Source organism: Dermacentor albipictus, chromosome 3 (genome assembly GCF_038994185.2).
Source record: "Dermacentor albipictus isolate Rhodes 1998 colony chromosome 3, USDA_Dalb.pri_finalv2, whole genome shotgun sequence".
NCBI lineage: Eukaryota > Metazoa > Arthropoda > Arachnida > Ixodida > Ixodidae > Dermacentor > Dermacentor albipictus.
In genome coordinates this window covers 149,512,508-149,584,596 of record NC_091823.1, presented here as the reverse complement: position 1 = coordinate 149,584,596, position 72,089 = coordinate 149,512,508, and the positions used below count along the sequence as shown (strand labels likewise).

The 72,089-nt window shown below is 46.2% G+C and overlaps 2 protein-coding genes across 2 annotated transcripts; one reads left to right on the top strand and one right to left on the bottom strand.

Annotated features, from left to right (window-relative positions):
- Positions 1 to 31,825: 31,825 nt before the first annotated feature.
- On the bottom strand, positions 31,826 to 36,630 carry LOC135905360 (very long chain fatty acid elongase AAEL008004-like). The gene has a single exon (XM_065436387.2). It carries the CDS (start codon positions 36,527 to 36,529, stop codon positions 35,666 to 35,668), a length of 864 nt encoding a protein of 287 aa, XP_065292459.2. The 5' UTR covers positions 36,530 to 36,630; the 3' UTR covers positions 31,826 to 35,665.
- A 31,295-nt stretch (positions 36,631 to 67,925) lies between these two features.
- Positions 67,926 to 69,101, top strand: LOC139057766 (serine/arginine repetitive matrix protein 2-like). The gene has a single exon (XM_070536518.1). It carries the CDS (start codon positions 67,926 to 67,928, stop codon positions 69,099 to 69,101), a length of 1,176 nt encoding a protein of 391 aa, XP_070392619.1.
- Positions 69,102 to 72,089: the final 2,988 nt, after the last annotated feature.

The following is a 72,089-nucleotide window of genomic DNA, read 5'->3' as shown; positions in this document are numbered from 1 at the left end:
ATTTCTGTGACCAAGCTCACGGACCGCTGCTTTAAAGACAGCTTGTGTGGCGGGCCGTTCCCGATACACGACTTTCCCCGAGAATAAAAGATTTTACTCATCCGCCAGCATCCTCATCCTCCAGCGAAAAACTTCAACCCCGGAACGTCGGCAAGAGTGAGTACCACTCGCTAAACAATCACAAAGGGAGTCGCGCTACACCCTGTCGTAAGTTTCGCGCACATTATCTACGAGGGACGTTCCGAAAATAAGTTCCCGCATTTATTTTCACATGGAAAGTTGATTCCCCTCAAAAATACACCATGGCATGATCAACTATAAACCTTGAACTATTTTTCCACATAGTCACTACAGACATCAAGAAATTTGTCGTAGCGTGTAATCAGTTTGAATAAACCACTCTGGTAAAACTCGGTGCCCCGCGATGAAAGAGGTTGTCGCAAAGCCTGGTCCACCTCAGCGTTGCTTTGGAAGTGACGTCCCGAAAGTGCGGCTTTCAATGCAGCGAACAGGTGTCCATTCGTATACCGGATAACAGCACACACTTCCATTGGCGACCACGTTGTCTGCCTACGTCTGTCTGCCATCGTTATTTCTACGCGAATAGCCTCGGGCACGCTAGTCTGCTGCTACTCTCTCTTCTTCGGTGCTCTGCGCATGCGCCATTCCTCCTCTGCTGATGTTCCTTTCGTAGTTGAAGCAGTAAAGGGCGTGGATTCTTATGGCCATTGTTTGTTTCACCTTGTGTGACATCTTCTGTTTAAAAAAAAAAAATGACGAAACTTACTTTCGGAACGTCCCTCGTACGCACATCTACCTCAACTGGCACGCAGCCTTGCGCACGCCCACTCTGTCGCCAATGAATCAAGAATAAGTGAATACGTGAATGGGCGGGCACTTTAATACTTGCGCACTTTACACGCACAATAAATGACGGACTTCATCGACAGCATACCAATGGTCGAAGATGAATGTTTGGCGACGGTCCACAAGAGTGAGTGACTTATTAGCAATAATGCATCTTTGCTACAAGGTACTACAATGCACAAAACAGCTACATTTGAAGCCTTGTGCGCAGTGAGAACAAGTCTATGTTAACCGAACAAACCCGCGAGCGATTGAGCAGAAAATAATCAGATAGTGGACGCACCGATTAACTTTACTGAGTCAATAACGTTACAAGAGGCCGCTTCGAAGTGTTTGCGAAATAAAGAACGAAGAGCCAAAGACTCTGGTCCTGATTCAGTTAATAACGGAAAGTTTGGATAGCTCGGAATATATTGACACGTGGACTTTTTTGTCTTTTTCGGGTGAGCGCTTTTCACCGTCTAATAAGTGTTATTGCTCAGCGCGGGACGCGCCTGCATGTATCGGAAGTTTGTGGAATGTTATCGATGGTTCTATTCGCTGTCTGTTGTCACCGAACCTTGTGTTAACTAAGTTCATGTATGAGCAAGGCGAATGGTGTAGAACTTTCTGGAAGACACGCGGGCGCCAGCGATTACGCTGGAACGTTCGATGGCTTGTGTGTAAAAGCCGTTCCTTAAAGGGCCCCTGAAACGGTTCGGACAAATTTTGTAGACGCGTAGGGTACAGCTTAAGTAGAACATTCGCACCACAATTTAATTGAAGCGTTACGTATTAACGGAGCTACAAGCGATTAGAAGTTACCCTCCTCCCCAGCCATGCTTTTCCTCCTCAACTCGTTCGCCGAGCGAGCGGTGCTAAGCTCCGCCTTCACTGGTCCTGCGTCACGATGCGACGTCACATCGTCCGCTTCCGGTTGTTTTGGAGCCCGCCCCCGCCCGCACGAAACCTCTCCGCTAGCCGCTTGGCTGTCGACCCCAAGCGAGGTCTATCGAAGCAGCGTGCGTTGCGAGCATTCTGTCGTAGCGCCAAACGTGTCTGGTATTCCGTTAGCCACAGGCAAGCTGGTCATATCGGCAAATGACTGGAGGCATAAACTCAAGCTGATGAAGGAACTTTGGCGTAGACGTACGTGAGCGGCCTGATCGGTCTGCAGGGTCCAGACACTTGGCGCAGCGCTTAACCAGCCAAACAAAGCGCTAATATTGCTCTAACCAAGTGTAAAACATTTTAAACCTTTATAAAAACAACGTGTTGATGATTACACTCCTGCGAAAAATACGCCCCAGCAGCAAAGAAGAATACGATTCGTTGCTGCTACTGTGTATGGTTGAACTCTATGGCACCAGGTGGCTGCACCGTGCAGACCATTCACATTTGCCCTTCTGCTCATCTCGGCTCGTCCCGTTACGGCCCAGTCAAGCGGCCAGACCCTGTCCCCTTGCGCTTACGTTTGCCCTAATACGGGACTCGCGAAACGCTAGTGCGTTAGTAATATTCCGGTGTAAAGTGACGGCCACAAACGCGCAAATCCTGGTGCCGATCGGATAGCGGCAGTCCGATGCGCAGCAGCCAGTTCGCTCGTACGCTGCCCTGCAGAGGGACACGATGTCGCAGCTTGACATATTGCCAGTCGCTACGTTTGCAGTCTACAAGGCAATAAAGTCGAATCATAGTGCTCGCGAAAAGACTGAGACCAACTCTCACCGCGGAGCTCTCGTCAAAATGGAGTACGTTGTAACACAAGCAGACGACACTTGCTGTGTGCCGGAAGTGCTTAAGTGTACTGAAAAATTTTTCTTGCGCATTCTCTTTCTGCTACTTTCTCTTTATACAAAGAAATTAACTAACATTCCAACTATTACGAAGATTATTTGTTTACCATAAAGTTGGAAAAATTATCGATCACGCGCCCTGGTCAGCCAATCGGATAGCTCGCGCCACTGACGTCATATGGGTTATTTCGGTCATATGGGTAGGGGCGGCTTAAAATTCCGCAGAGCGGTGCGCTGCGATCGGCAGCGATGTGCATTTTTAAAACCTTATAATAAATTACACGCTTTACGCAGAGCACTTATATGTGTCGATTAATGATCAGAAAGACCTACTCTAACGACTCGGTACGTTTGTAGAAAATCGTCAAAAGCGTTTCAGGGTCCCTGACCCTGAAACGCTTTTGACGATTTTCTACAAACGTACCGAGTCGTTAGAGTAGGTCCTTCTGATCATTAATCGACACATCTAAGTGCTCTGCGTAAAGCGTGTAATGGACCCAGAAACGCTTTTGACGATATGGGCGGGGGCGGGCTCCAAAACAACCGGAAGTGGACGATGTGACGTCGCATCGTGACGCAGAACCAGTGAAGGCGGAGCTTAGCCCTGCTCGCTCGGCGAACGAGTTGAGGAGGAAGAGCATGGCTGGGGAGGAGGGTAACTTCTATTCGCTTGTAGCTCCATTAATACGTAACGCTTCACTTAAATTGTGGTGCGAATGTTCTACTTAAGCTGTACCCTACGCGTCTACAAAATTTGTCCGAACCGTTTCAGGGGCCCTTTAAGTGTACCCTGTTTTTGTTGGCACAGGTTCGCTGAATAAAAGTTAAGTTTCGTCATTCACAGTGTTGCGACTGAGTTCTTTACCGTTACTACTACGCGACAATATATTTAGTTCTCCTTTTAGAACAAGCACCATATAGGCTGCTAGCGCTGTTCGGACATATCTTATTCCGCTCTCAAAGCGCTTTTATATGTTCTCTGAAGCTGTGGTCAAAGCTTCGTGTCTTCCCCCCAGTCACCGTCTACGATATCTCCTGAAACATAGGTTTGCTAAGCCGCACTGCTCTCACACACATGAGTTGTAAACACGGAGGCAGCTCAGGCAAGCGATGGACACGTCACCACGTGATCAAACATGGCAGCGCCCATGGGATCATTGCGAAAATTGTCAATATGCACGCGCCATACAGTTTCTAACTAGGAAGGGATGCGATGAGCTAAATTCCTGAATGGGTTACTTTGGGTATTGCTGCAAATAATGTCCACGTGCGCCAATAAGTAGCTCTCTCAGAGTTACATAATTAGACAAACACATCTGTAAGCGCTTCTTTTTCAGCACATTGTTCGTGTACAGTGACGCCATATAAGTTTTAAGCTTTTTTAAAAAGAAGAATGTTCGAAATAAAAAGGAAAATCAAAACAACATATCTCGACCTTGAGAATTATTTGCCAATGTTCCTTTGGATACTTGCGCAATAATTTATTGATATGACAGAAAAACTTAACATTTTGAAATAAATACTGTTATCACTATTTCTGGTTTTATTCTCGTAAAAGGAAAAAGAAGTTTTGATCCACTTGAACGAAGCACAAAGTTGCAGCACAAAGTTCAAAGCCCAAAACATTCAAGAGGTCCCGAAAAAACTTCGCAAATGAACAAAAAATTATTCTAGAGCCACTGACTCCGGGAACACTCGCTCTACAAACTGCTAACGTAGCGCATTGTAAGGCAGATGGAAGGACGATAATTAACGGGAAGAATAATGTACACGAGCAGTAAATCAGCAAATAATTCTAGTTTTCACTATAACTCAGCTTGCATGAAGTGCTCGCACAGTGCAATAGTGAGTCTTGGGTCGAATTGCACTATGAAAAAATGAGAACATCACTCACAGAAAAATTTGACTGATTGATTAATTCTAGCCACAAATTTAACTTTCCTACAGATACAGCAATCTCGACACGTTCCTGTCATGTCAGGTGAAGCCCTTCCTGCTTGGTGCCGACAACTTTATAGAAAGTCGGCAGTAAAAATGACAAAGCCATAAATCATGGTTTGAACTCTAATTTTAATAAAACCGGCACACATAAAGTTTGTCAGCTTTCCGTGTTATTTTATACTTTCCCTCTGTACAGGTGTGTTCCTTAACTATTTTGCTTTGTCCAAACGGCTGTTGTCATTGTTTATAGCTTTGAATATCAATCAATCAAGTTTAATTTTTGCCGCAGACAGTACATTGTTACTTCCAAAATAGGGCACCAGAGAAAAAAGCTGCATCTCTGCAGCTTGACTAAGCTCTAGCGACCCGTACAGCAGCAGTGACACGACGATTTGGTATAAGGATTCAGTTATGTAACCATCAGCAAATAAAGAAACGGTCAGACACTTCCATCACAAATGGCAATTACAAGAACAATTACACAGCTTAAATATTTCAATGAACAATAAGAAGCATAAACTGTCAAATAAGGTTTTGTTAGTAAGGGCCAGGACTTCCACATTTTCCCGGTCTAGCTCTTTTAGTGTAGTTGCTAGAGCGTAGTAAAGTTTTTCTTTCCCATAATGGGTGCGCGAGAAGGGAACGTAGTATGGCGGTTGATATCGGAAAGGGTAGGAAATGGTACTTTTCCTGAGATTTGATAATTCTTCGAATAGTTCCGCCAATACATGTGTACCATTGATCAAATTGCCCCCTTTTCTGTGCTGTACCATATACTCCCTTTTGTTATTCCTGTACCACCTCTCCATCACGCAATGTTTCAGACTCTGGAACTAGTGAGGTAAGTGTATAAATAAGTTACATTGCAAAATTATTAATTTGCAGGGGTGCTGATGAAGACGCAAATGATTGTGGTAGTTTTCCCACGTGGCTGGAGGATTTACCAGTGCAGGTGTTATCAGAGCGCGTGTGCAAACTGTTCGTGCTCGGAATTGAGAACTTGGAAGCTGGAAATCTTTATTTCTTTCTCTTGTATAAGTTTTTCTTCTTATGACTTTATTGCGCGTAACTTTTCGTGCGTGCATCGAACACTTGCACAGCGCATCTCGTGGCTCATAAGTGCTGCTGCTACTAAACGAAGCTGCCTGTCCAGGCGTGATGCACCCATCTATACGTCCGGATGCAAATGCACCGACGAGCAATCGCGACGCAGTGATGCATTGTAAGCCACGAGCAGGGGCATGTTAGCGCTTTTTGATGCTCTACAATCTCAAAAACATGGCGCCCAATTGACGCGCTCTTGTCCTTGTAAGAAGCTACTGTCATCAGACCAAACCTTGCGAATCATCTCGGAGACGTCGCTTGTTTCCCAAGAAGTAGTGTAGTATCTTTTCGTACATCTTTTTTCTTTCCTGATTGTTGGAAATTAACGAGACTTGGGGAACCATACGCGAACGTTTCATGCACGCTACGCGATCATTAACTTCGACCGAGGAGCGTACAGCTTGAAAGGAAGGAACGTTCCAGGGATGCAACGTTTCAGCGTTCGCGACACGAGACCATGTCGTGTCTGGAGCGCTTTACTTAGTCCACATGAAAGGATCCTCTGGAGACAATTGCCATTGTCCTAGTAGATTTAAAGAACGCGCTACGCCCATCAAGGGATGCCAGCGACGTGAACATTATTGGCAGACGACGCTTATTTTGCAGGAGATCATAAGTACTGGCCGCTCATTACAAAACAGAAAAATAAACTTCATAGACTGCAGCGCCAGCATTCTATTCAGGCATCATTCGATGACCAAAGGCTGTCGTTGCGACTTTCCCCGTCACGTGATCTCGCTCTAGGTAACTCATTAAAGACAAAGTCTTCCTTAGCGACTTACCGTAACTTTTGCATATTGCGTATGTTTCAAACCTCCTGTGTAGGCCGACCCTGAAGATAGTGCAGCTTAAATATGGTGAAGCACTGACTGCGAAAGCAAGCTTTAACGATGCTCTTGAACTTTTTTCTACATGTCTATATCAAATTGCGGCCCAATTACCCTCTCGCCACTTATTTTCGACGTACACAGCTCAGAAGTGCTAACAAAAAAACGCCCCGTCAGCCGCTATTGCGATAAACCTAACGATCGCAACAAGCGCTGCTGTAGTCTTACAATATGAAACTATGAAGCAATCATTGCCCGTTATCTCTTGCCGGTTCGCACTGCGCATGCGTGTGCCGTCGTCGGTAACACGGGTGGTAATAATAATAATAATAATAATAATAATAATAATAATAATAATAATAATAATAATAGTAATAATAATAATAAAATAGTGTTTATTGCCAGGAACATAAATTGTAATAGACAGCCCGCTTAAGCATTATTGCTTGTGAGCGCGGCTGGGTAGTACAGCGTTGTTGCATCAGTGCAGAAGCGTGCCCAAATTAAACATAATATAGAAGCAGATATCGTTCAGATCACAAGGAAACATAGGTTATGAAGTAGAACATTTGCTTGTCGCGAAACAGCAAAATAAGAAACGAAGCATTGCACAAGGACGGCTTAAACGCGGTATTCTGTTTTTTCTGCACCATACATAAAAAAAAAACAATAGAAGATACTTTTTACCTACAAATAACTTTTTATAGACTGGACAGTGTAAGAGACCATGTGGATTCATTGAGCTGCCTGCACAAATGACCGTATGAATTGCTTAATTTGACAACAGAGGTGAGTGTGGTATTCATCTCAAATTTGTTAAACTTTGCAGGTACATAAAAGTTACGGGTTCTCTTTCCGTAATGAGTGTACACGCGAGGAATAATAAACGTTCCTGTGTTGGGTAAATTCCGTGTTTCTATATTTTTTCTATCTGAAAGAGCCAGGCAAATAATGTTTATGCAAAATTTCAGATCGTAACTGCTTGTTTATGAATATTATGTCGAAACAATTCATGCTAAGTAATACATTTTCTCTATGAAATTGTGTTCCGTATGACCGGCTAGAGGCAATTTTTGTTAGCATACCATTTAACACATTTAATTTGTAAACAGATGTGGAGTCGCATAAGGTAGGACCATATCTAATTACCGACTTGCCATTACAGGTGCTTATCAAGAAGCGGTGGTGTATAGGTATCGACAGCCACGTGCTCGTGTGTTCCTGTTAACACGTCAGGGACCCCATAAAGTAAAACCATTTCATTCTGGTTTCATTCAATTCTATTGTGGCCAAATGTTGGTAAGCGCCAACGCAACCATCGGGCGATGACCTGCAACTTTGTTTCAACAGCTCAATGAAACGCTGCCCTCGTTTCCAGGATGTCATCTTTGTTTGCTTCTTTCAAGGAGGATAACAGTTACCTGCCTTCACATATTGTTATTACCTATTTGTCTGACCACTGGAAGGCATCGTGGCCATAAAGGAGAGTGTATCGGTTGGGCCGAGCTAGCGCAGTGAGAGTTGGTAACTGGACCAAGGGACTGGCGCTAGCGTCGGCGATTGGTCCGGTTGCCCTTGGTTATTTAGCAGTGGCTGTGCGAAAATCCCGTCTTCGTAAAGCAGGGAGTCAGAAATGCCCCTAAAATGGATCCTCAGCGAACAAGAGTTAGTTAGGTGATGTTGCATGCGTGCCGAAAGGGTAAGCTCGGTCACGTAATACTGCCATGCGAAAAGCTGTATTATGCAGAAAGAAAGTCGTTCTTGCCGGCAGCTTCAAGTAGCCAGTGCTAGACTGATCGGCGGGCAGCCATCTTCTATTCACTTCAGGACGGCAGAGAGTTCAGCTATGCAAAAAAGGAAAAATGAATATTTAGTTTTGTTCGATATACTAATGCATCTTTCGTGTGTACACGTAACTTTGTCGTGGTGAGTTTTTGCGGGCTAATGATGTGACATCACGGACAGGTAAAGTGGGCGCATCCAGGAAGATTTTCACCAATACTGGAGGGCTATAGGTAAAAAAGGAATAGAATCATAAAGAATTTTCACCGGCCCAATCAAGTGTAACCAGTGTGTCGACGTCACATTAAATGGGGAGTTTTCTCAGTTCACGCGACGTCGCTTGATGGACATTATAAGCGGGCGCGGCCGGAAAATTTTTCACCACTGGTGGAGTGTTAATGTCATAAATGAAATATAAACATATTAGAATAGCTTTATGGTGTAGCGCCCCTGAACTCTGCACTTTTATGAGACTCATGTTGATTCTTGTGGACATCATCAGCTTTATCCTTTCCAAAACTAAGCTGCAAGCAATAATCGAATAACATATCAGCTTTAATTTGAAGTTACATGAATTCGACGCCACATTTGGGTGGGTTAATCTTGTTGGCACCGGTGTTCAGGAAAATGAATACTGTTGTATGTGAGAGCCCTAAGAACTAATAGAACATTTATGGAGTACAATTGATAATATAATGATTGTGCTGTGGTACAGAGATAATTATCAACACGAGGATTCACGATGCTGTGAGCCCTCGTTCTTAGATAACCCAAGAAGCCTTTTATCAGGTCAAACTCGAGAAACTGTCCATTTCTCCACATTCATGGATCGGTACGGTGCTGTACACATGTATGTCTGCGCCATTTGATCAAACATCCGGTAATTGGTTTTCAAGTCTTCATGAGTCTGCTTATCAATTCAAACTAACAATAAGGTCCACGATACAATGTGAAATACTTGTGCATGCAAAGAAACTTTCTTAGCAGTCAGCATCAGGCTTTACTAATTCGAGTTTGAAAGAAATAGCCGTGCTAAGTTGCTCTGCCCATTGTTTGAGGAGCCACAAATCCGCGTGAGACAGCAATCTACAGACTATATACGTAACATGCGACACTAGACGGCGTACCTCACCAATTATCACATTGTGCAAGAGCGAGAGTGGTGCCATTTCCGCCAGCGGCGACAGCATTCCGACGAGGAAAAGGTCTGTTCTGCAGCGAAACTGTCCAGGGTAGACCTGCAACCTTTTTGGTGCGGCAATGGTGTTCGGTAGGCGCGCTTGGTATCAATTGCCGATGAAGGAAGCCCTAGGTGCGCAACCGGCGTCGTAGCCCCGAATTTTTGTATAGGAATGTATTTATTAGGGATGTTAAAATAAAAGTTATACCTCGCGTATACCTCACTCGAGTAGACAGCAACGTTTTGGGGGCGGCTTAAAGTGTATCTATTAACACGTCGAGCGCTGCCGGCTCCATGCCTAAGGTCTGCTAGAAAATTATTCGCCTGCGGCGGAGTAAGCTGACGGCGTTGTTGGCAGCGCCACCTGCATGGTAGCCCTGAAGCGGCCGCAGGTCAAGCCTCTGAGATATAAACCTTAGCCGCATGACTAGGACACCGATGAGAATGCGCAGGCGGCGTCGGTGGTGAATCACCTCTAAGAACAGCTCGAAAGCTGGACCTTAGGGTAAATTCAACTGTTTCCCTTATATTATTCAAAAGACTAGCGCTAAACAGCAGGGACAAAGACAGATAAGACGACAGCACGAGCGCTAAACATCAACTGGTTTTTACTGCCAGCGAAGGCGCATATATACATATCGTTGGTGCATGCGCACACAGGGTTAAAACAGTACAAGCACATTCTAATCTAAATGTGGCAGACTGTTCTGTAAGTACATTTTTTCTTTTTGGACAAGGCAAGTCAAGCCGTGCTGACACAGTTATCATCGTCCCTGTCAATGTGATATGCCTCATAAATCTCGCGCCCCCACCTTGTGCCTCCCCTACCAAGCACACACGTGGCGTCAAACGCAGGCACGCACCCGCATCGCTTACAGTGCATGGCCAAATGGCCGCCCCCCGCTAATGAATCTACCAGCGTTCGGTGCTCTCGTAGCCGTTCATTTAGGCAGCGGCCAGTCTGCCCCATGTAGCATCTACCACATGAGAGAGGTATGCGGTATACGACCCCAACAGTGCAGGGTACAAACTTGCATGCATGTTTTATGGCACAGACCGGTTTTTTCTCCTCGTTTACGGCTTTGCACACAGTAGAGACCCTAGCTGGAGCAGTTTTCGGTGTGCTCATATGACGCGCCTCGCACGACTTCCACGTCTGCTGAGAGATGTTGCACTGACGTATTTCTGCTTCCAGCCTTGGGTCACACTTTCGTTCAGCCATAGGTTCGGCTCAGGTAGGCTTTACTTGGCTCCGATCTCGTGCTGGGTCCACATCGTTGCAATCCGAGCCGGAGGGCAGTAAGAACCAATCGAATCTACTATGTACTCAATAATAAAACCAATATTCAGTACGAGTGAGTGCCCGTAATTCATGAAAGCGGTGTTGGCAAAGCCCCCGACTTCTTATTAGGGTGAGCGGAGACGTATTTATTGCGATTTGTAAAGACCACTAGCTGGAGTGGCACATGGAAAGGCTTTTGACATCGAGTTGTCAGCACGAAGTCGGGTGTTCTGTTTGGCGCGGCCATGTTTATGCGGAACCGGAACGCTAAAAGCTCTGCTGGGCCGAGAATTGGAGGCATGTCGAATCGTACAGCTGGTCAACATTCATCTCAGGCACGTGCGCAATTGGCGATTTGAATGGTCAATGCTAAATATTCATTCTCACTATTCAGAGTATATTTATAGCCTATTCAACCTTCTTATTCACTAACTATTCAATTCTCACCATTATATCTGTCCTGTTCTCCGATCACCCAATGGCCCTCAATCCCCAGCAGCTGCGGAGCACCTGACCAAGGTGGCGGTCAGACCTGTAACGTAGCAGAGGGTGCTAAGAATCTCTGGGCCCGGACAGGCCGCCAGTGGAAACTGACCCATGTAACGTTTAACGCCCGAACCCTCTCGAGTGAGGCTAGCCTAGCAGGGCTCTTTAAGGAACTAGCAGTCATTGTTTGGGATATTATCAGCTTTAGTGAGATTAGAACTGGTGAGGCTTACACATTGCTAAATAACGGCCATGTCTTCTGCTTCAAAGGTCTCCCTGATAAGCGATGTGGAGTAGGATTCCTAATTCATAAGGACATAGCGGGCAACATTGTCGAATTATACAGCTTTAATGAGAGGGTAATGGTAGTCATAATCAAACTTAATAAGAAAAATAGATTATAGGTAGTACAAGCCTACTCTCCAACATCCAGCCACAACGATGAGGAAGTAGGATGAGGAAGATTTATGAAGATGTAGAGTTAGCAATGAGAAAAGTGCAAACTCCGTATGCTGTACTAATGGGTGACTTTAATGCAAAAGTGGGGGAAAAGCAGGCTGCTGAACAAGCAATTGGCAACAACGCCGTCTATTCTAGGAATGCAAGAGGAGAGATGCTGGTAGAATTCGCAGAAAAGAATAAACTTCGAGTAATCAACCCTTTTTCACGAAGCGTAGTAACAGAAAGCGGACCTGGAAAAGCCCGAATGGTGAAACAAGAAATGAAATTGACTCCATTCTTTCTGCCGATCCCAGCATAGTGCAGGATGTAGAAGTGATAGATAGGGTAAAGTGCAGTAATCGTAGGTTAGTAAGGGCTAGGATTGACCTCAATTTGAAGAGAGAAAGAGCAAAATTGTTCATTAAGAAACAGGTCAACCTAGCGGATATAAAGATAAAAGCAGACAAATTCAGGCTGGTACTTGTAAACAAATATGCAGCCTTAGAACACAGAGATGGTGAGGACATAGCGCTAATGAATGAAACCGTAACTAGGCTGGCTTCAGGAGGAGCAACTGAAGTGGGAGGCAAAGCACCAAGGCTACCAGTAGGCAAGCTCTCCCAAGCAACTAAGGACCTAATAAGGAAACGATAAAGAATTAAAGCGTACAACTCATGAGATAAGAAGAATTCGCGGAACTGTTACAACTGATCAACAAGGCGAAAATAAGTGATATTTGAAACTATAACATGAGAAAGAGAACGTGAAGCAGCCGTAAAAAATAGACACAACCTGAAATCAGTAAGAAAGAAACTTCGAATATGACAACCCAAGATGTATGCATTGAAAGATAAGCAGGGTAACATCAGCAATCTCGAAGGTATAACAAAAGCAGCGGAATTCTACACTGGCATGTACAGTACCCAGAGGAGTCAGGATACCGTCATTCGAAGCCGTAATGAACAGGATACAGCAACTCCTCTTATAACTAGCGATGAGGTCGGAAGGGTCTTGCAACAAAAGAAACGAGGAAGAGCGGCAGGAGAAGATGGAATAACAGTCGATTTAATCAAAGATGGAGGAGACATAATGCTTGAAAAACTGTTGACTCTTTATGTCAAGTGTTTATAGACTGCTATGGTCCCAGAAAACTGGCAGAATGCAAACGTTATACTAATCCACAAAACAGGAGACGTTAAACAATTGAAAAACTATAGGCCTATTAGCTTACTCCCAGTATTAAACAATATGTTTACCAGAATAATATCCAATAGAATAAGGGCAACACTAGACTTTAGTCAACCAAGGGAACAAGCGGGCCTCAGGAAGGGATACTCTACAATCTATCACATCCATGTCGTTAATCAGGTTATCAAGAAATCCGCTGAGTACTATATGCCTCTCTATATAGCTTTTATAGATTACGAAAAGGCATTTGATTCAGAAGAGATAGCAGCAGTCATAGAGGCATCACGTAATCAAGAAGTACAGAACGCTTGTGTAAATACCCTGGAAAATATCTACATAGGTTCTACAGCTACCTTAATTCTACAAAAGGAAAGCAGGAAGATACCTATAAAGCAAGGGGTCAGGCAGGGAGACAATATCTGCAATGCTATTCACTGCGTGCTTGGGAGAAGTATTCAAGCTATTAAACTGGAATGGCTTAGGAGTAAGGATCGACGGCGAATATGTCAGTAACTTTGGCTTCGCCGATGACATTGTTCTATTCAGTAACAATACAGGCGAGTTACAACAAATGGTTGAGGACCTTAACAGAGAGAGTGTAAGAGTGTAATTGAAGAATAATATGCGGAAGACAAAGATAATGATGAATAGCCGGGCAAAGGATCGAGAGTTCTGGATAGCCAGGCAGCTTCTAGAGTCTGTGAAGGAGTACGTTTACCTAGGTCAATTAATCTCAGGGAACCATGACCATGAGAAGGAAATTCACAGAATAATAAAAATGGTTTGGATCCCATATGACAGACATTGTCAGCTCTTTACTGGAAGCTTAATGTTATCATTGAAAAGGAAGGCCAACATATGGGACAGAGACTTGGAGACTGACAAAGAGGCTTGAGAACAAGTTAAGGACCAAGCAAACAGCGATGGAACGAAGATTGCTAGCCATAACCTTGAGAGACAGAAAGAGAGCGGTTTGGATCAGAGAGCAAACGGGTATAGACGATATTCTAATTGACACCAAGAGGAAAAAATGGAGCTGGGCAGGTCATGTAATGCACCGGCTAGATAACCGTTGGACCATTAGGGTTACGGAATTGCTGCCAAGGGAAGGGAAACGCAGTCGAAGACGGCAGAAGACTAGGTAGAGCGACGAAATAAGGAAATTCGCGGGCGCTAGTTGGAATCGGTTGGCGCAGGACAGGGGTAATTGGAGATCGCAGGGAGAGGCTATCGTCCTGCAGTGGAAACAAAACAGGATGATGATGATGATGATGACGACGACGACGACGACGACGACGATGATGATGATGATGATGATTATGATGATGATGGTGGTGGTGGTGGTGGTGGTGGTGGTGCTGATGATGATGATGATGCTTCGGTGTCCGAACAGAATAGGGCAATATACCACTTGGTATGTCAAAGTTGCCAATATCTGCGCGCGCCTGAATCTCAACCGAATTAAACATAATGAACACAGTGGCTGTTTTGTCGTCTTTGCGTGCGCCGCTGTAAGACAGAAACGCAGGATGATAAGGTGCCGCGACTACGGCGTAACGTCAAAGACTGACGGTCGGACGGGCATACGGACACAGCGCACTAATACTCGGGTGCCAGTAATGCACGCAAACGCGGAGCCATGGGGAAAGCTTATTAGACGATTTGCACGCGCCGTATGATGACGACAACCTCTCTAACACACCGAGACTATTGTCCACACCATGCCACGGGTGTACAACTCAACCTGAGGGAATTAATGGTCCTCCCTCCAAGGGACCCAATCATGCGTTCGGTCAAGGGTTCCTCTCTACACTCCCGTACTTTTGTCACGGCTAGAGGAGCCCCGAAACTTCTGTGCTCAGAGGTGTGGATAAAACAACGCATGCGAACCTTCAAATTTTTGTTGGTCACAGAGCTAGCAATGCGCTTACTGATTAAGTGGCACCGGCAAGAGTGCCAGTGAGAATAACCGTGCAACGGAAGTCGCAAAGTGGAAAGAGGTCATGTAGGTTCCTCCTTCCTCTTGCCGCGTGCACAACCCATTAAAAAGCTAGGCTCGTCGAGTGAGTCGCGGAATGAACGAGTGTCTTCTTTCCTTCCGGCTCGCGTAAGAGCGCACGAAAATATTTCCGGGCACGAATGCGCGTGACAGAACAATACGCGCGGCCTTGGCGTAGTGTTTCATGTGCATGTCGTGCAGCTCGCATTAAAATATCCACGGCAAGTATTTTTAGTCGTAGCAACGCAAGGAAAGCTACGTAAAAATCCCTGCCAAGTTTGAAAACTACGTAATCTTTCATTTAAAAGATTCGCTTATTACATGGACGTGCTTTCAAGCAATAATACAGATCTTTAGCATAACGTTATCGTGTTACGATTGTCTTCACTGTGTACCATTGACTTTACATTTCCCGCCGGTTAACACGACTGCACAACAACATGGGAGTACCTTCGTTGTCTGCTAGGATCCAAATTATCCCGTGTTACGTGATGACATCAAGAAATAAATGGTAAAACCAGCCATCGCTTACTCTCATTTCATGCTGAGGACAAACTACAAGTGCTGCATTCTGTGATATGCGACGTGTACAAAGTGCGCCGAGTGCTAGTAGTTTCGTATGCGCTGTGCTTTCCACGCTTAGTTCGCGTTGAAGCGAGACGCAGCATAAAGGTCTATTCGCCCGCTGCTGCTGCCGCGTCGAGCAGCGTCGGTGTGTTCTCTTACGGTGCAACTTTAGATGCGCTAGTTGCTGACGGCCCCGAGCAGCGTCTGTGTCTTGTCCCAAAGCAAGCAAAACCGTGCTGTCATTCGATAAACTTGGTTTAAACGCGTTCAACCACGGCAATTTTTGTAGCGTCGTGCTACATTCGGGTGAATGGCAATTTTCTTATTTCATAAACCTTCGTTCACCTTGCAGGTTTCCGCAGAACTTATTTGCCGTGTACATGATTAGGTCGCTGCCAAAAATCTATGCCAGCAGCGAAGTGGAATGCACTTGGTCAGTGCTATATTTGCTCCATGCTTGTCTGGCTGAGCTCTGCGCCGCCCAGTATTATGCTTGCGTTTACCGCAATACCCGACACACTAAAACTATCTATTTTTGAGCTCAGACGTTTCTTTTCACTTGGCATTGCTACGCCTAGAGAGATGCCATAGAGGCGGAAATGTACGTGTGTCAAATTCCTCCTGGCAGATGGCCCCACAGCATTTAGCGTGGATCAACGCAACCGTTAATCCTGCCCTCCGTTAACCCCGCCCTACCTACCAGTTTTTCACTAAGCCAGAGCACATTGGCGTTGCAATATACACAGTGGAGAATATTTACGTGAAGTAAGCGTCACACTGCCTTTTCTGGTAGCAAACACTGATAATGCTCTGATAGCTGACAACACATTCCACTTGTTTTCTTCATATCACGCTGACCGGGCTTTCCATACGCGATTCGAAACATACGAGACAAGAAGATGAGACACAAGACTCTAATAGGCTAGCATGTGCCAAGCAGAAATCTTCAACATGAAGCGTGCAAGTGAAAGATTTGAACGAAAAGTCGATGACCTAGAAAATTGGAGTAGGTGATCAAATTTGGTTCTTTATGGCCTTCCAGAAATCTATCGAGAGATGAGTTAAATTCTTGAACCAACCGTGAATTAACGTGTTGTTCAGGATGCTCTCGGCTTAAATCAGGTTACTTTTGAACGCATGCACTGTCTCGGAAGACCAGAACGGAACAAAAATAAGCCGGTAATTTTCAGGCTACTAGATTTCGAGCAAAAATCAGTACGGAAAATCAAAAACTTCTCAATCGAAGATTTTTCATCCTGAATCAGAGGCATTACAAGAAACCTGTGGAATAGCTCAAAAAAGAAAAACACGAGAAAAACAAGGAGGTGTTGCTAGCACTTGATAAATTGTTAATTATCAATCAAACCTTCACTTGGTATAAAGAAAAAAAACGACAACGACCCCCTCAAAAAGAACAGGAAGACAAACGTCGAAGCACCACTCAGGTCGCAAGCTCGCCAAACGCGTCAGCATGCAAAATCCAAGCCTTAAGCATATTAAATGTTAACGTGAGAAGCATTCTAAACAAAATAGAGGCTCTGGAATGTCTACTCTATAATGATCCTGATATAATGTGGGTTACGAAAATATATCTTTCGCCCGAAATATTTCATGATCATGATGTTTTACCTAATCATGTCATTGTTCGGAAAGTCCGACCTACCCGAAAGGGTGGACCGTCGCATTACTCATAAAAAATTCTTTCATGTGTGTGCCATCTCGTTGCCACAGACGCGGATCAACTTTTATACTGTCTTCTTTGCGGTGAGACCTGCATTGTTAGATGCACTTACCGAAGGCCGTCATGCCATCACGAGTGCATCGCCACAAACCAAGACTTCATGCAACATCACATCCGCCGCTCTCGAGCCCTTCTTATGAGAGATTCTGAACTTCAAGACAAGGATTGGACTGCACTGAACATCGGTGGCCCCGAAGTACTTATATGCCCAAAGTTGAGCATTAACCTTCAGCAGATCGTATAATCTAAAACGCGCACACAGAACAAAACTGAAAACATACATAACTTTATACTTATTAGTCGATACTTTCCAACAGACAAGGCTCGAACCAACCTAATTGAGGGCATACCCAACTGTAGCATTCCTATCTGCTTGATGCCACTCAGCTATAGCTCTGCGAGTAAGCAGTGCAGATCAGCTGTAATTGATTTCAAAATAGCAGGACGATAGTAATGTGCTAACCCATCTCGCACATGAGTTTGAATTTTTTTTGCATCGCGTTTCCGACACATCCAGTGGTGCTCATTTTCATTGCCTTAGGTTCAAATCTACTATTGTCCACTCTGTCACCAACTTCATTTTAAGGAACCCTAAGAAATTGACAGTGAAGCATCCTTGGATAACACGTAAAGTGGTTTAGGCGATGCGAAAAATAAAAAAAGAAGCCTGTGTAATGTTGTGAAAAACATCAGCTGTGAACCTTCCATACGACTTAAACTACACTGCACAAAAGCAGAGTTGGGACAAAAAATAAAAAAGCCAAACAATACTACTTCCGCGTACTGGTTACTGACAGTTGTCATAAAAAAGCGCTAAAGACGAACAAAGTCGAAGGAACACATACGACAGGACTGGCGCTACTTCCAACTGGCGTTTATTACAAACTGTCATCTATTTATACTCTGCGCATCAGGTACATCATGCACTTATTATCACACACACAAAGATTGAAACGAATCACATCCTACACACGATTGTATGGTCAATCAGTTCATGTGCCTAGATATCTCGAAAGAAACGTCACTTATTTTTCTTGCAAAACCAAAGATGTACAGCTGACGCGCTTGTCGCCTGCTTTCCTTATAAAATATGCCTCAACTATTTCTCTTTCTGTTTTTGTCTTTCCTTTTCTCAGGGAGGTTGTGTCACCTTACAGGGGTGTGCATGCACACTTTTTCCAGTGCTCAGCCAAGTGACTGTCATATCCTTTTCTAATATCATTGTTGTGCTGTCTAGCACCGTCATTGAAGCACTGGCCGGTTTGTCCGATATAAACGCGTCCACAATCTCAGGGTATTTGATACACAAAATCTGAAGTGCATTCACTGAAGTGCATCTGAAGTATGCCATTGCATGCGTTTCTGGTGTTTCTTGTTTTGAAGGTTACACACTGCTGACAATTTATTGCTGTCTAAAGAAAATAACTAGGAAGTTGCCGTCAAAAACTTAATGTCACATGATTATATAAAGGTCGGTTCTTGCATAGATAAAAGGCGAATTGCTTTCCAAAGTGTCCCCGATCGTTCGGCGGCAAAGATAATAGTGATTTTACATATTCAGAGCAAGTAAACGTGTACAGCATTAGGTAGTAATAGCGATGTCACAGTATGCTAAGTAACAGCATTCTCCCACTTCAGCAGCATTCCATCATTGTTACTCACATCTTTTTTTCTGGGTCCGCCCTTTCCCGGTTGAAATTTACCCGCTCAAATATCCACTGTGTCGTGGTGCATAGAGCACTGAATCTACTCCTTCCTGATATTTGCCAAGGTTGAGGACTGGGCGTGTTGGTATAGCATATTAGAGGCTCGATTGCCCAACATTTGGACGACACACACAGAAGAGAAACACGCACCACAGAGTGCTGATATTACCGTTCCTTTTATAGCTCTTTTTTTTTCTTTCAGGAACACGTCGCGCATTTCGACAACCGGACATTCCTTTATTTATTTATTTTTATTAGAATTCAGCCGGACTGCCAATCTTTATTTTTGTGTCCCTAGGGCTCCGTCCGGCGAAAGCAAACATTTTTGGTGGCCTGCAATGACGCCAAAAGCCACGTGACAATAAATGGAACCTAACTACGGCTGTCAGATCCTTCGCTACTATTCCACTCAACGCAGGGCACGCTTACCCTTGACCTATACGAAAGATGCGTTAAACAGATCCCGTAAAACGCTGAAAGCGCTGACTTCCTGTTAGGCCCAGCGCGAGGATCAAGTAACTTACGTGACTAATGGGCGGGTTCTTCGCGGTTGGGGAAGATCGCTCTCCTTCGCCGTGCAGCAGCCCTTTCAGTGTTTTCCTTTCCTTTTTCTCGCTGGTCGTCAGCGCGTAGTTTCCCGAGTAGTGTGCGCGCGTTTGCTTCGCGTTGTGGTTGCATCCTCGACACGCAGCGCGTGGCTGCCCGCCGTTCTGCACGGCTTAAGCAGCACCGCTCCATACGCAGTCCACCTCGGTCGTACGAAGGCCGTGCGATGCTGAACTGCTGAGCGCAGGCGGCACCAGCTTAAATGCGTATACGAATGCGTATGCCAAAAAAAAGGAACTCGAGATATGGTCGAGCCGTTCGAGATATAACGTTACAAAAAATGAACATAAAAAAACGCTGGTGCACTTAGATTTGGAAGTACGTTAAACAACGACAGGGTGTCCAAATTAAACCGGAGTTGGTGCCCCACGGCGCGCCTCATAATCCGATTGGCGTTTGGGCACGTACAGCCTCAGAATTCAATTAAAATTTATCACTTCGGCCACGATGCCATGTGCGACGTGAGTGAGTGAGTGAGTGAGTGAGTGAGTGAGTGAGTGAGTGAGTGAGTGAGTGAGTGAGTGAGTGAGTGAGTGAGTGAGTGAGTGAGTGAGTGAGTGAGTGAGTGAGTGAGTGAGCGAGTGAGCGAGCGAGCGAGCGAGCGAGCGAGTGACTGAGTGAGAGAGGAAATTTTATTTCAGGTCCAGCGAGGACGGCGAACTCGTCGCGCACCCGGCTAGTCCCACGTCGACACCGGCAGGTCTAGCCCACCGGCCCGGTCGCGGGCACGCCGGACGGCAGGATTTGCTTTCTGGAGAGGGGCTACGCAGAAGCGAGTCCCACTCTTCCTTGATGAACTTGGGGTATGTCGACCCGCACTCCTAGAGCATCTGCGCTAGAGTGGAGGTCTGCCAGCTGGACGGGCAGGCGTCGTCGCGATATATGTCGGGGTAAGCCTCGTGGAGAACGGACACACACGGATATGTGCTGGTCTGTAGAAGTCTAAGCAAAGCGGCTTGCGCCATATTCAGCTTGAGGTGATGGGGAAAGACCCTTCTGGACATGTAGAAGAAGTTAATAACCTCGTTGTGAGTAACGGGAGCGTCCCTGCGGCAAATTGCTTTTTCATCCACTTTAATTTCCATTAATTTATCGTTTCTTTATTTCATTTATTAAGCACAAGTAATTTCCCCTGTCTTGTACTTGGTGTGAGTGTTTGTTGGCTTCTTATGATATGACTAATAAAAATCGGGCCCCCATGCTAACCCCCTTTTTTCTCGTTTATTACATAACGAGGGTCTCGAATCCGGCTACATTGATGCCATCAGGTAGCATATCTGGGTTTATTGACCAGTTGCCTTCACCCAAAAAGATCAAGTTCTTGTGACGCCTGCGGCAAAAAGGAGGTTCCACGTCCGTCGCCAAGGTCTGTGAGTGGTGGCACTGGGTAACGCTCCCAGGGTTCTACTAGGACACATAAATACCCAAGAAAGTGGATGGGAAAACAGCGCCGCGGTAGCTCAATTGGTAGAGCATCGCACGCGAAATTCGAAGGTTGTCGGTTCGGTTCCCACCTGCGGCAAGTTGTTTCTTTCATCCACTTTAATTTCCATTAATTTATCGTTTCTTCATTTCATTTATTAAGCACAACTTGTGCTTATTACTATTAAGCACGATGTTGTCCTTGGTGTCAGTGTTTGTTGGCTTCTTATGATATATATATATATATATATATATAGAGGTTTTCTTCAAAGTTCAGCACGCAGGACCCGACGTAGCATACGCAGGAAAGAGACGACGAACTTTTTGGAAGACTTCTTTTACTTAACGTTTTCGGCTGGTGGACCAGCCTTCGTCAGAGTACAGTAACGCATGTACAACACATACACAGCTTTAAAGGCACCGTATCACGAGCAGAGGGCGCGCTATCTACACTGACTAGACCATACACTGCGCATCATAAATCATTATCATTGCACATTATAAATGATTATCGATGACACGCATTATGGAATATACAAAAAATGAAATGCAGATGTGTTCACGATACAATACATACAAACATGACTCTCAAATAAGTGCCAGTGGTTACAATGGTTATGTGTAGTGAAAACAGAATGACTTACACATGCAGATACAAAGGCGTGATGTTTAGCACATGGCATTTCTAAGTGCAACCTCGAATTATCTAAAAATTGATATGTTAACGTACAACTTCGAGCCACAGCGACATACGTCAAAAAGCCACATGTAAAATAGGAGACAGAAAAAAGCGCTGAAATCATGTGTGTACACTGCGTGGGAAGTGTATGTTTGTGCTCAATCTAAAGTTAGACAGGTTAGTTTTCCTTTGTTTTCATTTATTCCAGACGAGACAGTGTTAAATTTGTGAATCAGGTAAGATTCGCGAAGCTCGCGGTCATGGTTGGTGCGGAATCCAGATTCGAGTATTGTTACTTTGAGATTATTAAATGAGTGGCCCGGCATGTTAACATGTTTCGAGAGTGGTAGATTTGGTTGGGATTTGGCATGTGACCTGTGGTTGTTAAAACGGATCCTGAAAGGTGTTTCAGTCTGGCCTATGTATTGCATGTGGCAAGTGCCGCACTCGAGCAAGTAAACTACGTTATATGAATCACAGTTGAAACTGCCTTTAATAGTGAACATGAATTGGCTGGCTGTACTGGTGGCAGTCAATGTAGGCGTTATATGAGCGCAGACTTTGCAACGTGGTTTATTGCAGCGGCTGCAACCGGTCGGGTTAGAAGTGGCGATTTTTGAGGACGTTAGTATGTCACCTATGTTTTTAGAACGTCTATACACGACACGAGGTGGCTCAGGAAAAATGGCTTTTAACCTGTCGCTTTGGGTAAGAATGTTATAGTGTTTGCGGAGTATGCCTGAGACCTTAGGGTTAGATGCGGAATGTGTGAGTATCAAATTAGCCGACTGGGAGCCACTGGGCTTGTTTCTGCCTTTAAGAAAGTCCATCCGGTCATATCCTGCCGCTCGGTGTATCGCGTCATCGATCATCTTCTCTGGATATTTACGGTTGAGAAGTTTCTTTTTGAGTTCCTGGCAACAAGAGTTAAAATCGCCTTCTTCGGAACATATGCGCTTAAAGCGCTGTGCCTGGCTATATGGAATCGCAGTCTTACAATGACGCACGTGGCTGCTTTCAAAATGAAGAAATTGATGATTATCAGTTGGCTTTTTGTAGAGTTTTGTGATTAGGCGTCCATCGGCAATGGTAATCGTGACGTCAAGGAAGTCTACAGATGACAGTGAGTAATGATGTGTGAATTTGATAGCGGGGTGTGCCTGGTTGAATGACGCAATGAAGTTTAGGAGTTCCGTTTCGCTATGCGTCCAAATACAAAATATATCGTCGATGTAGCGCTTAAAGTAGATCGGTTTTAGTCGTACACTATTAAGACGCGTTCCTTAATAGTGTACGACTAAAACCGATCTACTTTAAGCGCTACATCGACGATATATTTTGTATTTGGACGCATAGCGAAACGGAACTCCTAAACTTCATTGCGTCATTCAACCAGGCACACCCCGCTATCAAATTCACACATCATTACTCACTGTCATCTGTAGACTTCCTTGACGTCACGATTACCATTGCCGATGGACGCCTAATCACAAAACTCTACAAAAAGCCAACTGATAATCATCAATTTCTTCATTTTGAAAGCAGCCACGTGCGTCATTGTAAGACTGCGATTCCATATAGCCAGGCACAGCGCTTTAAGCGCATATGTTCCGAAGAAGGCGATTTTAACTCTTGTTGCCAGGAACTCAAAAAGAAACTTCTCAACCGTAAATATCCAGAGAAGATGATCGATGACGCGATACACCGAGCGGCAGGATATGACCGGATGGACTTTCTTAAAGGCAGAAACAAGCCCAGTGGCTCCCAGTCGGCTAATTTGATACTCACACATTCCGCATCTAACCCTAAGGTCTCAGGCATACTCCGCAAACACTATAACATTCTTACCCAAAGCGACAGGTTAAAAGCCATTTTTCCTGAGCCACCTCGTGTCGTGTATAGACGTTCTAAAAACATAGGTGACATACTAACGTCCTCAAAAATCGCCACTTCTAACCCGACCGGTTGCAGCCGCTGCAATAAACCACGTTGCAAAGTCTGCGCTCATATAACGCCTACATTGACTGCCACCAGTACAGCCAGACAATTCATGTTCACTATTAAAGGCAGTTTCAACTGTGATTCATATAACGTAGTTTACTTGCTCGAGTGCGGCACTTGCCACATGCAATACATAGGCCAGACTGAAACACCTTTCAGGATCCGTTTTAACAACCACAGGTCACATGCCAAATCCCAACCAAATCTACCACTCTCGAAACATGTTAACATGCCGGGCCACTCATTTAATAATCTCAAAGTAACAATACTCGAATCTGGATTCCGCACCAACCATGACCGCGAGCTTCGCGAATCTTACCTGATTCACAAATTTAACACTGTCTCGTCTGGAATAAATGAAAACAAAGGAAAACTAACCTGTCTAACTTTAGATTGAGCACAAACATACACTTCCCACGCAGTGTACACACATGATTTCAGCGCTTTTTTCTGTCTCCTATTTTACATGTGGCTTTTTGACGTATGTCGCTGTGGCTCGAAGTTGTACGTTAACATATCAATTTTTAGATAATTCGAGGTTGCACTTAGAAATGCCATGTGCTAAACATCACGCCTTTGTATCTGCATGTGTAAGTCATTCTGTTTTCACTACACATAACCATTGTAACCACTGGCACTTATTTGAGAGTCATGTTTGTATGTATTGTATCGTGAACACATCTGCATTTCATTTTTTGTATATTCCATAATGCGTGTCATCGATAATCATTTATAATGTGCAATGATAATGATTTATGATGCGCAGTGTATGGTCTAGTCAGTGTAGATAGCGCGCCCTCTGCTCGCGATACGGTGCCTTTAAAGCTGTGTATGTGTTGTACATGCGTTACTGTACTCTGACGAAGGCTGGTCCACCAGCCGAAAACGTTAAGTAAAAGAAGTCTTCCAAAAAGTTCGTCGTCTCTTTCCTGCGTATGCTACGTCGGGTCCTGCGTGCTGAACTTTGAAGAAAACCCCTATATTTACCGCAATGGACCTTGCAAAGACGACTTTCTGGAAGTATCCGAAGACTGCCACCGAAACAGCGGTCATCGGCGATTCACAACTAAAGTACGTATACCAGTACTTTAATCCACATCAGATGGGTACGCCTGCGTTCATAACGCAATCTGGCGCGCGTGTCGAGGACGTGCGCTCCCTGCTAGACTTCGTACCTGACACCGCAAGGACTCTTGTACTGCATGTCGGTACCAACGACCTTTCCTGTTCGAGTGCCGCAACAGTGTTCCAGAAATACCGCACGTTAATTGACCACATCCGGACGGAACTACCGAAAGTATCTCGAATCTACGTAAGCCTGATTTTGCCAAGAAGCCTAAATCGCCGATACGGCGGTAAAAATTTAGGCTTTGTACGACGATGCAATGCGGAAGCGTGCAGGTTCAACAGGATGCTTCGCGGCCTGTGTCATCGATCAAAAACAGTATTTTTCATCGACCACGGTTTTCAATGGTTATCCCCCCACCGAGTGCTTGCTGCCGATGGGCTACATCCCAGCTTCGAGGGCGTTAGCCTGATAGCAAGCCACATCCGTCATCTTTGCGCCAAGAGTCTTCTGGGTGCCTCGTCGTTCTGGTGCGACCACGCGTCAAAAGAGTCGACACAGCCACCTGCACAAACCCCGATGTCAAGGGACAGAGCTCCATCCCGCGTTCCGTGCTGCAAGTCTCCAAATTACCCAGCCCCGAGTGACCAGTGACTACAAGACTCCTTTGGTAATTCAACTTTAAGTACTGTTTCCGTATCTTTTCTGAAGTGCCGGAAGGTGACTGAAAAACGCATTCGTGCGGAACTTCATGTGTCCACCCTTAGAGAGTATGTTAATACTTCAATAATCCCTAGGGGCCTTCGAATTCGTGTAAACCCAGCCACCTCTGAACTATCGACCGTAAACAAGCATAAGTGGCAAGATGTACTGACTAATGCTTCACTCCAGCTAGTCCGTATTATCTTAAATCACTATGAATCATCGGCAAGTTCACTTTTAAATGTAGAAAAAACCTTGGTAGGCCAACTTGCCCCGCATGAAGTACATTTGCTGAATGTTTACGAAGAAAGAAAGGTGAACGCGGTAAACCAAATAAAAAGGCGGAAACTGTTACGGGACAATGTCCCGGCGATAACGTACCTTACCAAACAAACGTGTTCGGCAACTTCTGTTATCCCAGTTGCTAAAGCATTGCCGGAGACAAACGACCCGGGCACTACCATAGTTAACCTTTCCCATGTTGCGCTTCTGCCTACGGAAGAAAGGGTTCTTTCAAAAGGCCTCAATTTCTGTCCAGCCACCGGGGGCTTCGACGAATTCCAGTTAATGAAAGACATTGAAAACTTCTCCCGAAACTTAAGACTCAAAGAATATTTTCATGGCCGCGCTAGCAGCAAACAGGACCGCCCAGCTATATCATCCGCGACACACTGGACGCCTGCCTCACAAAGGGACAAATGCCTAGACCTATATATCAAAGCTGTTTCTCGCGACGTGCTCGACACCTACAAGACACGCGCCCCATTCCAGAGAAATCTTTCCACTAGCGAATCCGATGCTCTTAGAAGCCTAAGCACACGCGACGACATTGTCATTAAACCGGCGGACAAGGGTGGCTCGGTCGTGATAATGACAAAAGAAAATTACAAAAAAGAAGTCGTAAGACAGTTATCTGACGGAACATTTTATAAAGAACTTCCCTGTGATCCTACCGACGAATTCCTTTCCATCATTAAGGAGACCATAAAAGCATTGGTGAAGAAGCAGAAGATCGACGATAAAACAGCACGCTCCTTGATCCCACTTAGTCCAATAGCCGGGCGCTTTTACCTGCTGCCCAAGATACATAAACCAGGTAATCCAGGCCGTCCCATTGTATCCGGCATCAGAACAGTCACAGAATACATCTCCCGTTACGTCGACAGTCTAATCAAATTTATTCCAGCCACATTTTCTTCTTTCATTAAGGATACTAATGATTTCTTAATGACATAATAGATCTAACCATTCCCGAAGGCTCGCTTCTGGTAACGATGGATGTCACTTCCCTCTACACGAATATTCCCCATAGGGATGGCATTCAGGCTGTCTTGAAATCCTATGAACACCTCCAATGTAATAGCCCGATTGATAGCTCAACCCTCGAGGTTCTGCTTAAGTTAGTGCTCGAGTTTAACAACTTCGAATTTGATAGTTCTCATTATGTACAAATTAGTGGAACATCGATGGGAACTAAAATAGGCCCCAACTATGCGAACGTTTTTATGGGAGTGCTCGAAGACGCGTTCCTTAATAGTGTACGACTAAAACCGATCTACTTTAAGCGCTACATCGACGATATATTTTGTATTTGGACGCATAGCGAAACGGAACTCCTAAACTTCATTGCGTCATTCAACCAGGCACACCCCGCTATCAAATTCACACATCATTACTCACTGTCATCTGTAGACTTCCTTGACGTCACGATTACCATTGCCGATGGACGCCTAATCACAAAACTCTACAAAAAGCCAACTGATAATCATCAATTTCTTCATTTTGAAAGCAGCCACGTGCGTCATTGTAAGACTGCGATTCCATATAGCCAGGCACAGTGCTTTAAGCGCATATGTTCCGAAGAAGGCGATTTTAGCTCTTGTTGCCAGGAACTCAAAAAGAAACTTCTCAACCGTAAATATCCAGAGAAGATGATCGATGACGCGATACACCGAGCGGCAGGATATGACCGGATGGACTTTCTTAAAGGCAGAAACAAGCCCAGTGGCTCCCAGTCGGCTAATTTGATACTCACACATTCCGCATCTAACCCTAAGGTCTCAGGCATACTCCGCAAACACTATAACATTCTTACCCAAAGCGACAGGTTAAAAGCCATTTTTCCTGAGCCACCTCGTGTCGTGTATAGACGTTCTAAAAACATAGGTGACATACTAACGTCCTCAAAAATCGCCACTTCTAACCCGACCGGTTGCAGCCGCTGCAATAAACCACGTTGCAAAGTCTGCGCTCATATAACGCCTACATTGACTGCCACCAGTACAGCCAGCCAATTCATGTTCACTATTAAAGGCAGTTTCAACTGTGATTCATATAACGTAGTTTACTTGCTCGAGTGCGGCACTTGCCACATGCAATACATAGGCCAGACTGAAACACCTTTCAGGATCCGTTTTAACAACCACAGGTCACATGCCAAATCCCAACCAAATCTACCACTCTCGAAACATGTTAACATGCCGGGCCACTCATTTAATAATCTCAAAGTAACAATACTCGAATCTGGATTCCGCACCAACCATGACCGCGAGCTTCGCGAATCTTACCTGATTCACAAATTTAACACTGTCTCGTCTGGAATAAATGAAAACAAAGGAAAACTAACCTGTCTAACTTTAGATTGAGCACAAACATACACTTCCCACGCAGTGTACACACATGATTTCAGCGCTTTTTTCTGTCTCCTATTTTACATGTGGCTTTTTGACGTATGTCGCTGTGGCTCGAAGTTGTACGTTAACATATCAATTTTTAGATAATTCGAGGTTGCACTTAGAAATGCCATGTGCTAAACATCACGCCTTTGTATCTGCATGTGTAAGTCATTCTGTTTTCACTACACATAACCATTGTAACCACTGGCACTTATTTGAGAGTCATGTTTGTATGTATTGTATCGTGAACACATCTGCATTTCATTTTTTGTATATTCCATAATGCGTGTCATCGATAATCATTTATAATGTGCAATGATAATGATTTATGATGCGCAGTGTATGGTCTAGTCAGTGTAGATAGCGCGCCCTCTGCTCGTGATACGGTGCCTTTAAAGCTGTGTATGTGTTGTACATGCGTTACTGTACTCTGACGAAGGCTGGTCCACCAGCCGAAAACGTTAAGTAAAAGAAGTCTTCCAAAAAGTTCGTCGTCTCTTTCCTGCGTATATATATATATATATATATATATATATATATACATGTATGGTCGTCCACGCAAATGTATGTAAATAAAATAAATAAATCTGTGGGCGCTCCTTTCGTCATGATGACCACCGTTGAAGACATTAAATGTGGCCCGATCTTTGTCCAAAATTCGATGTCACCTCTGCGTCGCGTTACTGAACAGCTTCGCTGGACATCCACGTTTAGAGTGTGGAATGGCTGATGTTTTTTTTTTCATTTTTGTTGTTGTTTTTGATGCTTATGTCTGTGTGCAAGCATCTCCTTTAAATGTTGCTTAGTTTGCGACAACGGACAAGCACCCAGGAAGCGTTTCTTTCATGAGCGCCTGTCCAAATACACGAGATCCCCAGAATTCCTCTTGCACGGCATTCGGTGCACCGCATTTGGTAGGCTTTTTTTTTGCACTTAAAACAAAGAAAGTTCAAATGACTGCAAGAAACACGTTTTTTTTATTTAGGCCATCAATGCCGTGATAAGAAATAAAAAGAAAACTGTGATATCTAGTTTACAACTACATAACTCAACAATAAAGATCTCACATTTCTGTAAGCTGTACTTACTCAATATCTGAAGCAGACGAAACTGACGTGTTGTACGGCAATCGAAAATATGTCACCAACCTGATGCTAGGGCTTTCGGAAATCCTTCGTAAGCATACTCACAACCTTATGTAGTTTGTTGACTCAAATATAAATTATGCATGCTTGAGGTGCGCCAACAGATGCAGTTTTCAGAACTGCAATACGTGTTTTTGGTGCGGAGTTGTGATTCGTATTCATTAAGCTTCAGGTTTTTTTTTTGGAACCCACCTATATTCGACAGCTTAGATGAAAGCTATGAGGACGTAAATTAAAATCATGTTTGATACAGTCGGCAAAATTACTATTTGTTTCTTAAATGCAGTGAATTCCATTCGGATCAGTTGAGCCATCGCCTGGCGAGAGCGTGTCTCCGTTTCACATGTGCGGTAAAGCTTCCTTGCTCTTAATGTCGTGTTTTTGTCGTATACGTGCATGGACCGTAGCCCGGAAGCTTACACTGTACTTGAGTTACCCAAACACGGAGAGTTGATTTGTAGTAGCAACGACGCTGGGCGGACGTGCCTCCGCTGCGTACTCACGCCTCTTTCAGTCCGGAAAGAACCCGTCGTCTTGCATTCAAGTAGCAATCAAATGTTAATATTCGTCCTTTGCGAGCCGGAGTTCCAAACCATTAGGATAAGGCTCATATCATTTATTTGGAATACTTGCTTAAAGTCAGGTGCCATGCATTTTTTTTTTTGGCTCTGTTGAACGGGAGAAGTTCTGTGTATTTGGCCAGTTCCACTATTATTCTCACTAAATGTGTCTTGTACTGAGCGTTGTAAACCTTTGTATGTAAAACTGCATTAAGTTCATGCTCTCTACTCTTGGCCATCACGTGCCGCCCGTTACACTGTCCTAGACAAACGCTCCTGTGGCAGAACAAGGCGAGTCTCTATGTGCTCTATACTTGCGATCTAAGAAGCTACATCCCTTCATCGATTTCTTGCAGAAATCCAGAGAGAGAAGAATCCCATGGACGATCACAAGCCAAACTCTTTTTCTTTTTTTTTGCGAACTTCTCCGGGTTTTCGTGACCGTAAGTGCTGCGGCATGACTGCTCTCTTGCCGAATAGCCCAACCAATCACACTGGAGGGCGCGTGAGACGTCACCGCCGCTGGGTTCTTTGCAACACCCCCAGATGACGCTCACCTCCGCGCTTCCGTGGCAGCGGCGGGGGAAAGAAAGAAAAAGAACCAGAAAAATGCCAGGGCGCCCCGTGATCTATCGCAAATGTGTGTTTCGCTTACGAGAGATTGCATTAACCACTCTAAAACGCTTGTATAAGGCATTCCATGTAACTTTGTGCGGAAATTCACTTTATGCTCTCACACAAAGCTTCGCTATATGTTGATTCCAACTCGTTGAATATGCTTTTATGACTCAGTTTTTACCTCATAAGCGAAGGATTTTCTGTTCGTTGAAGTCAAGGTGGCTGCGTAGTTCTACTCCAGGTTCTTCATCTATAACTACAGGTGACAAAGATAACCCGAAGCATATCCGCTAAAGACACTGCTAACCTTGACATTGAAAATAATTTGTTTTAAGGAGTCGCGACAACACGTTTACGCCTAGTGTTTTTTTTTTCTTTTGACGAGTTCTCTACACAGTAATCACGGTATGAAGGCTCAAGCCTTAATTCTTGTAAGTCACAACCTATTGTGTACGCTATATTTTAATGCGACCCATTCAAAATGCGCACCACGTGCGACTTGACAGTGTCGTATCATTAACTCCGAGACCCAGATAAGTCAACCCGGTGTAGTGGTCCCAGACGAAGCCCTGACCGATGCTCCAAAAGCCCAGCGTGTTAGGCAATCACTAGATGTGCTGACAAGGAAGAGATGGTCACCGAGACAAGGTGCATCAGACACGCAAGCGCACCGATTCATTTGTGGTACTTCTGACTTGTATCACCCGCTAAAGAAAAAAAAAAGTTGCAGATGTGCCGTCAGGACGCGCGCTTCCCCGCCCTTTGACGTAAAGTTTTCCAGCGTACTTCCGTGATTACCGTCAAAGAGCGGTTACCGAGGAAGCACTCAGACCAATATTGCAAGCTTTGTTTTGGCGCTCCTGTTTCTGTACGGGAATTTCAGGAAGAACTTACGATCGCGTGGATGGTTACGTGGAACTCCTGATTCTGTGACCTACGAGCAACCACAGTCGCATTGGTGAACTTTGAGAACGACCGACCATGGATTGTGGAAAATAGTGCTGATTAGGGTTCACTGGCACACGTTTTAACTAAGCAAAACAAAAAGCAGTCTGGGGCGGTACAAATATACGGCAACAGCTAATCAACCCTCCTTTCAATTTTTCTGCAGATCATTACATTTGCTCGTATATAGAGGCCCTATTTACCATTTCCTTTGCGTCATTGTTGTCTCCTTTGCACAAGTATTTCGCCCGAGCATTCTGCTTGCAGAGTCCCTGCATGGTTTCGCCCTTTTGTGGCGCTCGTATATCAGAGCAAACACAATATAGCTAGAATGGCGGAAGGTATTTTTTTATAGCATTTCTTTTTTTAAGCCATACGCATTAGGACACCACTGACAGTGTGCGCACAGCGAAACGACTTCATTTTCTAGAAAAGAAAAGCAAGGAAACAAAACAGAAAGCATATGCCTAAATAGTGGGTCATGAAAGAAGTGCAAGACATCGAGTACAGTGAGGGACAGTGTTTTATTGCGGTCAACTTCTTTTTTTCTGGGAATCACAGAACAGAGTTCAGATAGGGCCGAAAAAGACGAGGCAAAGAAAAACAAATGAAATCTAGGCAAATAACGATTGTACTCGCATGACTAGCCAACACCTTTTCATACAATGAGCAGTACATTCTTATTGTTTGGAAATTGTATCGTAATAGAAATATTATTATGCAGCACGAAGTATATATACAAACGTAACAGTCCCCGCCAGCGTAAGATAGGGTGCTCTACAATACCTCCAATTAGCAGATGAGACGCCATTACTATCGCTTCTTTCTTTGCTCGTTGATGTAAGCCACACAATTACTTGGTTTCTAAACTTTACAGACAAACTTTTATTAACAGCAAATTTTAGGTTCCTAAATAGGTTGCTTTTATTAGGTATCGGCAGTGTTTTAAACGCAAATTTCACAGTGCGAAATAAGTTAATAAACAGCGAATACGAATAAGTTGTATGTTTCTTTGATTTACGAAAGAAATCGCCCCTCATTATCCTCTTCATGCATTTGTTCGCATGTTTCGTTAGCATCGTGCAAGTAGCCTAGCAGCTACAAAATGGCTGCTGAATTGTCTATGCCTTTTCTTTAGGCGTCTGTGTGGTTGCGACGCGCTCCTTGGATATGTTGATGCTTAATCCGTGCCTTTTTCGAAAGATGGCGCGCCAATCGAATGCAGCGTGATGAACTTCACATCTTTAGTTTTCTAATCGCTAGAGATAAGCCAAAATTGACACAAAACGGAATGCGAACACCGCTCGCATATGGCTCTACTGCAAGTGTCGCGCCAAAGAAGGTTAGTTTAAACCTTACTTACTGCTAAATTGTTCTACGCTTGGCGTGACGCCAAGGTTCTGAAACTGCGGCAGTAATCCTTGTTTCTGAAAGTGCTCAGTCGAAACGATCGTTGTCAGAGCACTGTACGTCAACACATTTTTTCAACGCCTCATACAATATGATCGCTCTGCTACTACTACTACTACGTCGAGGTGCACCAGCATCTAAACGTGTAGCTTCATTTCAAATGGCGTGTGGAAACGCATAATTCGGTATACAGTCCTTGCACCCCTTGCAGAATTGTTAACAAAAAAATTAATGCGAAAGGGAAAGATGTTCAATCAATAAACCTAATTATAAGAAGACAGTACATGGAATTACCGATCACAGGATTCCGGAACTTATCTGGACGTCGCAACACAAGCCGTAAACGAGTAGGTTAACTTCTGAACCGGTCAAAATTTTCTCTATAAACATGCAGGAGAATCTTTTGCGGGTGCCTTACCCTTGGCCTTGTCGTTTCTCTGAAAACGGGCCATTGGTCCTAAACTTTGTGTTCTAGAGAAATTTGACCTGTCTCGTAGAATAACAGGTGCGCTAACTCACATGTCGTGTGCTATATAAACATCTTCGCCACATCATTTTCGATGATCGGAGCAGCAATTGACCCAAAAGAATCCCATCTGGCTCCGGGAATTAGAGGTTCAGGTGATTATCGGTAGTAATATAATCTTTTGCATAAATAAGGCACAATCGTAAGATTATATACACAGGTACATGGAGCGGGTAGACATGCGTCATAAACTTAGAGGGAGTACCAAGCCGTGCATGCCACTTGTTCGCTCAAATTGCTTGTTGCCATGTCAGTTGCGAGAGACCTCTACGGAGGTAGTCGAACTTGCGCTGGAGGAAAATGTTATTTGTAAATAATTTGCTCTCAGAGCACCTACAGTATGCTTTCATATAATGTTCCTTTTATCTTAGTCGAGACAGTACCTTCTATCCAGTGACATAGGTCTTGTCCCTTACACAAATGTGAAGATTAATTTTTGGCATCGCACGCATATTCTTATCAATAGGCGGTGCCGGGCTACTCGATTCATGATCTAAGCTTCAGAAGCGCAAGAAAGACATGGACGAAACGGACAGGGACGGTCGCTAACTTCTAACTACGTGCATATGTTCGTTTTTTTTGCTTTTCACATTTTTTATACTTTCACGAGAAGCTGAAATCCTGCCTTTTGTAGATGCCTGGATTATCTGACAGATCAATTATCTAAAGTTATCTAGCAGACCACTCTCTGAACTCTGGTCCCGCAACACGACTACAGGGATTTCTGAAGGAGTTAAGCCTAAGAAGGAAATTCGCCGAGCCAATGGGCGTGCTACCGAAAGAAGGCTCAAAGGGGGTGGGGGGGGCGGTTCCTGCCAGAAAGCGCAGCGGAAGAAAAAGGGAAACGGAGCACTGGCGGCGCATCGTGGCCTTGATGTTCCGCGCGGAAACAAAGACGCCGCAACATCCGCGGGTCGCTATGGCGCGTTCGCACCACCGAACCGAATGACCGTTAGAGCAGAGTCGAGGAAAGAGGGTGGGAAATAACACGGACGGAGCGCGCACTCGTAATGTGTAGTGCCTCGGGCGAGGCGCGGTGCACGCACCTGCACGTTTCCACGATTCCGTGAACGGCGGCCGCTTCGCCACGCTTGGCTCGTCCGCGCTTTCTTCTTTTAGAGGCGAACAGCGCGGCGCAGATTTGCAATTAGGAAGAGCGGCGCGGGCCGACCACGGAACCTCCGCGACCCGACGGGTGTCCGCCACTTCGAAGACGCTGCTGCATTCGGGTTCCGAGCGGCTTTGTGCTGTGGAGCTTCTCGTCGTCGCGTGTTCCTGGTTTGTTTGCCGCATTCTTTTTCGAGGCACAAGAAAACAATGTCGAAGATAAGGGCACGGTGAGCATGGTCGCCTCCTCCACGCAGTTGAAGGACGCCATCGTGCGTGGTTGGCAATTTCCACGATTCAGTCCCGCGCTGGGCTCACGTTTTCAGAGTCGACGCCGCAACGAGTAGAACGACAAGCTCTGCTTAGACTTCGCAAAGCCCTCACCTAGTTGTATCGGCATCGCAGAAGTCCACCCTCAAGGAATTCATTGGCAGCCCTCAATGTTATAAAATTCTCGAGTGTTGAATTTGAAACAAAGCTGCACGGCTAGATTACAGCTTGAACCAGTGTTTCCGTAAAGCAGAAGCTGTGGCCCCGTCAATCACGCACTGTGGCACCATGCATCTAGGACTTCGATCACAAAACAAAAAAAAACATTCTCTATTGAGGGACCCCAGTAACCGGTAGCACCTTGGCATGCACCATGACATGTCTTGAAATGCTTCGCGAAATCTCACTTCAAAGGGGGCATTTTGGACGCCAAGTATAAACACATGGGGAACCTGCGTTTTCTATTTTCTTATGCTCTTCTCTAAGGAAGAACAAGAACTCCGACGTGCCGGCATTCAGTGCTCACAGCTTTCTCCGATGAGGTATTTCTTAAAACTACTGTACGGCTCCACGTGTCAAGTTTAGTTGTATAGAGCTTTTGCACGGGTAAGTTGAAAAGTACCTGCGTCGAGGAAACACACTGAACTTTTTTGCATACAGCGAAGGTACTCATAAACACGCACACACACAAACACACACACACGGGCTACGTAAAGTTGGCCGCGCCGCTGAAAGAAGCGGTAGGCCTGGCATAGGTGACCTTGTAGTATTCCGGTGTTCTCCGATAAACGAGAGGCGCGACGTTAGTAAGTTGGCCAGCTAAGTGCATGCTGCTGTTCCACAATAATTGTCCATAACGTTGCTGTCCTGAGGTTTCCTTCGAGACATCATTTACCGAGGAGTAACTTCGCTGGAGCGACGCCTTGCTTGTTCAGCTGCTAGGAGGCCATTTGCAATTTCAATGCGGTGACATGCGCAGAGCACACCGCGGTTCGTCGAAACCACCGGTGCTGCGCTTACAGGGAGGCACGTCGCGGTAGTTCGTGCTTAGTCTTCTTTGAGCATGGCCAGTTCCTTCGCCGCGGCAGCTTCCATGGCCGACTTCTTCCTGTAGGCAGCCACATAAAATTTGAGGAACAGCGCAAGTCCAAGCAATCCCTGCGGTAGACCCAGATAGATGAAGAACCGCGGGTATCCGCAGTCGTAGAAGAGCGGGATGAGTCCGTGCATGATGATTACGAGATGCTGAGCAATCTGAGCACGCGTGAGGTACTTCTTCCACCACAGGTACTTGCGGTACTCGGGGCCACAGGCTGCCAGGAAGTAGTAGCCATACATGATGGTGTGAATGGAGCTGTTGATGATGGCGCCTAATAGCGACTGACCATCGCCCCCTAGCGTGTACCAGAGCCAGCCGTTAGCCACGATGAGCGTGTGGTGCAGCGTGTGTTGCAGTGTGATCTGGTTGTACTTCTTGCGGAGCACGAAGAAGAAGGTGTCCATGAAGTCGGCAACGCGCACAAAGAAGTAGAAGTATCCCCACCAGAGAATGTTCAAGGATTTCTGGTCCGTCGCGTACGTCATGCCCTGGCAGAAGAGGTTATAGTCGCCGCCCAGGTAAGAGTTCTTCAGGAAGTGGTAGCCGAACACAATGTTGAGCAGGATCATGGCCAAATTGTAGACCTTGATGACGCCGCGCAGGTCGTACGGCTTCCGGCTGGCCATGAACCGGGGTCCCGCACGGTACACGATGTACAAGTATGCTCCCACGACCAGAGTGACAAAGAAGGGGTTGCCCAGCAGGAACCAGTCGCGGGTCCGTGGGTCCGAGCGCGGGTACAGGGGGCGACTCCACCGGCTGAACTCTCCATAGTCGCTGGTGGAGATCTTCTCGAAGCCCGACGTGGACATCGTGGCTGCTTATCTGAGCCCTGTTGTCGGTTTCGGTTTGACTGCACGCTGAAGGTCGGGTTCCCCCTAGCTGACTGCTGCGCGGGCTGACTCCTGCCTCGCCGGCGGTTGATCGGTTTGAAGGGGCCGTTTTGCGCGTGAGCCCGCCTTTAAATAAACAACGGAGGGGAGGGCATGAAGAGGGGGCCGCGGTGCTTGTAAGAGAGGGGAACACTCGGCGGGTGATGGCGAAGGAAATAACTCCTCCTTTTCGGCACTTGCCCGGAGACGGCCGCTTTCTCGCAGAAAACACAAAGGAACTGGGTGAGGATTTTCAGAGAGGACGGCTGCGACCATGGCGAGGGAAGATGCTGCTGCGCACCCAATAGGCGATATAAGGGGGAGATGTGGGTCACCCTCGGGAAGGAAGAACCGTTGCAGGTCTTTTTATAGGCGGCGGTTCCCTTGCCCGCGCGGCGCCCGCTGTGGATAGCGATACAGTGCCGGACGCAATAAGCGGCTTCGCGTCGCTCCGCACGCACGGCAATCCTGTGTATCGCTCTCTGCGAGCCCTCTCAGCCCCTTTCCACAATGTTTAGCGGCGTGCATTTGCGCGTGCGCTTCTCGAGTCATTGTTTTTGTTGCTAGGTTGTTGTTTTTTGCGGGTCCTCCACCTCCTACCCTCCCCACCCCACACACACCAGTTTTTCGGAGGGCGGCCTCGCAGGCTCAATTGCTTACCGTGCCTCGGAAACAGGGGCCCATTCCGATAACATCAAGAACGTGCTGCCGGTGCCCGGCGCCTTCCTCTGTGGCACAGCGGCGCGGAAAGAGGCAGGCCAGGCTTGTAGATATGCAGCTGTATTTGCGGCGAAACGGAAAAAGGAAGCGATGACAAAGCGAGTGGAAGTAAAGGTTACCTCTCCAAGCGGGAAGTACCATACTATATTACTTCATAGTTAAACCAACGCTCGCTAACGCTCCCACGCTATCGAGCACTCTTAAAGGCGAGTAGTCCTTAAATATAGACGCGGTAATCGTGCTCAAGATGTGGAACGCTAAGGGAATCAGACTCTCGTTGGCTATACGGCACGTGCTTATAGTAATGCCTTCGCGTTTATCCTTAGCCACATTTACTTAATATTAGAGTTGCCGGCTCGCCCTCAGAGAAAGCTACTGAATCCAACGGAGGTACTGATCGAAGCCCGCACACTCAGTGTCGCAGATGGTTTATGCTCACGGAAGCATGAAAGAATGCCTTGTTTGGAAAGCAGGGCATAGAACTGCTAAATAATTGACGGTTCCGAGCTGTAGACTACAAATAATTCTTTCTCGGTAATTAACAACCTCCCTCCTCGCATGCACGCACGTTGCACACATGTGTGAGCTTGATATCTTATGGAGATCTCGCGAATGGTCGTCATTCAGTTTCCAGCAAGATCTGGGAAGCTCAAAGGCAGGTCGACATGACGATTGAGGGGCGTTTCTTTTGTTCGAAGCATCTTTCGCTTCGTGAGAGGTGAATGAAGGCCGCATCCTTTGGGAACGACGGCACTGTCGCGCAGCATCTATTCATTTCATTTGTTTCATTTATTTTCACTTTAAAAGTCACTGCGACAATGTTAGAACGAATCTGCAGAGCAGTAAAATAAACAGCAAGAAACAAAAAGAAGCCACGAACAATTGTGAAAAAAAGGGAAACATCGTGTTCGAGTAAGGGTGGGTAAGATCAGTAATTAATCAGTGCGTTATTTACCATTTCGCGGAACGATTTACGGTCAATACATGACTGTTCCAATGGGTTATTGCGTCAGGGAAGAACGAAGTGTTCATGGAAGATGATCGGGTGATAATGCGTGCTATATTGGACGACTGTGGCTTGAGCGGCAAGGTGTACGTGAGCGTGGATTTAACAGGGAATGCGTGAAGTGCGGGTGGTAATAAAAAGTCTGAAGCAAGCAGAGACGAGAGATGATCCGGGGGGAGGCAGAGCATGGTATTTCAAGTGTGCGCTTTATTTCAGTTATGCTGGCTTCACGGGAGTAATGGGAAGTTAATAACCGAGCAGCGCGATTTTGCATTGCTTCTGTGTCACAGGTAAGATATGATTGGGAAGGGTGCCAGATATATGACGCATATTGTAACTGCGGACGTACGAATGTTAGATATGCTAGCTTTTTATTTGAGGTGATGCGGTTTGTAGGTTACGTTTTAAATGTCCAAGCATACGTAAAGGATTTGAACAGATGATGTCAATATGAGTTGGCCATGATAGTGTCGATGTCATGTGAACGCCGAGGTATTTTTTCGAGGAGGCATCATTGATAGGAGCAGAATTTGTTGTATAGGTGTGACTTGTTAAGCTGTGTTAAGCAGGTGAATGGCAGAGCTTTGAACTTAACAAGGTTGAGCGAGATGAGCCATTTTTCGCACCATACTGCGATGGAGTGCGGTGATGTCATTCGAATCTTTGGTAGGGGAATATATGACACTGTCGTCCGCGAAAAGACGTAATTTATTCTTAATATTAGCGTGTCAGGCATTCATGTAGATGAGGAAAAGTAGAGGCGATAAACCAGTGCCTCGTGGCATACACGATGTTACGCGGCTAAGGGGCGAATTATGGTTATTTGAAGACGTAAACTGTGCACACCCTTTTAAGAAGTGTTCAATCTAGGAAAGCAAGCTATGTGGGATGCTGATGGATGTGAGTTTTTGGAACAGGTGATTGTGGTAAATGCGGTAGAACACTTTCGAGTAATCCAAGAACATGGCATCAATATGCAAATGAATGTCCTTGAACTGCAGAATGTCATGTATTGTCACGTATTTATCATGTATGTCACGTATTTCTGGTGAACTCGGCGAGTTGGGTGTCACATGAAAATTGTTTTCTGAAGCAGTGCTGGTGATGGTAAAGAAGTTGGTAGATTCCAAGTGAGCGATTAAGTTGGATGAGATTGTAGGTTCTAGTAGCCTGAACAAATGCTAGTGATGGAAATTGGGCGATAACTTATGGTGCGGGAGTGGTTGCCAGTCTTAAAAATTGGTACCACATGGGCCTCTCTTCAGTCATCGAGCAAATTCTGTGTCTTTAAGGATTGCGTAAATATTAGGTGTAGTACCTGGTTAGAAATGTGACTGGTATTAACAAGTATTTTGGCGTTAATACCATCACACCCAGCAGAGATGGTTAGCATTAGTGAATTGATGAGGCTACACATGCGATCAGAGTTTATCTTTATGTCTAGCATTGAATTTACTGAATGTGAATATTGGTTCAATGGAAACGTGATTAGCGTTGGAGAAAACTGAGGTGAAGTAGTTGTTAAGAGCTGACGCGCATTTCTAAGAGTTGATGTGATTGCCATCCTAATCTGTTAGTTCAATCTGTCTAGTATGTATCTTTACTGAGAGTAAGCGCCAAAATTTATCGGGATTTAATTGACGAATTGTCCGAAGGTCATGATTAAATAAGTTATCTTTGGCTATCGTCAGCTGCTGAATATATTGGTTAGCGCACAGTTCGTATTTTCCCCGTATTTCTGAGTTATTTGTGAGTTCGGCTTTTCTCCAAACCCCTTTCTTTTTAGTAAGGAGAGCTTTGAGTCATTTATTAAACCAATGATTGTTAGAGTCGGATTTCACGAGAACTCTGTATGTATTTAGCTTCCAAGTTTAGCAACACATTCTTATGAGGCTCCTAGTTGTTATCAACAGTTCTTGTTAGGTAAGACTGCTGAAAATCATTAAAAAATTGGATACTCCAATATGTGTTGCGGCGCATCGTACTTAGTACTCCCACCATCACGGATTTCCTTTCGCACAGGCTATCCCTTGCAAGAAGCTTGTCCACGCAGCTGCACTATATAGGACATTCCCAACTTCATTTTTTTGTCGATCTCTTCAGACTGGAACAGCCTGCTCCCCCACATCGCAGAAGTTACCTTCTTATCAAGTTTCGCCGAATGTCTGATTGGAAGGGACGTTCAGGCAATATGTGTGACCATAAATCAGAAAATTGCACTAGGCCTCGAAACATTTCTCCTTGTGTATTACTCGCAGCCAGGGATCTTTAAGGAAGTAAGTGTGCGAGTGATGTGAAGAGGTTTTGCCTCGCGAGCTGCCGTGTAAAATGGGAAACAATTTTGCATTATCGGGTTTTACGTGCCAAAACCACTTTCTGATTATGAGGCACGCCGTAGTGGAGGACTCCGGAAATTTGTACCAGCTGGGGTTCTGCAACGTGCACCTAAATCTAACTGCACGGGTGTTTTCGCATTTCGCCCCCAATGAAATGCGGCCACCGTGACTGAGATTCGATCCTGCGACCTCTTGCTTAGCAGCCCAACAGCATAGCCACAAAGCCATCGCGGAGGGTCTATGTAAAATGTAGAAATTGTATTGTGAGGCATTCAATTCACGGAATCGGATAACGTTTCAGAATTTCACTTGAAATGGTAAATCTACTGATGGTATTGGGCAATGTTAAATCTACTGACGGTTTTTCATTTTTGTGGATAACTTAATTACCTTACGTGAATTTCTGAAATTTGTTAAATGCCAAAAAGATAAACAGGGACCAACTTCCTAACTCCTGTAACACAACATTGAAAACATGACGGCACTTCTGTAAAATGTATCATCCCTGTGGACATCCCTGTGGACAAGCTCACAGATTTAACAAATCAAAAACCGCTCTAAATTATATAACTTACTTATGAATAGAAATTTGCATGAAACCCATAATAGGTGTCATTGTTTCTATAAGAGCCATCCCTCTGGTCTGCTTCGGACGCTGTAACAGATGCAGTTAACAAAGTTGTAGTGATTCTTGTTGGTGCAGAATACCATAGTTTTAAACTTTGTGCTTCATTTTTTTTTTGTAATTCATCAATGGTCGGGAAGTTGACTAAAAGCCTTGGGGCACTAGATCAAATTTAATCTTTCTTTCCGAAATCGGTAGAATTTCGGCTTTCCTCAGAAATGCAGCAAATATTTTGACGATGCGGGCATTTCTGCATTTCACGCGTGTGTGCCAGAGAAATCGAAGTTGGCCCCAGAGAAAGATTTCAATGCGTAAGCAATTCTACGCGTACCCAACCAGAAAAGCCGTCCGTACGTCCGTCCGTCCCGTAAGACGATCGCTTTCAAGACAGGGCGCGCAGCAGCGAGCGGATTCAGCGTCGTGCTGCCTCTCGCTTCAACGCGAACTAAGCGGCGAGAACTCGACACTCACGAAGCTGCCGCACTCACCGGGGAAGCAGAGCGCCTTCTTCCTTCATCGCGTGCAATGCTCCCGGTGGGAGAGGTACGGGGGAGAGGGAGCTATATTTTGGCGGCGCCTACGTAAGGAGCTACGCATTGCTCCGAGTGCTGACAGTTTTCGCAGCTTCCTTCGCGTTGAAGCAAGGCGCAGCACGAAGGTCAATTCGCTCGCTGCTGCTGCCACACTTCCTCACTCCGGCGTTTTCCCAGCGAGTTTCCGCGGTCATCGAGTGAGATGTGCTCACGTTTGCAAGTGCGCACGTGATGCCATGCTTGTTAATTCAGTTAGCATGCCTATGTTTAGAAGTTCATGCGGCCGATAAATCTACTATCCTTACTTCGTATATAACTGTCCATTGATTTGCTATCCCAATCCACGCTCGGCCTTCCGGGTGGGACTGACTTCTTTTTTTATCACGTCGTTTCTCGAGAGACAGAATGTCTGTTTTTGATTATAATAGTATATTAGCCATATTAAGTGCATCTACAGCCTAACTTACCACTATTTTCTTTGTGATCGCTTCCTTTAGGAAGGTATAAGTTCCAGAATAGCATTCCAGAATTGTTTTTCGCTTCGTTGTAGCTGGCTTTAAAGCTGTAAATGAATAAAAACAACCTAATGGAAAGGAATTGGAGCCTATCAGGATCCAAGGAACAAATCTTGCGTTCCTGACAGCAAGAATAAAAAGCAGCGACGAAAATTAAACATGTCAGGTATTTGGGCATTGAGAACTTCGTCCTCATTTTGTGCACTCAAGTCCACATCTGATGGTTCTCGGAACTGATTTCGACAATATCTGAGCAGTAACACTGTAGTTCATCCGTCGCAGGCTATTCGTGACTGCAACAAAATGCTCGCCCCCTAGGGGCCATACCAGGAACAAACCAGCGCCTGGTTCAGCCGCAGGTTCTCACATTACAGCGTGCGCTGCATAGTATAGTTCTCTAATCGTCGCGATGCTGCCGCGCACAACCCTGAAAACAAAAAAAAAACGTATGTCGAAAGAATTTCGCTGTGTACCATAATGGCATGTCGTCATGGTGAAAAGGCAGCACTTCATCATTTCATAGTTTCCCGAAGGAAGCAAACGACATGCAGCGGAGAGCGACATAAATAAGGTACTTGCGCATTGGGAAAATGGTAATTCATACTATGCCGGTTTTCTCAAACATTTCCTTAGGGACTACACCTTTATTCCCAGTGAGTAGACCATTGCTTTCTTTTTTACATAATTTATATATGTTGCTGGCGTTTCAAATTGCGGAGTGTGCTCGTTAGGCAGGCGCTTTAAGAAACAAGTGATGTATGTTTAAGCGTCATTCGGTTTGGTTAGTTCAATTTTCTGCCCCAGCATTAGTGTTACCGGTACCTTAAGCAACAGGAATATTCCCGCTAATGTATTTCTGTCCACAGGCACCGGTAGCAGGAACGATAACTAGCTCGGAAGGCCTGAAGGGTATCATGACATGTTTTGCCATAAGGGGACATATTCGTTTTGACAGCATGCTTCAGTTTAGCGGTGTAAGAAGAAGATAGTGTTTTCGCATTGGGCATGGCGAGTTCCCAATTTCTTCGCTCGCGAGAAATTTAGAACCCTCTGCAAACAGCGCTCATTTCAAATTTCGAGCATTCTGCCTGGCCTACGCGCCGCTAGTTTGCTTTGAGAGAATGCGAACACAGCCATATTCCTTTCCAACTGGTTCAGTTAGTTTCCCAAGTCATGCATTTACACTAATACAAGTGACATTGCCCCCTCCCCCCAAAAAAAAATCCTCGGTAAATTTTGGAAGCCTATTGGAAGAAAAACAACTTGGTCTGATTGGTTGTTTACTTCTCACGTTTCACCAGGCTATGAGAATTCCTAAGGGAGGCGGGTTGCTGTGTTCCCAAACCTGGAGCCTGCCTCGAACACGGCGTACTGCGAGTATGAACAACCGGAAATCGTTAGACACAGACTAGCATATCATACGCATCAGCTAACTATAAAGAGAAAGGTGCATCCCGACTAAGTAACGCACCTCTAATTTGTTTTTGTCCCAAAACCCACTTACCAGGTAACTTAACAGTTCCTAGCCTCATTCTATCAGTGCACAGTATGTGTATTTACCTTCTGAACGCAAGACAGATGTTACTGCCTTCAAAATGTGTGATTCTATTGAATATCACTAAAACACGAGTCAAACGCGGAGTTGCCTATGAAAAGTCAAGTATCGTACCTGCAGCTGTGGAGCAATGCTGCTAAGTGCTTGCAGCTTTAGGAGGCCCGCTATGCACAAATACTTCTCTTTTTTAACCTCCTGCTTGTTTGGAAAGCTTTGTACTTAAAAGGCCGATGCGGCCCGCTAGGCACATCGGACGTTTGCACGCAGAGCGCAACTGTTTCCACAGTTTCGTTGGTGAAATCCTAGGGACCGATGAATATAAGGTAATCGACAGCAAGGACCGCCTCGGCTTCGATGAAAGACCTCGATCCTACGCCATAAAGGAGAAAGTTTACCATAGCACCAACCAAAAGAGCCGCCGGGAGCCTAGATGTCGTACCCTTCTTTGTTTATTTGGGCTGTGTTGACCGCACAAGTACCGTATCTTGGAGTTGCAAATAGGTCGTTTCTTTCCAAGAAAACATCTCCACGTTCTAATGATATCTACACTGTAACAGCAAATGAATGAGCGAAATTCATTTGTAGAAGGCATTACGTAGCGATGTAGTCGGCACATAACGAAACACGAGTTCCACGCTGTGCATATGCCGTAAGAACTCCTAGCAGCTGACGTGCGTCCTGCAGGACCTTTGATAAAGTTGGTCCATTCCGATCCTAGCAGGAAATAAATAAACATCGTTAGGCAGATACAATGCAATGTTGAATTCGAAATGACTCGAAGTTTGCTTTGTTAGCACAGTACCAACAGCAGAGGATGACACAAGCCGAGCCTCGTTGCCTGTGGTTGTCAGTTGTCTACGTGAAAAGAAAGAAGACGATCAATGATGCTATTGAGGGGGAAATGTTGATAACAGAAGCTTGCTCAGAGAAATATGGCATATATGTAAACATATTTAAGGGTTCGTATCTCTTGTATCAAAGTGGCACAATCATATTGAAACATTGGTCAAGATTAGGCACGTAATCAGTGGCACATTCCCAGTGCCGAGCTTGTCTGCCTGGACATATGCCCAGTGGCACATACCTAGTCAGCCAACTTGTCTTCTAGGCCAGGCAGACGCCATCACTAAGTTGTTTTTTAGGTAGATTTCGCACAAGTTGTCAACTAGGCAACGTAGCAGCAAGATTGAATTAGTCTATTAGGACCAGTGTTGTAGCCATTACTTTAAAAAATTATGCAGATCATGCCTATCCGTGTGAGCGAACCTTTCTCAGTTTGGGAGAATGGTGGATGGAAACACAATGCACGGTATGTACATTCAAAAAATCTCATTATTTACAGATGACAGTACTATGGCGTCAGAGCACCAGTGTACGATGATTGACGAACAGCGAAATTCTGTCAGCCACCATGGATGACCTTGCAGAGCAAGTGGAACTTTGGTTCAGCATTAAATCGTGTTGAAGCACAAGACGCGGCCTGCTTGACTTTGTAGAAACACACCGCAGTGAACCAATGCAATGAGACCCCCGCAACGAGTTCCGCCGATGAACACATGCCACTCTGAAGTTTTATAAGTAAAATTGTTGATGTGCGACGCGGCTAACGTGCCAAGCGCCTGAGCGCGCAAGTTTCTCGAGGAAAATTCGTAATGGTGTTTCACTACACCTTTCAACGCAAGCTCCGTGGCATGATGACTGGAGAATCGGGGTTCTGTGCTGGAGGAGCCGGGCAAGAAACCACCCGTGGAAAATGTAATTTCGGTGTCCGTGTGTATCGGCTCGCACGATTTTCATGAGTTGTGTTAGTGCAGTGTTCGGCACTAGTGCGCGTCTGCGTAGTCGATAGCGGTTACAAGAAACTTGTACTATGTGTGCAGGTGATGATAAGAAATCTTCGCGCTAGAAATTTTTTGTATTCTTTGCTGTGAATTGTTATGCAACTGGTTATTGTTGCTGTAACCCATATAAAGATCTGTATGAAGCTCATATTTTATACGCGGCAAGCTCCTTCTCTTAGTGCTAAGTTGGACAGTGGACTTTGTAAATCGCCATGGTCCTTAGTACAATTATTAGTTAAATGTTGCTACCTACAGAGGCTGGTGGCCTCCACTTATGTGGTAACTCGTGTACCCATTTGTTCAACATAAAATTAAACAGAAAGTAAAGCTTCGGTCTAAATGCAAGCTCTTGAAGGAAAGCTTTACAGAACACGTAAGAATATTACGAATATTACTTGCGAAAAATGCGTGACCTTTTAAAACGCTGGACATGCTTATATTGACGAAATAGAAGTGCAACTGCTGCAGCGTTACTGACATGGCATAAATGCTATTTTGCTGAAGAAAATACTTGCCCACATAGTGTGTTTGTGTGTGTGTGCGTAGGTGCGTGCGTGTGTGCGTGCGTGCGTGCGTGTGTGTGTGTTTGTGTGTGTGTGTGCGCGTATGTGCGTGCGTGCGTGCGTGTGTGTGCGTGCGTGCGTGTGTGTTTGATGGCGGTGTGACATGCAATTCACGAAGGCTGTAAACCGATGATGGTGCGACGACAGTGGCATGACGAGAGTTAGATGGCAAAGCTGGAATGATGACAAGCTGGAATGCGAAGGTTGTGAGATCGTTTCCCGCCTGCGGCAAGTTGATTTTTCATCCACTTTCATTTTCATTAATTTATCGTTTTGTAATGGAGTGTTTGAACAGTTCAGTTGGTAGCGTCTATTCGTAATCGAGAAGGGGGGTCACGCAGAGCAGGAACAGCTGGTTGCCCGAATGGCTCACGCTCGCGCTAAGCACTGGCGATCCGGCTGGCCCACTGGTTCGACTGCAGGCACGGAACAGACGATCTGGCTGGCCTTGTCCTTGAGCTCTTCTTCTTCATTACAATTACCCCCGGTGCAAAAGCGGAGTCATCCTGGCGACTTACGACGTGGAGACGAGCGGGTCATAGAATTGTTTCAGGCGGTGCACGTGAACATCATCGCGTCCACGGCGGCGCTTGTCGGATGTTGGTGTAAGCGGCTCTATGCCATAGTTGACCGGAGAGGTGCGTTCGACGATGCGGTATGGTCCATCATACTGCGAGAGAAGTTTTGTCGAAAGTCCAGGCGTGGTAGCAGGCACGGGCAGCAAGACAAGTGTGCCGGGAGCGAAGTTCGGATTCGTAGCGTCGCCATCACGATTGGCTTTTGTCGTTGTTGATCGGCGGAGGTGAACTTTCGGGCTAATTGACGGCATTCCTCAGCGTATCGGGCGACGGCTGAAACCGGAGCACACTCTGACGCGTCTGGTGTATAAGGCAAAACCGTATCCATGGTATGGGAAGGATCGCGACCGTAGAGAAGAAAGTATGGAGAAAATCCTGTAGCACTTTGTGTAGCCGCATTATATGCGTACGTGACAAATGGGATGATGATGTCCCAGTTTGTATGCTCCGATGAAACGTACATGGCGAGCATATCACCTAGGGTGCGATTGAAACGCTCCGTAAGCGCGTTAGTTTGAGCATGGTACGCCGTGGTGGTCCGGTGAACTATGCGGCATTGAGCAAGCAGTGCTTCAACCACTTGTGACAAAAACACACGGCCTCTATCACTCAGCAGCTCCCGAGGTGGGCCATGACGAAGAATGAAACGATGGAGCAGAAAGGATGCAACGTCACTGGCGGTCGCTGCAGGTAGAGCAGCGGTTTCAGCATAGCATGTCAGGTGATCAACTGCGACAATAATCCATCGTTTGCCAGCGGGTGTTAGCGGTAGCGGCCCGTACAGGTCAACTCCCACATGGTCGAAGGCACGAGCAGGGCACGGAAGCGGCTGTAATAAACCGTGGGCTAGATGAGGCGGAGATTTGCGGCGTTGGCATTGCGGGCACGAGCGGAGAAACTTTTGGACAAAAGTAAACATTCCTCGCCAGTAGTAACATTGCCGCAGGCGGTCATACGTCTTCAAAATGCCTGCGTGTGCACATTGTGGGTCAGTATGGAAAGACACGCACATGTCGGAACGCAAAGTCTTAGGAATAACCAAGAGCCTCTTGCGACCATCGGGCTGGTAGTTGCGTCGATACAAGAGGTTATCCCGGACAGGAAAGTGGGCAGCCTGGCGACGCAGGGAGCGGGAGATGGGAGATGCAGGCGAGCCAGAAAGGAGATCCAGAAGAGAGGCCACCCAAGGATCTTTGCGCTGTTCTGATGCGCAGGTGGCGATGTCGACCGAGGATACCGCCTTAATGGTGGAGAGGGAGGCCGCGTGGGCTGGCAGCGGAGAGCGGGACAGAGCGTCGGCGTCAGTGTGCTTGCGACCTGAGCGATATATGACGTGTATGTCGTATTCTTGAATGTGCAGAGCCCAGCGGGCAAGGCGTCCAGACGGGTCTTTTAAAGAGGATAACCAACAAAGGGCGTGATGGTCAGTAACGACATGGAAAGGCCTGCCATATAAATAAGGGCGAAACTTCCCGAGTGCCCAAACGATGGCCAAGCATTCTTTTTCTGTGACGCTGTAATTGCGTTCCGCTTTGGTCAGCGCACGACTGGCGTAAGCAACGACGTACTCGGAGTAGCCAGACTTGCGCTGCGCAAGGACAGCGCCAAGGACAATACCACTGGCATCGGTATGCACTTCAGTTGGGGCGGTGGGGTCATAGTGTCGCAGTATAGGCGGAGACGTCAGTAGATGGCGTAAAGTCACGAACGCGGTGTCGCAAGCAGGAGACCAGGAGGCTAGGTCGTTGGCGCCACTTAAGAGCTGTGTCAAAGGTGATATAATTGAGGCAAAATTGCGAACAAAGCGTCTGAAGTAAGAACAGAGGCCGATGAAGGCGCGGAGTTCTTTGAGTGTCTTAGGTTTCGGAAACTCTGTCACAGCGCGAAGTTTTGATGGGTCGGGGCAAATGCCGTCTTGTGATACGACGTGACCTAGAATCATGAGCTTGCGCACGGCGAACTGGCACTTTTTCAGGTTCAGTTGCAGGCCTGCGTTGGTCAAGCACGTCAACACTTGCCTAAGGCGAAGAAGATGCGTGCTGAAATCAGGGGCGAACACAACGATGTCGTCAAGGTAGCACAAACACGTGCTCCATTTGAGACCGCGCAAGATATTGTCCATGATTCGTTCAAAAGTAGCAGGCGCATTGCATAGGCCAAATGGCATCACATTAAATTCGTATATACCATCCGGCGTAATGAATCCAGTTTTAGGGCGATCAACTGCTGACATCGGGACCTACCAGTAGCCCTAGCATAAATCCAATGAAGAGAAGAATTGAGCGCCTTGCAAGCTGTCCAGAGCGTTGTCAATGCGTGGTAGAGGGCAGACGTCTTTTCGCGTTATCTTATTAAGACGGCGATAATCGACGCAGAACCGAATAAAACCATCTTATTTTGTGACGAGAACCACCGGTGATGCCACCGGTGATCAGAGAGGACGGTCATGGAAGAGAGGGCCTCGTCATCCACGGAGGGGCGCCTGGTCAAATCGCGCTGCCTTCTCAACTCATCGTAGCTTTGGCACAAGTTTATGGGCTCTGCTACGGTGCGCGGACTCTTGGCGATCAGCATTTGAAATATGTCATCGGTGATGCCCTTCAAAATGTGCTTCAATTTCTTATTTTCGGACATAGAAGCATCCACACGTTTGCACAGGTCGAGAACCTCTTCGATGTAACAGGTGAATGTTTCACCGGGTTGTTGCGCTCGCTCTCGTAACCGCTGCTCGGCGCGCAACTTGTGAATGGCGGGGCGACCGAAAACTTCAGTGAAACTGGCCTTGAACGCGGACCAGGACTGAAAGTCAGCTTCTTGATTTTTAAACCACAGGTGAGCCACTCCCGCGAGGTAGAAGATGACGGCATTTAACTTGGCGCTATCGTCCCATCGATTGTGCAAGCTCACCCGTTCGTATGTAGACAACCAGTCATTGACGTCCTGCTCATCCGCACCGCTGAAAACCGCTGGATGGCGTTGCGGGACAGCGCCAGAGCAGGCCACGGAGGGTGGCGGCGACGTCGGCTGGGGAGAGGCAGGCATGACGGGAGGCAGAGTCCGAGACCGGAGTTCCAGGGTGTAGATGTTCTTGAATACCCCGCACCTCCACCAATTGTAATGGAGTGTTTGAACAGTTCAGTTGGTAGCGTCTATTCGTAATCGAGAAGGAAGGTCACGCTGAGCAGGAACAGCTGATTGCCCGAACGGCTCACGCTCGCGCTAAGCACTGGCGATCCGGCTGGCCCACTGGTTCGACTGCAGGCACGGAACAGACGATCTGGCTGGCCTTGTCTTTGTGCTCTTCTTCTTCGTTACAGTTTCTTTATTTCATTTATTGAGCACAAGTAATTTCCCCTATGTTGTCCTTGGTGTCAGTGTTTGTTGGCTTGTTATGATATGACTAATAAACAAAATCGGTCCCCTCGGTTATCCCCATTTTCTTCTCATTTAAAGCTGGAATGAGGACGATACAACGACCACGACTGCATCACCAACATGAGCCCATACCTGGTGGTCCAGGCGATTAGACAACTTGGGACACTGGGTGTGGGGTTGAAGGTGTGACAACGGCGGCATGGCGAGCGTAAGATCACAAAGCTAGAATGACGACGATGATACGCCCTCAAAAGGGTCACAACCAGGAAGGTCATGCCTAGTCGTCCAAGCAAGCCGACAACTTGGTCCACTGGGTCGGCGTGAATAGATAGATAGATAGATAGATAGATAGATAGATAGATAGATAGATAGATAGATAGATAGATAGATAGATAGATAGATAGATAGATAGATAGATAGATAGATAGATAGATAGATAGATAGATAGATAGATAGATAGATAGATAGATAGATAGATAGATAGATAGATAGATAGATAGATAGATAGATAGATAGATAGATAGATAGATAGATAGATAGATAGATAGATAGATAACATGGCTGAAGTAGGAAAAAATATTCGCAGTAAAAGGTCAATGTCAAAACATTATAGGAAATGCAATTCCCAATTAGCACACAGACACCCTGGCCTCTTCTGCCTAATCTAGTGATCGGTCGGATAAAAACCTGTTATAGCACGTCCTTTCTTCGCCCTCAGGCAGAAGCTGATGACACTATGCCCGGGATTGCTCTTGCAGAGATGAGTTTATGCAGACTATAGGCAGTCTATTTTATTCTCTTAGGCTAACTTGCTTTCTTTTGAACTTCTTTTTTTCTGTAAAAGACGCCAATAGTCTTAATATACAAAATGAATTCACATAGGACTATTTCTTTTGGTTTGATGGATGGATGGATGGATGGATGGATGGATGGATGGATGGATGGATGGATGGATGGATGGATGGATGGATGGATGGATGGATGGATGGATGCATGGATGGATGGATGGATGGATGGATGGATGGATGGATGGATGGATGGATGGATGGATGGATGGATGGATGGATGGATGGATGGATGGATGGATGGATGGATGGATGGATGGATGGATGGATGGATGGATGGATGGATGGATGGAGTTCTAAACGGGTGCCTGCATGTTCTGCTGTAAATGGTTGGCAACAAAAGCGAGGATGTAAATATTAGCCAAGTTTTATCTAGTCATACACATCATATAACAAAACATGTAGAGGCGTCCTATTGAGTGTCTCACTATATTTTGTGAGGGAAAGCAGGTCGAAATTTGCGACTGCCCATTCCCTCTGCCTTGCAATGAACGTGCAGTGTTGCTTTACCACCTCTTCAAGACCTCGATACGTGACGGGCTTATTTAATGCCGGCGAGACCGGCTTGACTGTAAAAGTTGCTATTCGTAACTATCCTTCCTTTAGGGCCCACCTGTGCGCCATTTATACCACGGCAGCACTGCTTTTGCATAAGTTAAACGCCAGCTGCTCAATGTATCTTTGGAAAGTACAGTTTTTAGCCTGATGTAAGAGATCAGAACCGGTTGTAATCAGCTTTTATTAATGTCTCAACGATGGCATACGCTAATGGTATCATAACCATTTAATCACGTGAAGGAACATTTGCGATTCCCGTTGAACTCCGTCGGTATGTTTTCTTTCTCTCGTGAAATAATTCATCTTGCTGTATGTCTGCATCTGCAATTTTACACACGTACGCAAGTTTAGGCTGTCGCTTTTTCAGTTCGCGCACGTAAGTATGAATTTTTTTTAATAAGCTTCATTTGAGATTGCGCATCAGCTCGTCCCCTCCTTTTCTCGTCATTTCCAAGCGAAATCAAACCATTCCCCTGTCAGACGGACAGCCGTTGCAACTCCTTCGGCTGTATGTCAAGGCACATGCAGTCAGTGTTATGAAATTTTTCATGAAGCGGTGTTCAGCGATCTCCTATGAAGGCTGAAGAAATTATACTGTCTTACCACGATGCTTGAGAAGAACAGCAAAATTAGTTTTTTTTTCAATTGACCCCTCCCTGTAGTTATGACAATTTAGGTTCCGTAATAGAACAGCTCAAGCACTACTAGATCACATTTATGCTTGCTGCTGACAAAAGACTCTCGTCCAAGAGCGCTGCTCGATTATACACACCGGCGCGACTTTGCTCTTGTTCACTGTGATCCTATGACAAAGAGTGCCTGCTGATGACTGAAGACTACGCAGGGACAGCCATGTCATGAAAACGGCGGCATGGTCATGATTAAATGATGACAGCATGATTGCAATGGAATGAGGAAGAAGGAACGACGACGATGAAACCACGAAGGCGGTATGACGATGACGGCATGACCTGAATGGGATGACGTTGAAGAAACGATGACAGTGGTACGACGAAAGCGTGACGACTACGGCATCACGACAACGAGCACATACCTATAGTGACTAGTTGACAACTTGGGATCACTCGGTCGGGCGTAAGATTAGATAGATAGATAGATAGATAGATAGATAGATAGATAGATAGATAGATAGATAGATAGATAGATAGATAGATAGATAGATAGATAGATAGATAGATAGATAGATAGATAGATAGATAGATAGATAGATAGATAGATAGATAGATAGATAGATAGATAGATAGATAGATAGATAGATAGATAGATAGATAGATAGATAGATAGATAGATAGATAGATAGATAGATAGATAGATAGATAGATAGATAGATAGATTCAATATGCGTGAAGTAGGCAAGGAATTCGCACAAAAAACCTGTCTTTTTCGTCAACCAAGTATGACATATGTGAAAATTGCCTGCGATTGTTTGGAAGTGTATCGGGACTTGGTCAATAATCTATTTTCTGTCTTTTTTCTTATTTTGCAGTTTTACAGGCCTTCGCGCCATAAATAGACATGTAAGTACACGAAGGCTGCACGTGTTCTCCAAAAGCACTCCGTGTCAGGCAAGTTCGTCTGCTCCAATGCGAGACTAAAGTCCTGCACTATGCGGCGGGACTCATCACATCCTTGCTTTGCGTGTCCAAACCACTCTACCAGATCGTTGTTTGGGCACGTGAATCCCGCCAATTTTATTTGTACTCACTCGTAGCGCCGAGAGGTATTCATTGGGCCGCCCCGATTTCCACGATCTCACTTATGATCGTGCAATGTTCATCGCCAGTTGCAACGCATGGCTACACGCTCGAGCCATCTACGCTCTCAATACTGAATTCACAGTGAGCCTGTAGCACCCATAGACGCCGGAATGTGGGGCGCTTTGGTCTGCGCTAGGAGGAAAATAAAGTTGGGAGGCGCATGCTCGTGGCGCAAGCTCGGCACGCGCAGTGTAGTTCTGGAAGCCTGCAACGTAGGTCGCCACTCCGCTCTCCGCCTTCCACCTTCTACGTTAAGAAATGTAGGATCGACGGCGTGCCTCTTGGGCCACCATCACGTCCTTCTGCAGGGGTGACCCGATAGAACGCGCCTTTCACCGAGCGACACGCTGCCATGGCCAACTGGCCAGAGACACAGTTCAGCCCACCACTACCGCCGTTCCGGTTCAGCTACGTTGGCGCATGGTTCGCGCAGTTTGAGGCGCTGAACGACGTCTGGATCCAAGATTTCCAGATGCTCCTCGACGTCCTGCAGCTTGACCTCCAGCTCCACCTCAGCGTTCCGTCGCCAGGCCCGCGCTCCTACGACAAGCTTCGGAAGTCCGTCTTGACCATCTACGCCGCTGCATACCGTCCTCTTCCCGAGGTTGACTGCACGGTGCGCGACTCATCTCTGCCAGCGCCCTCACGGCCAGCACCAGGCATGTCTCTTCTTGTGCCGATCGGCATCGTCAGCAGGTCAGCGTTCTTCCCTCGACCTGCCACGGTGACGTCTCGCCGGCCGATAGAGGTTCCCGCGCAGTCCCCGGCCTCGTCGCCTTTATCGCCACCAACGGTGGCACCTGACAGCGGTTACATCGCCGTTCCGACGCCGGCTCCCGTGCAGCACGTCATCGGGGCTGTCGCATACGCCATTGCTTCTGCCACTCCACTCCCCGTCCAACCATCCACCCGATCCGTCCACGTCGTCCGCCGAGCGAACCTCCGAGTAGGCCCACGTACTCCGCCCCTTGCCAACTCCGCTGCCTCCTACAGTGCCATCTGTCGTCACACCTCAGCACCAACAAGTCGGCGACAGCGATGCAGCTGTGTAGCAAAGATCTCCGTCCCTTCCCTGCGCTAGCGGTCTTCTTCAGTAGAATTGCCATCAAGCCCCTCTGGCGGCAGCTCTAACAAGTCAGCACTATGCTTTGAACAATCCTCGGCGCGACGCAGATAGGAAAGATGAACTGCCAACGTCATTTCGCGACGCGATTCCTGATGGTGCCGTGCATCCTGCACAACATTTTGTCCTTCGCGTCTTGCCCGCATTGGAGCTCGCCAAGCAGCATGAATCGTCTCCTGCTGCTCCGGCTCTCACAGATTTTCGCCAACCCGCGCCGGATCCTCGAGCGTCGTCCGACGAGGCTTTCCTCGCCATCTTGAGCGTCGCTCGCGTCCAGGGTCACTAAGCATGGAAAGGCCCGAGCTTCGGCAGGCTCGCACCAGACTCTGTTGTAGTGACACGGGCGAGGCCTCACGCAGAAGTTTTCAACTTGCGACGTCGACCGCGGGTCGGCCAAGACCTGACAATAGGGTGAACATGCGCGACGAATAAGCTTGGGCTTCTCGTGCCCACCACCGACAGTGCCCGATACCCGTTCGCTTCGCCTGGCCTACGTGAACTTCTACAGAGGCATCTGTTTTCACACTGTGCAAACGCAGCCTCGCCCATCGGAGAAATTTATCGGTCCCCTTCGCTTTCAGCGGACTCGCCCTACTTGGTCTGCCCACGGACTCTTTTCGTACTTGGCTTGTCTAACTTCCTTTATCGCCGTTCCGTCTGGGTGGGGTCCCTGTAGCGCGGGGCGCTTTGGTCGGCGCTCGGTAGAAAATAAAATTGGGAGGCGTGTGCGCCAAGCGCAAGCTCGGCACACGCAGTGTCGTTCTATACTCCGTTCCATACATAGCTGTCAACGCTGTGGAGGCCAGAGAGACTTCTTGCAATGGCATCGTTCGCACTTGGATATAGTTGGATGTTTTTTTGACCGCAATTGTGCGCAACTGTTGTTTACATAGGCTCAGTATTGATTGAAGCAAACTTTAGTTATTAGAAACAAAAGACAGTGGTATGCGGTCGTTGATGCGTTGTTTTAGATCATTATTATTTTTGTTGTTCTTTTCGGGTTTTCTTTAATTTGCAGCCCATCGCGAGGAGCCGCACGTGCACGCTCGCGCGAGCGAACTCTGTTGGCGCGCAAGGAAGCAAGAACGCCACGCGCGGAGTGATAACTTTTCTCAACCGAACTTCTTGCGTAGCTTCCACAACGTTGGCACCTATGTATGGGACGGAATAAAGAAGCCCGCCACGTTGGCCAACAACCGCCGCACCGCCCGCCGCCTTCGAAATTCTGTAGTAAGAAATGAAGGAACAACGGCACGGCTCTTGGGATCGCCCTCACGCCCTCCCACAGGGCCTCCGCGCGCAGAGCATCTGCACTTACATTACAAAGCTCCAAGTAGCCCGGGCGAGTTTGATATTACTTTTTATATTGATTGCTCTGAGCGTCCTAAGCAGTTCAGGGCAATCTTAGCGAGAACACTAGTGTACATCTAGCGGAGTTTCGGGACAATGTCGATAATGATGCGAGTCTGATAATTCTGGCTTAGTAGAAATGATTTTGCTAATGCTGGGCTTCAATTTAGCAATTTCAAACTGTGCTCTAGCGTGTCTGATTATAAAGTAAGTTGGTGAATACAGTTGACTTTCATTATACCGACCGTCAAAGGACGGGGCAAATAAGTTTCGTTTATCAGGCTTGTTATTTACCAAGAGACTGACATCAAAGATATACAAGATGTTCTTTTGAACGGGGCAGAACTTTTATGGTCAGCAGCAGGTAATAGGTGTAGTATATCTTATTACAAATCTTCTTTATACAAATATTTTGCTTGAGCGCAGCCGCTAACTGGAACTACCAGCACAAAGCATAGTTACAAAAAGAACAAAAAAAGTAACTCAGTAAAGCACAAGCAGTTTGGTGAAACAACCACCCTTGAAGGCATTGATAACTTTGATCTTTAGCGTGATCTCGTTGTGCGGAAGCGCAATGCAAACTCGCAGTTCACTAACATTTCCAGCACACACACACAAAAAACAGCCATCCCCAACTACGGCACAGCCACGCTAACCATGGCAGCAACAAACACCAGCTAAAGCTGCCTCTGTCCATTTAGCTAGGAATGACAACTCGGTTTCATTTCCGGCAATGCTTTTACTTTCGTATACCTATAATGGTAAAGAATGCGGTTTCGTTTAACCAACTTTTTTTTCTATTGCCCTAATGCAAGACCAACCAACCATACAGCTGCTGTTTCGTTTAAGCGGCGATTACGTTTAAGCGATTTCTGTTTAGCGACATAGCGCTGCATATTAATTTGTGATCTGTTGGACACAGCCACTGCATTAGCGAGCAATTTCAGCCTATTCAGCACATAAACTCGAGAATGTGAAAAGGAGCTGGCACAAAAGAACTTGAAACAGTTTGTTTGAACTACAAACAAAAAAATACAGTTACATAGCAGCCTTTTGATTTCACTTGTTTTGAGATGCATGGATAGTGACGCTTCTGGCATTAAACGCCTTCCAAAATGCACGCAAAGTTTGAAGTCTGTTAAAAGCGAATGAAATGGCAGAAATTTTTGCAAAAATAAATTGATACGCGATGAAAGCGTGGCAGTTTGGGCGAGTTGGTATGCCATGACTTTTTTGGGCTTGTAGCGCAGCTCAGAACGAGCAAAAAAGGAAGGTAGAAGGGGTAATGAAAAGGAACGGAGGACAGGTTGAGCGCTAACTTCGATCGGATGGTTTATTTCGTGACTCAGAAGGCTACTTATACACTCAGCGAGCCATGTGACATGAAGAGACAATGACACAAAACCAAGCAACAAAAGCAAAAGTAACCATGTGAAAAAAACATATTCAGACAGCCTGTGGCGGCAGTACGAGATTCGCCAATTCATTGCTTGATAACGATAATGAAGGTTAGCTTACACTTGCATGGCCAAGACCTACGATTGCTTTTGCTTCAATGATTTCTCTTGTAAGCCGATTATCACTACGACATAGAATGACGCATTCTTCTAAAACAGGTTGGCAACCACATGTTTTGCAGTGCTGCGCAAGAAACCCCAACTGTAATACAATTATTAGCATTGTAACAATGTTCGCGCAGCTTATCATTCAGACATCGGGCAGTTTGACGGGCCTAACGTTTTCCACACTTGAGTGGAAAACGATAAACAACACAATGTGCGCAATTAACGACCTTCTTTTTATGATTCTTATCACAGCTAGGAGGAGCCTCCTTATTCAGATTAGTGAGCTTGCAAATCCCCATGAGCTTGTTAGGGGCAGAAAACACCGCATGAATAATTGCTCGCTTAGCGATTTTCTTAATATTATCTGAGACGGTGTTGTGTTGTCTCTTCATGCCACGTGGTTCGCTGGGTGTACAAGAAGCTTTCTGAGTGACGAAATAATCCATAATTTGGAAGTTAGCACTTACCCTGTTCTCCGTTCAGTTTCATTACCTCTTCCACCTTCTTTGCATTCAAGCGCTGTCATTAAATAAAAGAAGGCGAAGTTTCGCCCCAAAGGCAGGGTATCGATTGCAATTGCAAATTAGTGGACAGCTATGCGTAGCAAGGATAGTAGTTTCATCGACCGTATGTACTTCTAAACGTGGGCACACTGACTAAATTAACCAGCATTGTGTCACGCGTGCACAAGCAAACATGAACGCACTTCACTCGATGAACGCGGAAACTCGCTGTCAAAACGCTGCAGTGAGGAAACGCGGCAGCAGCAGCTCGCATCAGCGTTAACTAAGTGGCGAAAACACAGTGCAGCTGGACTCCGTACCCATCGGAGATGGCTTTGAAAATGCAGCAGCCCGGCTGGGCGTGGGCGGCAGGCCTCGGCGCCTGGAGTAGCGAAATTTTGAAGAAATCCTTAGCCACCTTTTTTTTTTTCTGAACCCTTCAAAATGTCTTGTAGCCACTTCGGTTCCACCCAGGAACATATTACCGAAACAATTATTTTTTTCAGAAAAGAGTTGAGTAGGGAACGCAGATACTACAAACTCAGTACTTACTTTTCTCATTCCACCTCAACGTTCTTCATTCAGAGAAAGCCGGACGGAGCTGGTGGCGGCGCCCAGCCCACGGCATTACGTCACCTGGCTTCAGCACCGTGTTTCTTTCCATGCAAATTGCACAGTTCGCAACGCATGATGCCAGTCGCATGTTTTCTGCCAGTGGCAAGCCCACCTCAAGGCTACAGTGAGTGTAGATAACTCTCCTTATCATTGCGCGGGCTCCCTGCCACTGGCCTCGGGAAATAGAGGTCTCCTTTGATGCTTTTCACAAAACGACGGCGACTGCTGCTGAGTGAGAATGACAACGTTGCGGTGACGGTAGAATCGTTGCGTCAACAAACAATTCTGTCGACATTTAACGTGTCGGCAAGACAGCGGTGCTTCATGGCACCAGCTTCTCCCTGGCGCATGCCTTTAGCGGATGCGCGAGTAACATGAATTTGCCCTGCCATCTATCGGTCAATGGAAGCTTTCTATGAGTGCCTTGCATATGACGACATATGCCAGTCACAAGCAGGTTCTAGACGGAACGGGTGAAGGCCTCTGTTTGAAAAGAGGGTGTCTGACAAATAAATCCGAGAGAATACATCTCACGATGATTGTCAGCGTGTATGCTATTAGCATTGTAGCAATGCAACAATAAACCGTACTACAGCCGCCGAAATGCGTCGTGTATCAGGCTTGGATGCAGCTGGGCTACTCCCTCGCTCTTCCCTGCCGGAGTCCGGACACGTTGCACCATCTCGTCCCGCCGCAGCTAAGTCATCGTGTGGAAAGTGTGAGAAAATAGATTCGAAGGAGGCTGTCCGAATATACTCGCATGTCACGCGGGTTCGACTGCACCCAACAGGAAATAAAGATGAATTACTTTTTTTTTTCATTGAAGACCGGCACATGCCCCAGGGGCTCATACCGAGTGACTCAAGCATGCGCCAGATATTTTCTGGAAGAGCTACGCATATCCAGTTACCCTTAGCTAGAGACTCAAATCGGCGTAGAAGACGTTCATTGAAGAGCAGCACGTGCATTGTGTCACATACTCAATGACACATGCTCAGGGACCAGAATTGGCATCCAAGAGAGGTTTGTTCAAAAAACGGCGCATATCCAGTGATCCAGTGATGAAGAGCTAAACTCAACATCGTGCCGCATACTCACTGACCCAAGTAGGCGTGAATGAACTTTCTTGCACTGAGAAAAACAAGTAATTCAAAGATGTGAAGAACACACAAACATCCGTGCCTAAAGAAAGTCACAGTTTCGCCATGAAATGGGAAGAATTGAATGTGATAGCAAATTGTTAGACAGCTTTACCAAGTAAGGTTAGCAGTTTGATCGGCTTTATAAACAGCTGTAAACATTCCCTTACTAAGTATCATGGCTTCAGGGGCACACAGGCAGGCATGAACACATCTATGTCGATGACTACGCACACTTGTCAGAACGCTGACGTCATGGAGCGGCAGCAGCGGTGAGCGAATTGCCCTTCGTCTTAACTAGCGCTTGAACGCGAACTACGTGGCTTACTCGTATCGTGAAATGGCATAAAAAGAACTAGCCACTTACGCCGATCGTGGCAAAGGCGGTCAGCTATTGGCGGCGGTCAACGTTAGCCTCGAAACCGCGAAAAACCTGTTCCTTCCAGTTTTCGTGGCCCACCTCGTCGCGGTGGCTTTGGGTGGGTGCTCTCCCACGGGAGCATCTGCGTGGCCCCAGCTCCGAAAAAAGACTGACTGACTAACGCGCCAGAAAAACAAGATAGAAAAACAAACAAAGTAGTTCAGTGTGCATGACCCTTTTTTTTGACGCCACCTTTAACTCTTTAATGATGGCAAATATAAATACACGAATGTAAATGTTTATTTTTTTATTTTTTATCTAAATGCGCTGAACGCGTCGAGAATAAGCATGACCAACAAAAGGAAAAAAATATTTTATGCAGCTTTTTTCGGCAATAGGGGGGAAACGCGAGGATGAAAACTGGAAGTGGGTTTCACCCCAAGTCACTTATGGCTTCGTTTGAAATTTGCGCAGATAGCTCTAATTATATGTAAACCACAGGTGTACACTTCACTTGCTGACGTCACACGTGTCACACCGCTGCGGCCGGAGGTCTTGCAGCCGTCCATCTGGCCTACGCGTGCCTTCAAAAGAAAAGCGAGTCGCGTGCCATACTTTTTTCTCCTCGCCCTGTGTTCTAAACCAACAAATGACGCTTCCTGCCTGTCACGCAATATTGCCGTGAAATCACTTAGCCCGAAAGTTCGTACTCAAAAACGAAACTCAACAAGGAAAAATGTTTTCTGGCATGCTGCCTGTAGTCAGCATCCGTCATTTAAGGATTAAGGTCTTCACTTTCTTTCTCCATCGGAAAACCTCCGCTATAAGGCGCTCGACGCCAGTTGCCTAACCTCGCACTTTCTTTTTTAATTTAATACATGAGTTGCCATACGGTATATTATGCATACAGACAAATTATTTCTGATTTATCCTAGTCAGAAAGAAAAAGAGATACTAAGTCTGCTCATTAATATTCTGAAAGTTGACGTCACAATTTCCGATATAACCTGGGTGCACAGAACAGGTAGAATTGGCGGTAGCATTCAGCTTGCTATTGAAGAATCTGTTAATTGGTTTTCTTTGACCTTTGATACAAATTTAGGGCTAATTTGGTTTTCGCTAACTATTCGTTTAAAACATAATACTAGGTATGCGTGCCACCGATCCGCATGAAGTGGCTGATCCTTTTGCGTTGACTTATGTAATTATTTAAATCAGATAACCATGCGCTTGTCTGGAATTGAACTTATACTCTTAGGCTATTTTAATTTTCCTAACATTGTTTGGTCACATGCCATCCGCTTTTCTAATCTGTCGTCGGCCGAGAAAATCGGTTCATTTCCATTTGCTTTGACTTCGGCTTGTTGCGGTTCGTCAGACTTCCAATACGTGTAGCATAAAATACATCATCACTTGTGGGCCTCATTCTAACGTCATCGTCGGATAAATTTTTTGCGCTGACGCAATGACCGGACTCAAATCATGATATCTTGATCTTGAAAATTACGATATTTTTCATTTATGCTTACAACAGCACATTAAGAAACACGCCGACAGATCAAAATGTTTCGACGTTATATAAAAGCTATACCACAAAGCCATCAACGCAGAACTCTGCTTATATTTATTTTCAGTTTCAGTTTCAGTTTAATGTTCACTCAAGATGCATACTTGGTTGTTATTCGCATACAGATGAGGGTCCCAAGGTCAAGTGACTGCTGCGGAACCCTCTAGACACTTGCCTACTACATCAGCAACGCGCCTTAGAAGCTGACTTGTCCGTTTTCAAAAATAAAGCCGGTGAGCTAATCACCAAACACGCCGCCCTTCGAACTGCCTACGATAACAGTAAAGCACCACGGTATAGTACACGTTTGAATCTATTATCGAACAAGAAAGAATGTTTACTCCGTACAGCGAAGCTTTCTGCAAAACTGATCACAATGGCTAGCATATAAATACGCTGCAAACTCATATCTTCGGGCCCTAAGGTTAATCAAATTTTAATTTCTTAATTGTGCAGGTGCAAATTTATCAAATACAAATACAAAGTGCTTCTGTGGAAACATCCGCGCAAATACCCATAAAACTGGAATATCAATGCTGTCAAGTTCTGGGGACCCAGTACCTGCCCTATTGTATTCTACTACATGTGCGTAGCAATACCTTCGTTTGGTGATTCTCATCACCTAAGATCCCTGATTCGATGCCTGAGATAAATTCTACTATCTACCACTTAAGGCCTCCAATCGTTTTCGACTCAACCGGTATGTCACAGCCATAATACAAGTAACAAAGCTTAAAGCATCATGTGGGGTGGATGAAAGCCACACTAAGTTCTTACAAAATACTGTGGAATACAGTTCAGTTATGCCAGAATGTATTTACTCGCAATCTTACAACTCTGACACTTAAACGTACGATTAGAAAGCTGGCAAAGTAATCCCCTTTCACAGAACTGGGCCAACCATGATTCACAAAACTACAGGCCTATTTCCCTTACATCATACCATGCAAAGTTATGGAACATGTAATGTACACGCATGTAGTTATTTTTTTTATGGTAACAACTTCTTCACAGTTATGCCGCATGGTTTCCGTAAAAATTTATCCTGTGACACTTATCTCACCCTCCTCCTTATTGTCTACATGCCAGTTTAGATTTGCTTATTGTTTTTTAACAGGCTCTTTACTTATTGGCTTTTCCAAAGCATTTGACAAAGTGAACCATGTATTGCTTCTGCATAAATTAGGCGTTCTAAAATAGACCCTGCCATAACTGATATTTGCGTTCTGTCTGTGTTCAACCGCCACCATACATTCCATCTCGCAATAACCACCGCCAAAAGGTAACACTGGAACACCATCGGCTTTTCATATTCATTTCTGCGCCAAACCAGCAAAGATTGGAATACCTTACCCGCATCACTTTATAAGCATAAGTGGTACCGATAACCTTAAAACCACATTTGAAAATTTCATTTTATAATTAAGGTTGCGGGTGACAGATTGTTGTGTACGATAACTGTTCCTATGCCATATCTTTAAGTTATACCTTGTATTTTATGTGGTATGTTTTTATATGATACACCTTGTATTTTTTTATGCTTGCCATGTTTTTGGTTACCATTGTTACCATTCTGTTCGTCATGTTTGCTATGTTTTCCTATGCATTGCATGAGCTACTGCTCAAATGCTTGCGGGACAATTATTTTTTCCTTCTTATTAAGGAATTACACGTGTTTGCCTTTGGCCTTTTCTTTCAAGGTTTTTTACTTATTTGCATATTGTATTTATCATAAAGTGTGTGTTAGTTTTATCTGTATCTACTTTTTCCCCTCTCCTCTGCAATGTTCAAATGTACCCGCAGGGTATAATAAATAAATTACAAAGTTTGAGACGAGAAGCCTTGGTGGTAGTGAGTTTTGAACTTACGACCCCACGCCCAGAAGCCGTGTGTCTTATCCACTGGGCGAAACTAGCACCATCTAGATAGCAGGCATGTGTGCTCTGCTTTATGTCATCATGCTACTTGAACCAAATTTTGTATCGCCCAGCCCGGCGTGATGAAAGCGGTGACGTTAACGTCACCACGGCTTACTCTGGAACATTCCCATTAGATTCTACAGCAATCGGGAAAGATAGCATGATGTAATGTGTCGATGTGCAGCGACCTTGTGCTATGTAGGAGGCGCTGGACAAGCGCCTCAATGCGAGCGCTTACCCTCGAAAAGTATATAATTCACAACTCGAAGGACCGCCCAGCGGTGTTCAATTGGACATTAATGCTTTTGCATTCACAACTCATAAGACGTCCTCGTATATTTTTTTATGTGCTTTTTCACATAATACCCCCCTACAAAGGCTACAGTGTGAATGACTACAAAAGAGACTCTACAAGGAATGAAACACTAACAAGCGTAAACAATAATTTGTTATTAAAAATGGCCAGATGCTGGAATCCGGCATAATAGCATCAAGTGCAGAGAAAAGTGGCAAAGAGGAGGCCAGCACATATCACGGCGCAACGAATTCTCAAGGTGAATTGTTCTACGATAAAAACTCCATTGAAATGTATTAATGCATGGGCACAAAGATTTCAGTTTGAACTAGTTGTGGAACAGTGACAGCTTTAATGGAAATGAACGTTGTCAGAAAGGCTAATGCAGGCTGTGCTAGCATTGCTTCTATAAATTTAATAATGAAATCGTCTACTTGCAGATCTCCACATCTGGAATCAGGTCAGGGTTATGAGCATGTCACAAATCATAAAGGCCCATAGTGCCACATTCCACAAGTTGAATGGGAGGCGCTGGGGTGCCTTCTTCGCCTTGTTCCTTTTCTCTTTGCCACATTCACTGCCAATCATTTTAATTGGCACTGTTATTACGTCTAAAACGCAGCATATTTATGTTAATGTATGTTACTCTGCTGGAGTAAATAAAGTGTACTCAATATAGGACCATGATACTTTAGATCTTCATGCACGCTATACATACTGCCTTCCGAAGAAACTTTCTCAAATTGTCCTTGAAGTTCGAAGTGGCAGGTTTAATGAAATTGCTGTAAAAGTTGACACAACTTTCTTTTTTGATTGAACCTAAAGCCGTAGAATGTGGTACGAGTTCAAGGATAAGAGCAAACAAACGAACAAAAATATATATTATCTGGTAGGCGGGAGCTTGCCACAACCTTCCCCCTTCACCCCCCCCCAAAAAAAACAAAGAGACGCTACAATACCTTGCAAAGTTGCAAACAGTCGCTAATGCACAACCATAATATGATTTCACAATGTAGTCTGTGTACTCCAGATACTAGAAGTGTGTTACATATAAATAGAAACTGGGCGATATGCTATCTATGCCAATGCGACTTGCGTGAAAGCTTTAGGCTCACTGCAGAGATTATATGCACGGAGTAAAGTTAACTGAAACTCATTATTTACATTTATTTGTTTGCTGTTGGGGCGTATATTCAAATTGAAAAGTTTAAAACAATCGCATTTCGTACAAGGCTCACCTTTCAAAATATGCATCCCCCCCTTTGGTAACTTAGTCTGTCTAATTTCGCGCTTTGTAGCATGAACGTCGGCGCAAGGACGTGTAGTAGAGTGACACAACTCATTCAGCATTGCCTGCTCCTCTGAAAATAGTGTAAAGCTGACGGCAATGCTGTCGCTTCAAAGAGCCCATCACCAGGTCCAGCCATCTTGAGCTGGCAAGTGCCATGCATACAATGCGCGCTAACGATCGTGTCTGCTGAGTACTACGTCGCTACGCGCCGTAGAAAGACCTGAAATTTTAAACCGAACACCGTTTGCCCTTTTCCTAGAGCTGGCCGCACTCCAAACAGGAGGATTGATGTAAATGCGCAAGTGAGCCAACGTACATGTCTGTGCTGTCACGTCACCCCTAGTGACGCGTGACACTTCGAGAATTATTCGAGAGATCATCTGTTATTTGTGTAATCTGTTGATTCAATCGATTAGTTAAAGTTTAGAGCAGTAATAAAACACACAAACCGAATGTCTGCGTTTTCTTGTATTACTTCGCATTGCAGCAATAAAGCTATACTTCCGTTTTGTCAGCTTGTTCCCACGTCGTGAAGTCGCGCCCGCGCGAATCAAAACTGTGCCATTTTCTCCCGTGTTCCGGCGTGCGATCATGCTCTGTGAACCGCCCGTGTGTGCCTCACTATTCGTGTAGCACGGACTTATACCGCTACTCAGGTGTCCTCACGCACAGCGCGCAGAATCATGCGGCGCGTGAAACGAGACAAATGCCACAGCTCACGTGCGACGCCGTCAGCGGAAGTGCCACGCAGCAAAAAAGGCGGGTGAAAAAAAAAGAAGGTGAGGCCCGTGACGTATGTGTCATGCGATTGTGGAACTCCGTTATAGGAGAACGCAGGGAAGTAATTTTGCTTGCGGAGGCTGCAGGGGGCAAGTGGAGAGAGGGTTTATATTGGCGGTGACGCTTGCCTCCTGAAATCATGGGTTCGCGATACTGAAATATTTCTATCTCGGCGATTAATGAACCAATTGAAAAATTCTTGCTGCAGAATGTTCCCTAGAGGACACGTAACTTCCAGCATTACCTATATTTTCTATGTGGCCTGGTGAGAGGCCCTACCGGGAATAGCGGCCAAGGGAAGACTGACGGCGACCGATGCTCACAAGGTCAAACGTGACCGGGCCGTCAGTAAGCTGGAATGTCCCGCGATTAGTGTCGTGCTCACCTGCTCTCACCGCGATCACCACGTAGCTGGAAAATCTGTCGGCGAGGCACTTCACGAAACAAACAAAAAAATTACGGGCTATACGTGCCAGCACCACGATCTGATTATGAGGCACACCGTAGTAGGGGGCCCCCCAAAATTTGGACCACCTGGGGTTTTTCTCTTACACCTAAATACACGGCTGCTTTCGCCTCCATCGAATTGCTGGCGCCGTGGCCAGGATTCAATCCCGCGACCTCGTGCTTAGTAGCCCAAAACCTTAGCCGCTAAGCCACTGCTGAGGGGTCCAGGACATTTTCTACCAACGCGACCACTTTTGGCAGCCGCTTGGTCTCACGATTTTGGCGAGTCACAGGTGTGAATGGCGCCTGGCGTAATGATAGAAATCAGACCAAGCAACGACCAGCTTAACTGGTTCTGGCCGAGGTGCGCTTTGCGGTGATATTCCACTTCAGCATGCGTAATCAGCTTCCACGAATGGGAGGAAGAAGACGACGAAGGGAGCGAGCGGACGCATCTCACCTGGGTTTCGTGTTTTTTCTTTGGACGACCGGATTTTTGAGTCGCACCTTAATGAAAGTGCATCGACCGGATGCATGAAGTTGTGTGGACCACCGGGAAGCCAAATTCCGAGGTAGGGGACCGCTTTTTTCGAATTTAGAGGACTTTTGTGTGCCGAGAGGAGCGTCCGCCGCTGGGCCTAACGTAGACTTCGGCCTTGGCCTGGGGAGCGGTAGGCCCAGCCCGAGCCTCGGTGAAGCCGCCAGCGGAACATCGAACCATCGGTGATTACGCAAGTGAGCATTGACCTAAGATGATTACCGCTATGCGTGTAGAGGTGGACGGCATCGAAATTTCGCCGGACCAGTGCACAAGATCGCAAGGCTGGAAAACTGCCGGTGAGAGAGTCAGGCACAAAGGCATGGGCAAGATAGGCCTAAATCCCGTACCTCAAACGAGCCAAGATGGCGCCAAGGCCACGGCTGATGTCAACAACCTCGGCTGTGGCGCCAGTGGCAGCGATACACGTCACTCAAGGGCGAAACGCATAAACAAAGGCAAATTGTTGAAAGGCGCGCGCATGCCAAACTTGCCACGCGGCGACATAAAAATCGTGTTACGACCGCGAGGCGGGCTCCACGTGAGTGACGTGACTCGTGTTGAACTAAGTCGTGCAATTGCGGCGGCGGCACAGATCCCCGCCAATGAAGCAAGTGAAGACGTCGTGTGCCCCAACCTACAGCAAAATGTCGTAGTGGTGAGCACCTCCAAGAGAGAGCACGCCGACCGATACGCTGCAGTAGGAAGGATCGACATCCGCGGCACGGCGCACGAAATAAGTACCTACGAAACGGCCCCCCACGGCACGGTGAAGGGCGTCATAAGGGGCATCCCGCTCGAGGATACGGCCCAGGAGATTCAGGACAATGTTGTGCACAAGCATAACCCAACGGCCCTACAGGCAAACCGAATCGGTAAGACCCGATCAGTGGTCATTGCTTTCGAAGGGCACAAAGTACCCAATTACGTGAGATACGGTAATCTTCTCACGGAGTGCACATTACACAGAAAACAAATCGACGTGTGCTATGCGTGCGGAAGAGTGGGCCACAGAATGGACGTGTGCCCGGATCCTTCGAACACGATCTGCCGAGGGTGCGGAATTTCCAACCCCGCCGAAGACCACAGATGTGTCCCGAAGTGTGGCCTATGCGGAGGCAAACACCTGACCGCGGACAAGGCCTGCAAAGCCCGCTTCAAGACGCCCTACATCGTCCGCCGGCGACGCTGGGAACGGCGCCGAGCAGAGGAAGAAGACGCCGGGAGAAGAAACCGAGACAAGAGAGGTCCTGCAGGCGGACCCCACCGTAACGCCTCCAAACAACGGGGCCGGTCACACACGCCAGACCGCAGCAGCAACAATAGTGGCGGCAGAAACAGCCGCCGGAGTCGCTCCCGCTCGAAGACACCATCCGGTGGCAGCAACGGCGGCGGCAACCGCCGCTCGCGCTCCCGGACCAGTTCGAGATCCAGGGCCAGTTCAAGGTCCCGGAGCGCGTCAACCGGACGCCGAGGGATCGCCGAGAAAAAGGTGGGCTGGACCAACAGGTCTCCCGTCGCTCGAACCAGCGACACCGAGTTCCCACCGCTCAGCCCCTCTCAACCCCTTAACTCGCAAGCGAATCCGCAAAAGGACAGTAGCGAAGTGTTAGAACTTAAGAGGATCATAGAGCGCCAAAACGCTCAGATTCAGGAGCAGAACGCCCAAATACGGGCGCTTATGAATAGGATCGAAGCGTTGGCGAATAACGGCAGTTCGGAAAATGCTAGCCCCGAAAACAACATCACGGCGGCAAACAACGCCCCAGGCTTGCGCAGGTTGCCGCGGAGGGACCCCCCTGCTGGGGTTACGCAACGTACATCCAGTAATCAAGAGGCGATGGACGCCGAAATGAGCCCCGCGAGCGGAGAGGAAGCGACAACCGCCGAGACCACGACCACGGCAACGGCACAGATCCCGCGAGAAGGAGAACTGACGGCCATTTTGGCCGCAATTTCCCAAATTAATGAAAGGCTAAGCAAAATGGACGCCCGACTCGAGGCTGTCGAGAGTCAGCCTCATATGCGATCGGTGAAGCACAAGCGCCTAGCGCCAAAAGTAGCCTCAACAGCGGTGACGAACCGCTTCGCGTCCCTGAAAAAGGAGCGGTCCGAAAAAATCAAAGGCGCGATCGCGAAAAGGCGCAATCGACTCGACACGTCCGGAAAGGATGATGCAGAATCAAAGTAGGAAGCACAAGAAGAAAACCGGGGGGGATACCACCGTAATTTACCAATGGAACTGCCGCGGGATTCGCAACAAAGAAGCGGAACTATTATTGCACATTGACGGGCAAGAAAACAAGCCCGATGTAATTGCTTTGCAAGAAACAAACGGGAAACCAAGACTACCGGGGTACGTCACTTACACGGACCCCACGGAGAGAGGAACGGCGGTGCTCGTCCGCAGCAACGTGGCGGCAACTCAACATGTCACGGCGCAGGGTGGGTGCGAGCACACGCTGGTCGAAATTCATGCGAGAGAAATTGGCAGCGCGGGTAATTTATTTGTAATGAGCGCGTACTGCCGGCCGTCACAACGGCAGTACGAATTTGACCACATCGTGAGCCAGGCGAAAGGGTTGGCGGGGACCAGACCGCTCCTGATCCTCGGCGACTTTAACGCCCCTCACACAACGTGGGGCTATAAGTTTCAGTCCAAGAGAGGAAAAGCATTGGCCAAAGTAACGAGGATCACGAGTTGGCCTTCCTGAACGAGCCGGACGTAACCACCAGAAGAGGCAACAGTGCCGCGAGGGACACCACGCCAGACCTGTCATGGTTATCAGGCACGCTAGACGTCTCCTGGAGAAGCGAAGAAGTTGACCTGGGGTCTGACCACAGCGTGATCGGCATTACAATCCGAGGTTCCCGATATCGGGCTGTGCTGGGGACGGCGCGGATCACAGATTGGGACAAGATGCCAATCTGTGATCCGCGATGCCGATTGGCACTTTTGCAAATGCCGTGTTGGCACTTTGGCAGTAGCGGCAGCATCTGACGCATGTCCGCTGAAACACGTTTTTGAAATATTACAGCCTCATCGCCGATACTGTGAGCCCATACCGCCGCGCGGATTTCCCTGCCATAGATCTACTATCAACGTACTTTCCGAAGCGCCCCCTGGACCAGTGGCTATATCAAGTCCTGACAACCGTTTTCCTGCGCACTTTGGCAGTAGCGGCAGCATCTGACGCATGTCCGCTGAAACACGTTTTTGAAATATTACAGGTACGGTGGCTTCTGCCTCGTCTACAAGCTTTACCCGTGGAATCGTCGGGCGCTCGTCGCAAGACTGTGGTGCCCGTGCCCCGTCTTTGGCCTACCCCGGTTTCAAGCACTCAACTTTACTCCCGGTTTCTTCTGCCACTTGCAGCCTCATCGCCGATACTGTGAGCTCATACCGCCGCGCGGATTTCCCTGCCATATATCTACTATCAACGTACTTTCCGAAGCGCCCCCTGGACCAGTGGCTATATCAAGTCCTGACAACCGTTTTCCTGCGCACTTTGGCAGTAGCGGCAGCATCTTACGCATGTCCGCTGAAACACGTTTTTGAAATATTACAGGTTGGTGGTTTTCTATCAGTTACCTTTTGTATGTGCTAGCCGCTGCTGCCAACGCTGCTTGAGATTTACGAGTGTTACTAGTACCTGTTGAAATGTCGCGTTGTTGTGTGTGCCGCTCCGCGGTGCCTGACAATGGCTTGTACATGACTTGCTGTGAGTACAAATTCAAATTTCATTTTGGTTCGTGCTCCGGTATAACGGAAGAAGCTTTTACTGGAAAGCGCGACATGTCTAAGAAGGCATGGAAATGTGAGACATGTCGGGGGGTGGGACAAGGGGCGGATGCTGAAATTGAGCGGCACACGCCGCAGAGAGACATAGCAGTTCGACTTCTAGCAATCGAAACCAAGCTAGATACCCTTTTGGATCTGCCAATCAAACTGGTGGAACTAGAATCGTCTGTGCAACATATTTCTGATAAATTCGATGAATTTCAGACGAGGCTGCAGGCTCAGGAAAAAGTTACCACACAACTATCAAACAGAGTTGATCAACTTGAACATGCAGATTCGAGCAGTGAATTGTCTCAAATCAAACGGGATCTGGATAACCTTGAATGCCGTAGCCGCAGGTTAAATATTGAAGTACACGGTATTACTGAAAGCGAGAACGAAGATCTAATGATGAAGGTAAACGAAGTAGCGATGCAAATTAAGCTTCCACTATTGAACAAGAGTGATGTTATGGCTATACACAGACTTCCCGCTAAACCAGGCAAAACACGGGCGATCATTATCCGTTTTGTTCACCAGGAACTTCGCGATTCCTGGCTTGCTAACAAGAAGCAACTAAAGGACCATGGGCACGTGTTTTTCTGTGAAAATATGACACGGCTATCACGTGCTATTTTATCAAAGACGAAGGAATGGGCCCAGACCTCAGGATACGCATACGTCTGGCACTCAAACGGTAAAGTTTTGGTGCGAAAAAGGAGCGGCGACCGAGCTGTTGTCATACGCGGCGAGGAGGATCTGGCCAGTCTTACAGCCTCGAAGTGATGGCGGCATACGTGATAGCAAAAGATGTGTTATGTTTACAAAACCACAATGGCGACCCTGGAATTCCAATTTTCTGGGGATGTCGCGTCGTTAAAGAAGCAATGTCCACTTTCAATATTTCATTTTAATGTGCGAAGTTTGAGATATAAGTTTGATGAAGTCAGTTTGTATCTGTCTGAGCTGCAACACTGCTTTGATTTGCTTTGTTTTAGTGAAACGTGGTTTACATCAGAGGATGAATGCGCTTCTATTTTTGGATATGACTGTATCTCTGTTTACCGAACGAAAAAACTAGGAGGAGGAATTGCTATTTATGTCCGTTCTGGTTTGTCGTACAGTATAATCCCCGAGCTCAAGATTGTTAACGAATGCTATGAATGTATTGGTCTTCAGTGCATGAACACTTTGATTTCGGTAGTGTACCGCCCGCCATCTGGATCCATGTGCAAGTTTTTAGAATTTACTGAAAAATTATTAGAACTCAGCACCAAACTTAAACTCGAAACAATATTAATGGGCGATTTTAATATAGATGCTTGCCCAGACGACCTAGAATATACGCGTTTTCAGGAAACTTTTGAATCATACGGGTATTCAAATGTCATCAACGTG

Excerpts from the sequence above, each read along its gene's own strand:
- LOC135905360 (XM_065436387.2), bottom strand. The coding sequence starts at position 36,529 with ATGTCCACGTCGGGCTTCGAGAAGATCTCCACCAGCGACTATGGAGAG.
- LOC139057766 (XM_070536518.1), top strand. The coding sequence starts at position 67,926 with ATGGACGTGTGCCCGGATCCTTCGAACACGATCTGCCGAGGGTGCGGA.